The sequence below is a fragment of the Miscanthus floridulus genome, chromosome 12 (assembly GCF_019320115.1).
Source record: "Miscanthus floridulus cultivar M001 chromosome 12, ASM1932011v1, whole genome shotgun sequence".
Taxonomy (NCBI): domain Eukaryota; kingdom Viridiplantae; phylum Streptophyta; class Magnoliopsida; order Poales; family Poaceae; genus Miscanthus; species Miscanthus floridulus.
Window position 1 is genome coordinate 81,361,651 of NC_089591.1, and position 69,389 is coordinate 81,431,039.

At 43.5% G+C, this 69,389-nt stretch overlaps 6 protein-coding genes across 11 annotated transcripts in view; 3 read left to right on the forward strand and 3 right to left on the reverse strand.

Moving 5' to 3' along the window:
• Nucleotides 1-17,810: 17,810 nt before the first annotated feature.
• LOC136498537 (endoglucanase 13-like) lies at nucleotides 17,811-20,405 on the reverse strand. The gene is made up of 7 exons (XM_066494444.1): nucleotides 20,161-20,405; nucleotides 19,809-20,021; nucleotides 19,530-19,730; nucleotides 19,307-19,396; nucleotides 18,426-19,215; nucleotides 18,288-18,329; nucleotides 17,811-18,182 (listed from the first exon to the last, which is right to left on the reverse strand). The coding sequence occupies exons 1-7, from the start codon at nucleotides 20,392-20,394 to the stop codon at nucleotides 17,881-17,883; spliced, it is 1,872 nt and encodes a 623-aa protein (XP_066350541.1). The 5' UTR covers nucleotides 20,395-20,405; the 3' UTR covers nucleotides 17,811-17,880.
• A 3,899-nt stretch (nucleotides 20,406-24,304) lies between these two features.
• On the reverse strand, nucleotides 24,305-27,459 carry LOC136498535 (F-box/FBD/LRR-repeat protein At5g22700-like). 3 transcript variants are annotated; one of them, XR_010769652.1, is made up of 6 exons: nucleotides 27,267-27,459; nucleotides 26,220-27,093; nucleotides 25,893-26,054; nucleotides 25,649-25,802; nucleotides 25,048-25,197; nucleotides 24,305-24,659 (listed from the first exon to the last, which is right to left on the reverse strand). XR_010769652.1 is itself a non-coding variant. In XM_066494442.1 (5 exons), exons 2-5 carry the CDS (start codon nucleotides 27,063-27,065, stop codon nucleotides 25,148-25,150), a joined length of 1,212 nt encoding a protein of 403 aa, XP_066350539.1. In that variant the 5' UTR covers nucleotides 27,066-27,093; nucleotides 27,267-27,459; the 3' UTR covers nucleotides 24,305-25,147. The 3 variants fall into 3 exon arrangements, 2 of the variants coding, with proteins under 2 accessions (XP_066350539.1, XP_066350540.1); XM_066494442.1 differs by having other exon boundaries at nucleotides 24,305-25,197; XM_066494443.1 differs by having other exon boundaries at nucleotides 24,305-25,197; nucleotides 27,240-27,459.
• A 1,402-nt stretch (nucleotides 27,460-28,861) lies between these two features.
• LOC136497976 (uncharacterized) lies at nucleotides 28,862-49,121 on the forward strand. 4 transcript variants are annotated; one of them, XM_066493890.1, is made up of 13 exons: nucleotides 28,862-29,439; nucleotides 29,865-30,594; nucleotides 31,318-37,304; nucleotides 37,405-38,891; nucleotides 39,019-39,282; nucleotides 40,390-40,607; nucleotides 41,927-42,198; nucleotides 42,348-45,345; nucleotides 45,410-45,542; nucleotides 46,116-46,636; nucleotides 46,746-47,654; nucleotides 47,738-47,911; nucleotides 48,664-49,121. In XM_066493890.1, the coding sequence occupies exons 1-13, from the start codon at nucleotides 29,096-29,098 to the stop codon at nucleotides 48,859-48,861; spliced, it is 14,235 nt and encodes a 4,744-aa protein (XP_066349987.1). In that variant the 5' UTR covers nucleotides 28,862-29,095; the 3' UTR covers nucleotides 48,862-49,121. The 4 variants fall into 4 exon arrangements, with proteins under 4 accessions (XP_066349987.1, XP_066349990.1, XP_066349988.1 ...); XM_066493891.1 differs by lacking the exon at nucleotides 28,862-29,439 and having other exon boundaries at nucleotides 30,385-30,594; nucleotides 31,332-37,304; XM_066493892.1 differs by lacking the exon at nucleotides 28,862-29,439 and having other exon boundaries at nucleotides 30,465-30,594; nucleotides 31,367-37,304.
• Nucleotides 49,122-49,773: 652 nt separating this feature from the next.
• On the reverse strand, nucleotides 49,774-57,774 carry LOC136497989 (uncharacterized). Its single transcript, XM_066493909.1, has 6 exons — nucleotides 57,257-57,774; nucleotides 56,923-56,975; nucleotides 52,176-52,213; nucleotides 51,687-52,005; nucleotides 51,227-51,537; nucleotides 49,774-50,957 (listed from the first exon to the last, which is right to left on the reverse strand). The coding sequence occupies exons 1-6, from the start codon at nucleotides 57,576-57,578 to the stop codon at nucleotides 50,255-50,257; spliced, it is 1,746 nt and encodes a 581-aa protein (XP_066350006.1). The 5' UTR covers nucleotides 57,579-57,774; the 3' UTR covers nucleotides 49,774-50,254.
• Nucleotides 57,775-64,291: 6,517 nt separating this feature from the next.
• Nucleotides 64,292-65,697, forward strand: LOC136495299 (uncharacterized). The gene is made up of 3 exons (XM_066491262.1): nucleotides 64,292-64,567; nucleotides 65,157-65,274; nucleotides 65,420-65,697. Exons 1-3 carry the CDS (start codon nucleotides 64,331-64,333, stop codon nucleotides 65,437-65,439), a joined length of 375 nt encoding a protein of 124 aa, XP_066347359.1. The 5' UTR covers nucleotides 64,292-64,330; the 3' UTR covers nucleotides 65,440-65,697.
• Nucleotides 65,698-67,959: 2,262 nt separating this feature from the next.
• The window catches only part of LOC136497980 (chaperone protein dnaJ C76, chloroplastic-like), a 1,952-nt gene continuing 522 nt past the window's right edge, over nucleotides 67,960-69,389 (forward strand). The window contains exons 1-3 of the mRNA XM_066493900.1: nucleotides 67,960-68,778; nucleotides 68,872-69,055; nucleotides 69,161-69,389. The exon at nucleotides 69,161-69,389 is cut by the window's right edge and continues 522 nt beyond it. Coding sequence (XP_066349997.1) covers nucleotides 68,135-68,778; nucleotides 68,872-69,055; nucleotides 69,161-69,389 — 1,057 coding nt within the window. The 5' untranslated portion in view covers nucleotides 67,960-68,134. The remainder of the gene's footprint in view (nucleotides 68,779-68,871; nucleotides 69,056-69,160) is intronic.

Consider the following 69,389-nt stretch of genomic DNA (forward strand, 5'->3'; position numbering starts at 1 on the left):
AGCGTGAGAAATGTCGCATGGCTCAGTCCCACATTACTTTCAATAAGGACGGTATTATGCGTAATTGGGAGTATTCGGCTGAGGTTGCTCGTGTTCAGCTTGTTCGTTTGTTTGCTAGGTTAGATCTTCCCCTCCGTCTTGGGGAAACTAAGGCCTGGGAAGATTACATAAAAATTGCTCATAACCTTAGGTACACAACTGTTTCTAAGAAAACTACAGCTAGAGATCTTTTTAAGTACTTTAATGAAAAGCGTGATCGTTTGATTGATGATTTGAAGAGTAATGCCATTTCATCTGTTGGTATTACCTCTGATATCTGGTCTGAAAATGCAAAAGAAGATTATTTGAGTGTTGTTGGTCATTACATTAATGCTAATTGGCAACTTGAAAAAAGGGTGCTTGGCTTAAGGCTTATTGATGTATCACATAATGCTGATAACATTATTGAACGTGTTAGTAGTGTGCTTAATGATTATGGTATATTGAAGAAGGTTTTTTCTGTTACTTTGGACAATGCCTCTGCTAATACTAAAGCTATGGATAAACTGAAACCTGTACTTAGAGAGTATTTGGGTGCTGATCTATTTTTGCATCAACGTTGTGCTTGTCATATCATAAACCTGATTGTTAAAGAGGCTCTGGTTGCTGTTAGTCCTATGCTTGATGCTTTCAGAACTGCTATATCATTCATTAACTCTTCTAACCAGAGAGTTGCTGCATATAAGAGCTATTGCATGGCATCTGGTATTAGACCTAGAAAGTTTGGATTGGATATGGAGGTTAGGTGGAATTCTACCTACCTGATGCTTAGGCATTTACTACCACACAAGGAAACTTTCCATACTTTCATTGAGTCTAATTATTCTAGAAAAAGAGGTGACTCCTTTCTTTTGACTCATGAGCATTGGGCTATGGCAACTAAAATATTGGAATTCCTTGAACTATTTTATGACTCAACAGTTGCTTTGTCTGGTATGTACTATCCTACTACCCCACTTATGGTTCATCATATTGTTAAGATTGCTATACACCTGCATAGGTATCAAAATGATGAGCATATTAGAACTGTTGTCCAACCTATGATTAATAAGTACAATAAATATTGGAGAACCATACCTGAACTTTACTGCATTGCATTTATCTTGGATCCAAGAGCTAAAATTAAAGGTTTTAACAAAGTTCTTAGGAAGTTAAATTTGCTTACTGATGTTGATTATTCTAATAAGATGGTGGAAACTAGAACTCTTCTTTTCAAATTGTATCATAAGTATGATGATTTGTATGACTCTGTTAGGACGAAAAGGCCTGACCCTCTAAGCCTATCTGGTAAGAAAAGAACAGCTTGGACTGAGATATATGATGATGATGGTGGTGGTGGTTTGCTTGGAGCTGGCTGTTCTTCTCTTCCTCCTAATCTTGATATGTCCAGGACTATTCCTGCTACTACTTTGTTACATGCAGCAAGTTCATCTAACCCTGGTTCTGAACTTTCAGCTTATCTGGACTGTGATACAGTTAGCCAGATGGATGATGACTTCAACATCTTGAACTGGTGGCATCAGTATAAACTAACATATCCAGTTCTTTCTACCCTTGCTAGAGATATTTTCAGTGTGCCTGTTTCTACCATTTCTTCTGAAGCTACTTTTAGTACCACTGGCAGGATCATTGAAGACCAGCGGTGGAGGCTGAACTCTGAAACTATGGAGGCACTCACATGCATCAAGGATTGAGAAGCTGCAGAGATAAGGCTACAACATATGGTGGAGGATAAGGAGCTCGAGGAGGCCTTTGAACAACTTTATCTTGATTAGTCATTTATGTAATGGTTATGTAATCTTAAGACTTGTATGCTTTTGACATTTGGTTGTGGATGTAATGAACAATTGAACTTATAGAGCTGGTTGTACTCTTTTTTCCTATCTAGGGTTTCTCACAAGGATGGGTTTTACCTAGACATGTTTTTAATAAGACAGCCATTGCACAACTCCTTTAATTTGTTATTTTGTTATCTCTGTCTTGTGTTTTCTTCTTTGTGATTTCAGATTCATCAGATTTCAAATTTATTTTTGAACTGTTCTTTTGATTCTGATCTGGTGAAGCGGTGATGTGGTTTTAGTGCCAAGGCACGGCACTAGTCCGCTGGGCTGCCGTGCCTTGTGGCACGGCACGGCACTATCTGAGGGCTTTAGTGCCGTGCCTGGGCCAGAATCTGGGCATGGTGGCACTATACGGCACGGTACGACAGTGATATCATGCCTGATAGTGTCGTGACGTGTAGTAGTGTGGTGTAGTGCCAGTGCCACCGTTTGAAAAACTATACAAAGCCCCACGTCGCGTCGGTTTCGCTTTCACACGCCTTGCGCCGCGACTGCGATCGAGGACTCGTGTTGTGGGTGCGCGTGCCGCGGCGGGACAACGACGGCCGCCAGGATTGACCACGGACAGACCAAGACACGACACAAGTGCGCTGGCTGTGGTCCAAACTGCAAACACGTAGGAGTACTGTACGTGCGCGAGCGGAGCCTGTGTGGTGACCAAGACTCTCGTGCCACGTCACGTCATCGTCTGTCATGACTCATGAGACACCTGTGTCAAGCCTTCGTTGCTGCTTCCGCTGTGCCTTGAAGGTTCGAGCCGCCGGCGATGTGCAAGCTACAGGCCGAGGTGGCGTTCCGTTCATCAGGCGATCAGATCAGTGGCTTTCAGCTCGCGCTGGCTACAGTCTACGGACCGAGAGCCGTCTGTGACTCTGTCGCTGCAGGCCGGGTCCAGTCCCAATCGCCGTAATGGCGTGCTGCATTTCAGACAGCGGCCTGTGTAGTTGGGTGGCACGACATGCAATAGTCAGTCTCCCACTCACTCAGGTCAGGTCAGAGGTCACGCTCGCGCACTGCATGGAGAGTGCCAGCAGCAATCCGAACCTGTTTCACGACCCCGTGCATTATGCATAGTTGATACTAGTTGCATATAGTAGGTACTGTGTTGGTTTCGTGGGATCAATTGGGTTGGATTGGACCGAATCTATCTTAATTTTAGGCGTGTGTAGTTGAGGGACCATATGAATTGAGATAGGTTCATCCTGCTAATTGCTAGGTACTATGTTATTCGGTATATCCCTCGCCACTACGAAACAAGGATATTGTATCACTTTCTTGTAATATATTTATCATTGTGTTCCAGTAAAATTTTATAGTAACACAAAATATGTGTTACAGACTTCGGTTGTAACACAAAACACTTTTTTTTTATAAAAAATGTGTTACTGACAATAATTATAGTGGCACAAAATTAATGTTATAAGTAAAATATTACAAAAGTGTACTATGTTGTAATACATAAATGGAACATATAAAATGTGTTATAAATATATGTCCTATAGTAACGTAAAATAATTTTACAATGCAATTGTTATAAAGAAACATATACATGTGGACCTTCTATTCATAGGCGATACAGACATCGCACCTAGGTGTCGCCAAGGCTGTTAGGCAATCACATCGTGGTCATCACATGAGAACCAAATACCAATGAGTAGGCGATGCCAGAGCCTATTGTCAATTTATTAGGCCGAGCTCAAGAGACTCTAGATGCCAGATCACAAGAAGTAAAACAGGGAAGGAATATTGATATTTTTTACATTGTTGCGCGAACCCACTAACCTACCACTATATAGGTTGATTGAGAATTTCAAGTTTTTGGTTCACAAGAATACTAGTCAAATTTACAAAACATTGTCATATAATATTATTTTCTATGCTCAAAACAGGAGTGCAAACGTTTTTTGTGGTTTTGAGCCTAACAAAAAGGCTATGCAAAAACAGTCATGTATGGCAGCCACAAAATGTTAAATCTAATATGTAATCACCCAAAAAATGGTCTCAAAGTTATAAAATGCATAGAAAGGCCATGACAAAAGACATTTCAGTCTGGTCTTTAACTGATATTTGAGGCAATACGAAACATGTCCCATCACAAATGAAATAGGAAATTCGAAAACAGCCTCGATCATATTTTGTGATAATATTCAGAATATCATGAACCATCGTCTAGGACATTTACATATAGAATGTGAATTCTTAAAGGGTTTGACAATAAAAGAAAAATGTATGCTCTCCAACTTCACGTCCACACATCTATCATACTTTAGGCTTGAACAAGGTGACTAGGAATGCCACATGACATTAGTAACATGCAATTCAAGAAAAAGAAAATAGTTTAAGAATGTTTCTATACATTAATTGGAAAAATAATAATAAAGCTTCTAAAAGTAAGACAACATGCCTGATTATGAATACTGTGTTAATATAGATGCAGCTATTGACCAAAAGTGAACTAGAGTCACAACATGAGCAAATTTCGTCCAATGTAACCAGGACTTATTAGAGTGAGCATAAGAGGAAAGCTTTCATGCATAACCATGGTGGGAGGTTGTATGGTCTTAATACAACTGGCCAACAACTATGGGTAGAATTACACTTCCCATGTGGGTTAAAACCATCTGTTGTTCCAAATCTCATGAGAAGAACAAAAAATCTTCAGCCCTACACAACAATGTTTGGGAGAAGAATTACAAATGAATAAGAATACTTTGCAAATTTAGCATGTACATGAAAAACTTCGGATTCAGCTCACTGGGCAATGCTCCTGCAAAATGTTCGTATGTCAATTATCTTGTAAGTTTCAGAAAATCGATAAGGTATATACGTGTTCGATAAGGCATAAGAATAAAGCGTTGGATAATTCACGAATAAGAATCAAGTATAACAGAATAATAAGAATTAGACTAAAGTTCATATTTATAATGTTATTTGAACTTGAAACTTTTTTTTGAAACTCTGAACTTGGAACTTGAGAACAAGTAAAGTGCTATGGTTCGGATAGGATAGTCTAGAGCATGACATATATAAAAACTGGAAAAAAAGAATTCAAACCTAATTTTACCTTGTGCTTCCTGATTGTGACAGACTCTCCTCATCCCGCTTAAATCATTTTCCCCTATGATTGCTTTGCTGTAAGGAGAAGATAATTTTGAAGACTATAAGGTACAATTGACAAATGAATTTTGGATTATAGTTATCAGAATAATATATGCCTATCAAAGTTGTAAATCAAAATTAATTTATTTATGAGTAGAAAACTTGGAAGGGTTTGGAGCATACTGAAAGAAAAGTGGAATTAATATTTCAGTAAATACATATAGATAAAATAAGATGGACCACAGGATATGTAAAGTACTTATTTCTATGCAGTTTGTGACTGTTATTCCAGATTAGTCTGTGACAGGCACTGCTTTAACTCTTAGAACTAAATATTGCACACTAATCAGCATGTGAATCATGTTTCGGATCAATCTGTGACAGTAAGAACTTAAACGAGGTTGGAATTGAATATTACACTAGGAATTGATCATTCTTAAATAAATAAATATTATTACAAGATATTTATACCATTGCAGATAATTCCCTAGAGCCGCTGACACGAACTCTTCCAGAAACGTGATGTACGCTCCTCCCCTGCCAGCCGATTTTGGCTAATTTAAGGTTCAGATGACCTTGGTGTGGCAGCGCTACCAGGCACGTAGAGATTTGGTAGGATTTATTTATAGCAAACTAATTCTACGATCTGAGAAACGGGACTGGTCCTAGCCTCCTAGGGTTCTAGAGGTAGAAGAATGCCATTCAACACAAATGGGATCAGAGAGGAAGTTCAAATTGTACGTACCTTACGAAGCGGGCATCCACCGTGACGGCCTGACGGATTGGAAAAATTCAAACGGAATCAATCGCCGTGGCAGGGATTTCGGCTCGCCAACTCGCTGAGCTCCGACGGCCTTGCTTTTTGCAAGGAAATATGGATCTTGAGTTCTTGACGGCCGCTGACTGGGGAAGTTGCTTTGCGAGGAATAAGGATCTTGCGGTGGAAACTTTGGTGGGAAAGAGAAACCAATCAACTAAAAAAATGGTGGGAAGCGATTACACTGGTTAAAAAATGGTGGAAATTATTCGGTGGCCAAATTAGATTGAATGAAATACTAAGGAGTGTATAGATGATTTTTTTTTTTGTGGGAAAAAATTCCACCTGTCAAAAATATTCTAGTTAAATATGAGGAGTTTAGAGATACTACGAGTTATCTTTCCAGAAAAAAACATAGCATAGTTTCGCTTATGTGGAAAAGGTGACTTTTTTATTGAACATCGATAAGTGTTAGTAAAATTTCTTTTAAGAAATGACAATATGTTGGTAGCAATCGAATAAATATATGTTGAATATACCTCCAAATTATTGGGTAGATGAAAAAAATATTGATGCAGCTCTTTTTTTAAGGAATATAGCTGTCACATAAATGTTGAACGTGTACAATGAAAATGTTGGGGTAGATAAAAAAATATTGATACTAGTCTTTTTTCCGAGTCAAGTCTGATTTACCTTAGTCTTTCAAATGTTTTTAGAAAAAATAAGAACAATATTTCAAATAAATAAATTTAATATTTAACTAAAACTAAAGTAATTAGTCATATTCAATTAATGTTATTAGTTATACAAAAATAATAATATATTATTTTGTATTAGTTAATTTTATTAGCCAATACTTTTAAATAGTTTATAGTGCTAAATATTATATCCGGCAGTGAATGGCTGCAAATAAAACTTCATGACTTTCTCATATAATATTCGATGAAGACGAACTTTATATCAAAGTTGTAATACTTGACGAGATCAGTTCATACTTTTTTATTTGAGATATTTTGGATGTCTAAATATGCATCACAAGATTTTATAGAGTTAATACCAAATGAGTCCATATGCTCTATGATCACAAGTGAGTGTGTAGTGGTAGGAAAGGATCTCGGATGGTGAAACAACCAAAATAAAAATTATAGATTTCAAAAAGTTATGCAAGTTTATAGTTCACAACTTTTTTATTTGAAGCCATTTTGATGTTGAGGTATTTGATTCACAGGATTTTATAGAAATTAATATCGAAGGAATCCATATGCTCTATAGTCATAAGTGAATATGTAGTAGTAGTTAAGGATCACGGATGGAGAAGTGCACAAAACAAAAGTTCTAGATCTCAAAAAGTTATACAACTTTGTAGTTGGCAACTTTTTCATTTGAAATTATCTATCGAACAAAAATTATATTTGAAGTTCAAAATTTCAAAACGACATCGGATGGAGAAACGACCAAAACAAAACTTATAGATCTCAAAAATTATACAATTTTATAGTTGACAACCTTTTCATTTGAAACCATCTATCCATGAAAAAATCACGTGAATTTGCTCACATTTGAAATTCGAATTTTTCAAACGACCTTGGATGGAGAAACAACCAAAATAAAAGTTGTAGTTCTAAAAAAATTATGCAACTTTATAGTTGACGCCTTTTCATTTGAAATCATCTGTCCAAGAAAAAGTCACGTGAATTTCCTCACATTTGAAATTCGAATTTTTCAAATGACCTTGGGTGGAGAAATGACCAAAACAAAATTTATAGATCTCGAAAAGTTATTAAACTTTGTAGTTGACAACTTTTTCTTTTCAATTTATTATGGTCCCAAATACTCATTTTAAAATAAGATGAACATATATTCAAGCAGCTGAAATATAGCAACTACATTATTGTTTACTTTTAAATTGAATGCCAAGTATCAAGAAACTATTTTTCATTAATATTTGTCTTATTTATAAAAAAATAATATAATTGGCCACAATAAATTGATGTCATTAGTTATCAAAAATAAATTTTGTTTATGTGTTAATGTTAATATTAAAATTAATAATACTCATTACTTTAAAATAGACGACACTGGCACTGGTTTTTTTCTAGAAAGATAATTCCTTGTATCTCTAAACTTCTAATATTTAACTAGAATATTTTTTACCGGTGGAATTGTTTCCCACAAAAAAATTATCTATACACTCCTTATATTTCATTCAATCTAATAATTTGGCCACCGAATTATTCCCACCATTTTTTTACGTGTGGAATTGTTTCCCACCATTTTTTTAGCAGTGGTTTTCCTTTTCCACCGCAAGATCATAATTCCTCGCAAAGCAACTACCCAGAACCCACTTCCCGAGTCAGCACGCAAAGGAAGGCCGTCGGAGCTCGGCGAGTGGGTGAGCCGAAATCCCTACCACAGCGATTGAGTCCGTTTGAAATTTTCCAGTTCGTCATATCGTCACGGTGGTCGGTGGATGCCCCACTTGTAGGGTACGTACAATCTGATCTTCCTCTCTGATCCCATTTGTATTGAATGACATTCTTCTAGCTCTAGAACCCTAGAACCAATCCAAATCTCTAGGCCCCGGTGCTGCAGCCTATAGGCGGCTAGACACTCGCTCTCTCCCATGCGCAGTCATCGCAAATTGGTTGGAGGGCATCAGCGGGTCGAGCTATGTGGCTGCTTTCTTGGGCACGGGCACCGGGGTGCAGGGGCCAAGACCGCCATGAGGATGACGAGTGAGCTTCGACGATGCCGCCGCTGACCTTGGCCGGACATGTGGACGGGCAGGCCGTGCTTGTTGTACGCACCTCCTCCACGCGGTTGCGAAGTGGCCATGGCCCGTGGACGACCTCTATTGTCACACGCCCCTCTCACCTTCCACTTCATTCTAGGCAGAGGCGATGAGCTCCGCTCAGCTCTGCAGCTGCAGCATATAGATCAAATGGATAATACCTATATTATCGTACCCATACCCACAAACAAATGGATAATCCATGCCCTCCCCAAACAACATGGGTACAGATTTGGGTATGGACACTGGTTATCTAGGTGCCTGACAGAATTAGTTTGCTATAAATAAACCATACCAAATCTCTAATATTTATGTCCAGCAGACCAAACGTCACTGGCATTTGTTAACAGAGATGTTTTCTGCGTTGCTAATTTTCTTTGGTTGTTGGTTTATGCCAAATTGAAGTCTTTACAATAGTATAGAATATCTCAGGAGTAATATTTATTTATTTAAGAATGATCATTTTACTTTATAACTTTGATAGGCATATATTATTGTGATAGACTATAACCTTTAATTCATTTGTCATTTGTACCTTATAGTCTTCAAAAATTATTTTCTCCTTACAGCAAAACAATCATACGGGAAAATGATTTAAGCGGGATTTGGGGAGTAACTGGCTATATACTTTTTACTTTATTATGTAATCAATAGATACCTGAAGGTAGCTTATAGTCATTACTGTTTCAGCTTCACTGGATTTTTTTGTTTATGTGGAAGATATAGTGATTTACTGAAGGTTTTTTGTTTTCTTGCGATTAGTGTACTCGTCATCACGTGGGAGAAACTCAATTGACATGTCGTACAAGCAAATATTTGATTAGCAATTTGTTTTGCAGATTAGAGATGGCTTAGTGCAATTCGTGTTCTTGCATTGATACAGAGCACTAATACAAAACAATGATAGCGGGAGGAGTTCAGCCACTGCACTTCGACAATTAGGTAAGAACAATCCGAGCAGCAGTTTAGTATGCTTTTGTTAAATGTCCTATCATGATACATTTATCCATATTTTAATAATATCTGCTTTCATGATTTTAGTAATTATTTAATCAATATCTTTAACTGCATGGATTATTAATGCGCTGTGGGATTAACTAACACTACCCTTTTAGTTTTACAACGAAGGACCCCTTCTTTCTTTATTCCTGTGGAGTATGGATTAGTATGTGAAGATTATTTATAAAAGAGTTAAATGCATGGGTGGTCCATCAACTTGCGTTCTAGTTTCACTTAGGTCCATCAACTCTGAAAGTGGGTTTTTGGGTCCATAATCTTTGTTAGTGACACATTCCTAATCCATACCCCCTTTGTTTCAATTTTTTAACCCACGTGGCACCTCCAGGTCCAGGTGGCACACGCATGCAGGTGCATGCACATGCACGTCGGCGTCTTGGCGAACGGCCAGCAGCAGCAGCAGCCGGCACAGCGGTAGCCCAGTCCGGCAGCCCACGCTGGCACTTCGGCGTCTTGGGGAAGTGAAATTTTTCTATTTTAGCCCTTTTTATAAACTATTTCTATAACTAGACCCCTAGCATAACTATTTGCAGAAATAGACCAAAAGCTCGGCGTACTCAGACATCACGCCAAGGTATGCGACTCAGCGTTCCTTGATCAATCGCTGACCATGCCACGTCGTTGCCAGCGTGGCAAACGCGACAAAGCTCGGCGTGAAGTTCTTTAACGGTGAGGTTGGCTAGCTCGGCGTTGCACAAATTCACGCCAAGATAAAGAACTTGTGAAAGCTACTAGTGCACATGCATGTCTGTACTTTATGCGTTTAATATTTTGTGAATTTCATAGAAAATTAAATATTGACATGAGATCAGCTTTATTTAGATTCATGATGTGGTTATCTATTATATCTGAAAATAATAAACTAGTAAACTCTAGAAATTTTGTGAAACTTATAGAAAGATAAATATAAATCCAATTGACATGAGTAATTTCATTGAACCATAATGTTATTCTCTACGTAGGGTGCAAATGGTACAAATATTTTCCGACAATATCCGAGTCCAAATCCATTAAGAGAAGTTCAAATCTGTCCGTATCAGAATCTGGATATTCAAAACATCTGATACTGTATCCATATTCAAATACTCAAATCATATACTTACGATGTCAACATCCATTCGTATTCTATTCGACGTAGCTGATCCTATCCATATTCGTATTCGAATCCGAATAGAAATAAGAAAATAAATGTAATATCAGCCTTATCTGTTCGTATCCGATTCGTTTGCACCCCAATCTCTACATGATAAAAAAATATGCTTTGACAAAATATTTGCCAAAAATTCTAGAAATAATTTTGGGAAGAAGCTATCTACCTTGTGCATGAACTATCACGTACGCGCATATATATAAGCTAATAATGGTGAACAGACATGCCCATCCAGACCGATTGATGCTCTCGCATTTTTTTTAGAAAGGCCGGTATGCAAGGTTCCACGGCCATTTCGAGGCATACGCGACGCTGGGATTTCGAACGGCCAACACTGAGTATGCTAGAACTGATAATCACTGTCGTATTAGAAGTCCCCATCACTATCGAATGGTTTATGGCAGAGGATAGCGTGTTCTGGCGTTATGAGTGATAATAATTAATACCGCACTATTTGTTGTTGCATGCAATGTTTCTATTGTGAGAGTGCCTAAGAAATGGGTCCAGAGGAAATATTCGTTAAGTGCAACTCCCCGCACGAGAGGATATTAATTAGCAGCTCAATTGGATTTATAGCTAATGCGAACATATAGTTAAAATGTGCCCATGTGTGTTGTGATGATGAGTAACTGTCAAGAGATGATCAAGCTGATAGGCCGGCTAGGAAGACGGCTAAGCTAGCCTCAGGCTCTTGTGCCAGGCAGATAAGGGCCTAGCTAGCTGTTGGGACACAGATACCTGGTCGCGAAGACTAACTCGCCTTTCTATAACTCCTTTGCCATGCACCTGGATGGAATTGCAAATCATTACCATAGTTCTCATTTTTAGACAGGGATTCGACAGAAATCTTTGCTCGCGACAGCTTGGCCATGTGAAGGCTCTAGACTGGCGGAGACCCGCCGACGAAGACCCATGGCTGAACCCGAGGCCAAGCATGGGAAAGCATGGCGAAGGCCGCCGGACGGAAGACGGAGAGGCGAGCTGAAAGACGGGAAGAACCGGCAGAGGCTCACAGCCTCCGCCCATCACATGTGTGGCTCCAAGGAAGGTCACAAGATACGAGGCTAATGGGCGGCATCCACTAAGCTCATGGCTAAAGCCCATGAAGGCTAGGCAGTGGGGGGAGAGAAGGCTCAAGATGCCCCTAGAGGCTAGACCTAGTACGGGCATATCCTGGGAATATGCCTGGTAGGTTGTAGGGTAAAGTTGTAAACTAACTCCCTTGTGTACAGTGACCTATAAAAGGGAGAAGCAAACCCATGTAAAAGAAAGGGAGACCTTAGACTGTCTCCAACGGACTACCCAAACCGTGACCCATCTGCATTTTAGGTACTGCACAGTGCTTTTACGTGGAAAAATCAACCTCCAACGGACTACCCAAACACGGCAGCCATTTTGCGTCCGACGAACCACGGTATGCAAATTTGCGTCCTCTCTCGTTCCCTTTGCGTCTCCTCCACACAGGCGGGTCCCACCACCACGAGCTCGGGGACGACCGGAGCCGGGGCGGAGCTCGGGGATGACCATCGCCGGGGCCGAGCTCGCCCGCGCCAGGGCGGAGCGCGCCGGGGCCGAGCTTGCCCGCGCCGGGGCGGAGCGCGCCGGGGCCGAGCTCGTCGGGGCAGAGTGCGCCGGGGCCGAGCGCGTCGGGGCGGAGTGCGCCGGGGTGGAGCTCGCCCGCGCCGGGGCGGAGCGCGCCGGGGCCGAGCTCGCCGGGGCGAAGTGTGCCGGGGCGGAGCTCGCCCGCGCCGGGGCGGAGCGCGCCGGGGCGGAGCTCGCCGGGGCGGAGTGCGCCGGGGCCGAGCTCGCCGTTCTGCTTCTCTTTTGCGTCCTCGGTTGGAAAACGGGAGTTTTGGCTGCCTATCCATTCTACTGTGCGTGACCCAATCTACCGAATGCGTCTCATGTCTAGGTCTTCCCCGTTGGAGACAGTCTTAGTGTTCTCACTTGAGTTCAACCTTCGCTCATTTGAAGGCCCTCTTGAGTCTTACCTTGCTGAGAACCGTTTTCCCAACACTAGCTCTGCAGTCGGCTAAGCCGACTTGGGTGTGAAGAGTCGGCTAAGCGGAGTGGGGAACCAGCCTAGCCGGCTTGCCTACTGCTAGGTGTTCCTTTGTTGCGGTTTTGTGTGTTCCACCGGGTTTCTCGCTGCCCTGCCTTAGTGTGCATTCCGCTATGTTCTCTAGAGTTTTCTAAGGACATCCAGTCACCAGTTGACTCGTGTGCACTTCACATTGATGTTTTGCAGTTTATGTGGGCGGTATTGGGACAATGGCCAATTTCACCCGAAATCTAAATCGGCTCTCATTTAAACCCCTCTAGTCGCCTTTTCTCCTGTTTCTAATTTTATATTACAATAATATGTTTTGGGGAAAGAAATTGGGAACCTTACGAATTTGTATCAAGCATAATAGATGACATTATCACTCTAAATAAAGCTGATCTCACGTCAATATTTAATTTTCTATAAAATTCACAAAATATTAAACGCATAAAGTACAAACATGCATGTGCACTAGTAGCTTTCACAAGTTCTTTAGCTAGGCGTGAATTTGTGCAACGCCGAGCTAGCCAACCTCAGCGTTAAAGAACTCCACGCCGAGCTTTGCCGCGTTTGCCACGCTGGTAGCGACGTGGCATGGTCAGCATTAGATCAAGGAACGCCGAGTCGCATACCTTGGCGTGGTGCCTACGTACGCCGAGCTTTTGGTCTATTTCTGCAAATAGTTATGCCAGGGTCTATTTATAGAAATAGTTTGTAAAAAAGGGCTAAAATAGAAAAATATCACCTTGGGGAACGGCCAGCAGCAGCAACAGCCGGCATGCGCGCCCACGCGGCACAGCACGAACGGCGAGACGCGCACGCCCGCGGCGCGCAGGTCCACTTCGGCGGCGCCTGCGTGATCGGCGTGGCCCCGCGGGAAGTAGTAGATTGCGGCGTCAACGGGCGGCACGACGCACAGGGAGCCCACGCACGCCTTGCCACAGCTGCGGGTGCACGCAGCGCCCCTCGGGCTTGGCACGGCCTCCGGTGATGGGGCCGGCGGGGGCATCTGCGCCGCGAACGTGAGCGTCGTCGTCCCGAGCCGCTTGGGCGCGCAGGCTGCAGGAACAGACATGACTGGCTCATCGGCAGGGCGCAGGACTTCTATGTCGCCAGCTCGCAGGACGGCACCAGCAAGACCATCTTGCTCACCGCCATGTTCGAGGGCCCCGAGGCACCGCATGGCGGCGACACGCTCAGCTTCTTCGGGGTCCACCGCATGGCCGCGCCGGAGTCCCACATCGCCATCATCGGAGGCACTGGCAAGTACGAGCACGCCAAGGGCTTCGCTGCCATCCAGACGCTGCACCCTGGCGACGAGCACACCACCGACGGCAGAGAGTGCTGGTGCCACCGCGACGGGCAACGCAGGAGCCGCCGGTCCAGTTCGCGCGATGCCGCTGTGGCAGGGCGCCAGCAACCTCATCAACAGCAACAACGTGTCCTACGTCGCGGGCCTCGGCGGCACGTCCTCCGCCGTCGTCCAGAACAACGGCAACCCCGTCAACGGCGGCAACAAGAACATCCCCTTCGTCACCGCCGCGTATGGTCTCGGACTTCCAGAAGCGCATCATGGATGAGAATTGAGGAGCACAAGCTACGAGTCTCAGCATACTGTAATACTGTATCATACTGATAGAGCTCTTTTTGGTGCCTTGAAGCCCTTGACAGAGCTCAGATGAAGGACTAATTGCCAAAAGTTCTTCCTCCAGGGCGAGTTATTTTTTGTGACAGGACATCTGTTCTTTGGTTACGGTTTCTTCGATACATAAAGTTCGCCATAGAATTACATGGTAGCCTTTCAGCGAACGGTGAGAGGTCTACATGTCCCTCTTCCTAATGTTGTTCTCGAAACCCATCCAGCTCCATTTTACGTAGGATGATGTCATATTATCATGCCATTTCTTTTAGGAGTAGCCATCTCAGAATAGCAGAAAACATCCTTGATTTACTCGTACAATCTCACAATATGCTGATGCGATCATAGCACCTATTAGTACATTACATACATGGCCGAAAGCTGGCACAGTACTTGCAATCACAAACATTGCACGAAACTGGAGTAGAGTCTCGACGCCGTCGGTGGTGTGCTCGTCGCCAGGGTGCAGCGTCTGGATGGCGGCGAAGCCCTTGGCGTGCTCGTACTTGCCGGTGCCTCCGATGATGGCGATGTGGGACTCCGGCGCGGCCATGCGGTGGACCCCGAAGAAGCTGAGCGTGTCGCCGCCATGCGGTGCCTCGGGGCCCTCGAGCATGGCGGTGAGCACGATGGTCTTGCTGGTGCCGTCCTGCGAGCTGGCGACGTAGAAGCCCTGCGCCTTGCCGATGACCCACTCATGTCTGTTGCTACAGCCTGCGCGCCCACGCTGCTCGGGACGACGACGCTCACGTTCGCGGCGTAGATGCCCCAGCCGGCCCCATCGCCGGAGGCCGCCGCTGGCCGTGCCAAGCCCGAGGGGCGCGGTGTGCACCCGCAGCTGTGGCAGGCGTGCGCGGGCTCCCTGTGCGCTGTGCCGCCCGTCGGCCCCGCCGTCTACTACTTCCCGTAGGGCCACGCCGATCACGTAGGCGCCGCCGCCGTGGACCTGCGCGCCGCGGGCGTGCGTGTCTCGCCGTTCGTGCCGTGCCGCGTGGGCGCGCATGCCGGCTGCTGCTGCTGCTGGCCGTTCGCCAAGACGCCGACGTGCCAGCGTGGGCTGTCGGACTGGGCTGCCGCTGCTGCTGCTGGCCGTTCGTCAAGATGCCGACGTGCATGTGCATGCACCTGCATGCGTGTGCCACCTGGACCCCGAGGTGCCACGTGGGTTAAAAAATTAAAACAAAGGGGGTATGGGCTAGGAATGCGCCACTAACAAAGATTATGGACCCAAAAACCCACTTTCAAAGTTGATGGACCTAAGTGAAACTAGAGCGCAAGTTGATGAACCACTCATGCATTTAACTCTTTATAAAAAGTATATATGTCATGCTCTAGGCGATCCTATCTGATCCATAGCACTTTACTTGTTCTCGGGCTCCAAGTTCGAATAACATTACAAATATGCACTTTAGTTTAATTGTTATTATTCTGTTATACTTTATTCTTATTTGTGAATTGTCTTACACTTTATTCTTATTTTTCTATTGGTGCTAAATTTTATTTAGATTGTGCTACCATGGCGGTGGATATTTGGACCATAAATCAAGCGATGCATTCTAAAAGAAAGGCAATTGCTCTATTTTCTATATTTTCACCTAATCTATTCTTTTGGCTTTAATATTGTTTTAAATTTTCAGAGAGTTCAATGCGTCGCACCTAACCAGAATGATGGATTCCTTAAGCACAGAGATGAATTGGTGAAGTCACTTTCTTGTGAATTTAATTCTTATTTTATTTAAAAAAGGTTTTTTTATATTAACTCATGCTACTGTATTTTTTTCTCTATACCAAAATAACGAAACATATGAGTCTGAATTTAGTGATGCTGACAGTCAACTTTTATCCACCACAAGTAGAACAAGAAAGAAACAAAAGATATCTATGAACCACACTTTGCTATAATTATAGTAGAATTTTGTCTTATTATTTCATACTTCATTTTATATGTGTAAGGGTCATCACGGAGGGCCTGGAGAGACTACAACCATTGCACACTAGAAGGTGGCTCATGACAAGGCTACATGCTACGAGCGTCAAACACCTAAACAACTTCCTCTAGTGAAGGTAGATGAACATAATATCACTTGTTCTAATTGCATGATCATGATGTACAACTAAGGGTTATTGGTCACTAAGATATTATGTCAAATTAATATAGGTTGGGTCCATGGTGCTACTAATGACTTCAAAATATCCTAATAAGGCTAACGTGGCCTATGCAGCTCTCTTGAGCACTGATCGAGAAGCCATTGTTGGTGGAGTTAAGGCAGGAAGTCAGTTCTACAAAGTGCGTATCAATCATCCTATAGCAAAAGATGAGCCATTAGTGAGGCCCATGCCTAGGTGCAGCAATATTGGTGATGATCAAGTCAAAGGAGTCTCAATTATTTGGCCTTCTATGTTTGTATGTTCAAACTAGCTTTCTTAACTTTACATCAATGTGCATATGTGGTCTAATTTGTAATGTTACAACTTATATTTTCTTTGTAGGTTGAAATAATTCATGGTTGAATTTCTACATCAATGTGTACAAGAAGAAGCAATAGACTTTTTGAATCCTAGCTAGTTCTTGATTTTTATTTCTAGTATGGACTGTGTGTTTGCTCTCTAGAGCCATATCATTATGTACATATACTATGATTTGATCTGAACAAGCACTATGTTTGAAATCATCCTACAATATGTGGATCTTGCTATGGTTATAGAAATTTATGGTTTATATGATTTTGCAATGTGTCATGTTTGTGTGATTATATAATAATCCGTGTGCCACATGTATATGTGAAATAAATATTTATTTCATAATCAAAATGTGTTACAATAGATATAAAAAATTGTTACAAACCATGTGTTTCTTTATTCCATATTGTGCTCTACCATAATGTAGAAGTGTTACTAGAACTAAAAAAAGTGTTATAGCAGACAATCCATGTAACACTAGGCAAATGTTCCGATAGATAAATAAATGTGTTGCAAACTATGCATTGTACCATAATGTAAAGTGTTACTAGAGCAAAAAAATTGTTACAGTAAAAATCATTGTAACACTAACAAATATTTCTGTAGATAAGTAGATGTGTTACAATAAACCAGTCTATAGTAACATGGCCAATTAGAACACAAAACAAAATGTGTTACTAAGAGAGCTGCAACATTTTATCTAACCTATAGTGGTGTTACTGTATCCGTACGCTGTAGCTTACGTGGGTTGAGTCACTCACGGGGAAGAGAACAAAGCAAACTCTGATACATACAACTGAACGCGCCTCACGATGTTACACCTAATTGTCTCCAATCTCATGGAAAGATTCAGACACACACATGAACAGAAAAAGAAAAGAAAAGGAAAGAAAGGAGAAATCCAAAAGAAAAGATGTAGTAGAAGAATTGCAGACTTGCAGCGAGCAGAAACCAGACCGGAAAAAGAAAAGAAATGGGGGATTGGATGGAAACAAAAACCACCGGGTGGGCGGCCGGGCCGGCGAGCATGCAGCATTGCAGCCTCAAGCAGTCCTGTAGCTGACCACGTAGAACTTGGCCGCGGGGCCGCCTTGGATGTACACGATGGTGAGTTGCTCGCCGGCGGCGAGGCTGGTGAGCCACGCGGGGAGCTCGTACGTGTCCTTCTCCTTGGCGGTGGCGGCTGACACGCCGTAGATGGGGCCCGACAGCCCCTTGACGTGCAGCTTCAGGTACGTGATGGGGTGCCCGCACGTGTTCTTCGCCGTCACCACGTGCCGGTAGTACTCCACCCCGTTCGTCGTCCACGAGTTGCTCACCGTGTGCACGAACTCCAGAGGAGACCCTGCACGCACGCGGATGAAGAGAGAAATGGAGAGTAGTCCATGTCATCGTCAGCTCGATCGAATCAACCTGCATATTGCAGCTGCAATTGAACTCCAGTTCTTACCCTTCGATGGCGGTGAGTAAGAAGGCGCCGGCGGGCTGTTATCTGCAATCACGGTGGCATCCATTGTTCAGTGACGAGCGGGCGACACGATAGATCGGTGCGACGGGAACGTGTTCAATGATAGATCTTGGGGATTACCGGAGGCGTCGGCCGGCTCAGAGGCGAGGCGAGCGAAGACGCCGCAGATGGGCGCGTTCCCGGCGAGGGTGGGCTCGGCCTGCTGGTAGTTGCAGCGGTCGTCGACGAAGCCGTCGTTGGCGTCGGGCCCGCCGACGACGGCACCGTGGAGGACGTTGGGGTCGGCGCCCTTGCTGTTGAAGAACCTGTCGAAGCCGTCCATGCACCCGACCACGGACTCCATGGCGTAGACGGACGGGATGGAGGCGCCGCGGTGGTGCACGTGCGTGGGGAAGTAGCTGCCGTAGCCGACCATGTAGCTCATGCCCCGGGGGTTCTTGCCCAGCACGTAGTCCGCCTGGGACCGGGCGAAGCGGACCATCTCGCCGAGCTTCACCTCGCCGTCGGGGCACCTAAGCGCGCCGCGCGAGGCCGAGAGGTAGTCGGCGTAGACGGTGAGGAGGAAGGTGGCGGAGCTGACGTACTGCATGTTGTTCCACTCGTCCACGTGCAGGAGCCCGCCCGGAGTGAGCTTCATGTTGTGCCCGCCGTTCTTCTGCAGGCAGGCGCACAGGAAGAACTCGGCCTTCGCCTGGTACTGCCTTAGCGTGTTGGCGTACTCGCCGCCGCTGCCGGCGAGGACCGCCTTGGAGAGGAGCACCTGCAGGCCGGCGTACTTGTTGTCCCAGGAGAACTCGAGCATGGACATGCCGATCCCGCCGAAGTCCTCCGCGTTCTGGGACACGTACTGCAGGTACTTCTCGTCGCCGGTCGCCTCGTGTATCCACGCCGCCGCCCAGAGCAGCTCGTCCTGAACAATTCGTTCATCGGTTTGTGATGAGTTGTCTGTCAGATTCAGCCCCGAATTAATTGTTCGATTAAGAAGAATGTAATTATCCTACCTCGTAGCCAGAACCGGAAGGGTAGAACTTCTTGGCGCTCAGCAGGGAATCATCGTACCTGCCTCTGAACGTGTCGGCGAACGTGAAGAGCTGTCCATGTCACCAACACAGGAACAACAGAAAGTCTCAGTGGAACGAACTGAACATTCAGTACTCTGAATCGCATCACTCTGTACAAGAACAGATGCATCATGCATGCGTTCCGGCACACACAGCACCGTACCTGCTTCGCGTGCAGCAGGAGGAGGTCGGCGTACATGGAGTCGTAGGGGCGGAAGGCCTTGGACGCGGCGGCCAGCGCGGCGGCCGTCTCGGCGGCGACCTCGGACCCCGGGTGGTTCGTGTCGATCTTGAACGCCGTCCGCGGCGTGGACATGTCTTCGGCGCGCTCCCAGCAGAGGTGGTCGCTGTCCCCGTCGCCCACCTGCAGACCGGCACCGTTTGAGCTCTGCAGGCCTGGTGGGCCGGAAATCTCCCTTGGGCCTGTATGTGACGTGCGTACCTGGACCCAGAGGACGTTGGGCTCGGTGTGGGCCTTGACGAAGTAGTTGGTGCCCCAGCGGATGGCGTCGAGCGCGCGCTGGTGGTTGTTGGCGGCCACCATCTCCTTCTCGAACTCGAGCACCCCCCACGCCAGCATCGTCACCGCGTACGCCATGGGGAACCCGAACTTCACGTGGTCGCCGGAGTCGTAGTACCCGCCCACCAAGTCCACCTGCGCATGCATGCAACGCAACGACGGGTTGTCGTCATCATCAGCTCCGACGATTATGGACGATCCACATCCACCCACGCACGTACGGCCGGATCGGCGGCCCGCCGGCGAGAGAGAGAAACGGATCGGAAGTGCGTACCCCCTGGAGGTAGCCATCCTTGAGTGCGGAGTCCCCACGCCAGTGGACGCGGCGATCGGCGGGGAGCTTCCCGGACCGCTGCGCCTCGAAGAACTGCAGGCACTTGTCGAACGCGCCGGCGTAGTCGAACGGCGCCGACGAGGCGGACGCCGCGGCGGCGGCGAGGAGGAGGAACGACGCGGCAACCGCCAAGGTGGCCGGCGTCTTGGTCGCCGTCGTCATCAACCGCGCCATGCTGGCTCGACCTCAAGGTAATAACGCCGTCGTCGTCGTCGTCGTCGTGGTGTCGTCGTTGGCAGTGGCTGGAGAGCCCGGCGCGGCGAGGACGAGTTTTATAAGATGCGCGTGAGTTCGTTAGATCGAGGCCGCGGTCGATCGACACCGGCGACATGGTAGTGCACGCACGCACGTTCGATACGTGGTCGTGGTGCCAGGCACGTCGGGAGGCCGGGACGACGATAGAGGGGTCGTCTCGTCGGGCGGGAAAGGAGCCTCCCTCTGCCGGAGTTTGAGCCATGCACGTCTCGGGGAATGTGCGAAATGGCCTGGGGTCATCCGTGTCAACTGTCAACGATCAAGTTGTTGTGTCGGCCGCGAATCCGCGATAATAAGACAGTATCAAGAGACTCCATTAGCAAGCAGGGACAATAGTTCAACCCAGCTCATTGTGATCTGAGAATGACCTTGAATACTACTACTCCTACCTAATGCCATTTTTTTCTGAACGTGCAGCTGAAGTTCCGACCATGTTCTTGGTTTGAGGTCAGAAGACGTGGCACCACGCCATGGTACTCTTTTTTTTTCCTTAAACCCAATTAAGTCAACCAGTACACATATTTTTGTAGGTGCTATGTACTATGCAACGCAAGCTGAGACTTTTTGCTATCCATAAATCGTTTCGAATTTATGTAGCGTGAGAATTACGTTAATATTCATAATCATTTGGTAGATTTGAGATGTGTGTCCCATGCTCATGAGTCATGACTTCTAAAACGTTTGCACGGCTCATACTCAAACGTATATACTTTGATGTTCATCACGCAGTGGAGGCTGCAAAACAGGAAGATGGTTCCTAAACCGATCCGCCGAGGTTTTGACTCTCTTTTCTTCCTCATTGGTTGGATGCTTTGGAAGGAAAGAAATGCGAGGACCTTCAACAGAGTCGCAACATCAGCAGCGCAATTGGGAGCGGTGATCCAAGAAGAGATTGACGCTAGGTGCTTGGCTGGCTACAAGCATTTGAGGTCGCTCGTGGCACTTCTTTGACATGTTTCATCCTCCGGTCGTGAAATTTGTAATGCGTAATTACGATCACGTGCGAGCTTAGTGGCCGTGGGCTTCGGTAACCTTGGATTACTGTCGCTACTAGGTGTTGTAACAAAACTCTCTTCTGCTTAATGAAAAATATGCCTAGGCACGATCGCAAAAAATATACATCACGCATGTATAGAATTTTTTTCCATGACTGGAGCGACTAGCTCGTTTGGTAGAGGAACCGGTTCGCTCGCCCGACCTCAAGCAGTCTACCTTTACTTTTCAGGAAAATCTATCTTGTGATGGGCAGCCTGCATATGGGCGTATGCGTATCCATGGTCGTGCAAGGAATCCAGTACTGGACGCCTGAACCGTGCCATTTTATGTTTGTTGTCCAGAAATCAGATCTCGATCGTTAATCTCTACTGCAACGACCAATCAAAACTAGGTCTCCTAAAAAAATCCTCCGTTAAGAGACTACAATCATTGTACACCAACGAAATTATACTCAAGATTACCGTATCATTAAAATCTATGGCTCATAATCCTTTCTCACAGGCTTCAACTTGATCCGATGGCCAACGTTATTTGGATCTCCCCACCCAGTCTTCAACGCACGCCTCACACATCCCGCAGGCTACGGTAAAATAGAAACCAATGGAAGTCAATCAATGCAAATATGGAAGTCAATCAAGGCAAATAGGAAGGAGGGATCCGTGACTCCGATCAAGGTAATTTTCAGAATTGTCATTATAATGGAAAACCCCACGCCGAGCCCGGTCCCATCTGACACGCCCCTTCCAAAACTCTTCGTGCATGCCATTCTGGTATTGCGTCAATAAGGAATGGCGACAGACCTGCCAACATACCAACTCGCATGTTTCCGTCGAGAACACGTGGGACCTGGTTTGGTGACCCCACACGTCAGTAGGAGCAGTGGAGCGTCTGCAGCGTGGCTAAACCTAGAAAGGTCTACCCCTTTCTTCTCATAAAATACCAACGGCGGCACCCTGGACAAGGAAGCAAAACGGGTCACTTACAGTCCGAGCCCACAGAGAGAAGACCGATGAAACGGTTTAGCATATTTGGTTTTGCCTATTTTTTTTTAAAAAAATAGAAGAAATATTCGGTTTCATCCTCCAAAGAGAGGAGTTAGACCACTGTATTACAAAAGTAACATACACGTCCCGACCGAGTTTACAAAATAAACGAACCGACTTGACACGTGATTATGAAAATAAAAGGCCATTATGAAATAGAGCACGCAAGCTAGAGACAATTAATTTTGTTCTAATTTTTAGATATATAGCTTTTGCTATGCACTTAAATATACGTTATGTCTATATACATAATAAAAACTACTTCCTCCATTCCAAATTATAAGTCGCTTTGATTTTTTTGCTATATCCATTTTGTTATGCATCTAGATATAATAATATGTCTAGATACATAGCAAAATGGATGAACAAAAAAGTCAAAGCGACTTATAATTTAAAATGAGGGAGTATGTATCTAAAAAAGTTGGAACGACTTACAATTTAAAACAGATGGCGTACTTAAAACTTACTTGATAAATCAGTTGATTATGCCAAGAAGAAATGCTTTTTCTTTTTCTTTTGTCTAATAATTTTCATTAGTTAGCTTTCTAATACCCGAAAATCATTTGAAAAAAGAAAAACAGGATGGGAGAGAGGGAGAAACCGAGGAACAACCAGATAAATATCCATCACGGTTGCGCACATATATTTACGACTATATCTACTATTTAATTTAAAAAAAAAATCAAATACATTTTTTTTCATTTATCAAAAGTGAATTATAGAGTTACTTTAAGAAGCTATATCTACTTTAAGAAGCTTGGTACGACATCTTTAATTATTTGGGATGAAGTTTGCATGAAGTGGTCATGAAGATCTCCAAGACATGTTTAAGGACTTAGGCAAATTGTAAATTATATGGTTAATGTGAGAAATAACTTTATTATGCATTATTACGTGTAAGTGTTTCCCGGATTGTATAGACATGGTCACATATAATTGTGTGAAAGTTGAACTCTGGTAAAAAAATCGTTGTTTGATTGTTTTCATGTACATCCCTGAAAGAAAACCGTAGCGTTAGCACGGGCACTATAATAGTTACTAATGTTCACCATATTCTAAGCCTGTTTGAATTGCTCCCCAGGCAAACTTGCCTCGCCAGGCATCGATCCCAGGTGTTCAATTCGCGCTCCTGGGTGAGATCGATGTGTCTAGATCTGGGAGCAGAGCTGCCTGCGACTGCAACTGCGAGATCGCTACTAAAATGGTGGAATTCTCTTAGTGTTTTTAAGTAGTAATAAAACACTACCACTAATCATGCATATGGAAACCTCACTGGGACTAAAAATTGAATGGTAAAACACTAGCCCAAAATTCTGGTTCTGGATGCCAAACCAAACGGCCCCCACATCGCGTACATTAGCAAAATGTAAGGCGATTGACAGCAACTGTGTCAGAACAAGCTTAAGTGACAGAAATTATCTAATGTAGCATGCACTGTACCAGCAGTATATAGAATTAAACATGCGAATACGAGTCCTGAAGGTATGAATACAATCACATTGAAAACAAAGGCAACTGAACGTCTGAACCTATCTCTGGGCGGCAGAGAAACAAAAATGACATGCGAATACGAGATATATGTCGTTACTGAAATAGCATTGCTCAGTACCAATAGCAGCACTGCACATTATATTGACCAAAATGTGACAAAAAGGCAGAATAAGTTGTCGTAATTAACCATTCTAGCAGACTGAAAGCACAAACAAGGGATATAATAATCACCACAGCCAAGTATCACATAAGAGGATCCCAGAAAACTCAGTATGTCATCACTGACCATTGTACTATATTGCATACCACATTATCATCGTATCAGTTGTGTCACAATCACAACAGTCCACAGCCACATGCCAATGTTTATATTACGAAAGAAATAAAGGTGTCACGTTACCAGGCACGGAGCCAGCGGTGGGGCTAGGGGGGCTCCAGCCCCCCTACCGCTCGCGAGCAAGCGAAGCCCCGTAGAGCCGCCGTCTGAAATTTCAGTTGTAGATATACAGGTAGGAGGAGCTGAGATTTGCTGAACCTCTTTTCTTGCTAATTGCCGTTGTTTAGCCCCTCCTAAATTTTTTCCTAGCTTCGTCCCTGCACGTTACCACCTTGTTTGCACAGCACCATACGTAGGAGGGGGCATGGGGGAACCACCTGATGACACAAATAGTAGGTTAACCCAGTATCCATCTACCTCGAGCCCACACAATGGTTAGGAATGAAGATACATTACCCTATAGGCCTTATGAGTAAATGGCCAACCAGGCAAGAGCCAACCACACAGTAGTAAAGGCATAACTAAACAGGATCACGTTACCGCTGAACTAAAGTATGCTAAGACAATTAATTGATCCAGATTACCAAATAAGTCTGCATAAACTAAAAGTGCGGTTGGAATAACATATATAAAGCACACAACTGCACAAGTCAACTAAGACAATTAAGGTTCTGAACAATTTATGCTGCCAAGTCCGCATGCATGTGACTGGAAGCCTAAAGCTCACACAATGTACCCAATGACGCATAGACAAAAGCTGGCAACCTTGTTCCAGCAAACTTCGCATTCCTCAACAGTAAGAGCCTTGCTGTAAGATACAGTAGATCCATCAATAGTCCAGCTTTTCTTGCACGTTAGTTAAAGCTCAAACATGTCCTTCCTCCTCATCCTGGTCTGGGTTGTTAAAGCTCAAATCTGTAACAGAATAAAAATGTGCGACCATTTTCAGATAAAATGGTTGGTTACAGACTTACAGTACAAAACATGATCGATGGTAGGATACATGGTTTTCTAGCTATGTGTGACTGCCTCAAGCTATCAAATGTGGACATGTGTGCTGGTGTTTACAACCACTCAGCAAGCTGACATATTGTAGGAATTACTAAAGCAAGTCATTTTCGACAATTCAGAACTACTTAGCAAGTCAAAGTGTTGTCTTATAACTTATCCAAGATAACTCAATCTAGGTAACTCTCTAGCTGTATGGATGCTGCTTGTCAACAACATGTTTATGCAGTGCATGGATTCGTTTCTCTAATTTTGCATCATACTCAGTCATCAGCGCTGCTTGCTTTCTTTTCTTACAAATAAAGGTAACATTGAATCTCAGAAATATAGAAGCATGGAGAGTAGCAAGTCAGCTTACGTATGTGAAATGCACATAGGAATAAGGTAAGTTTACAAATCCTCTCATCAACCACATCACATCTGACTTCAATTATCTTATGGTGTTCCAAAATTGCAGCTGATCTCTCCATCGGTCTGAGACTTCCATTATTTGTTTTTCTTTGTTGTTCAACCTTATGTAATCAACAAAAACAGTTTAGCACGATCAATTGACAATACAATAATTCTAAAAAGCATCAGTTGGCAATTTATGAAGCATGCACCTTAGAGGAAAGTGAAAGAGTAAGCTTCTCTAGAACCGGTGAGTGTTCAAGAAGACAAACTAGTGCACGGAAATCATCAGGCACACACCAGTAGTCATTGAGCAGCAAGGTCTGTAACTTCCTAAACGTTGGGCACCATCTCAAATCCTTTTTGAAGATAAACTGAACAAAGCGTAAGAGAAAATGATGAAGCAATCCTCATTGAGAGCATGGTTTGAGTTTAAATATTTAGTGACAAGGAATGCGAAAGGCAAAAGCTTGCCTGCCAATAATGAGATGACATAACATAATCGAGTTAGAGTCATAGAGATGACATTGAAGGCATACCGGTTGGGGTGCAGAAATCAACGTCAAATCCTTAGCTTCGGATAAACCATTTAGTAACACACAGCCATTACTGCCAGTGCCATCACCAATATTGTAAAAATTGTCACAGAACTCACAAGTACAATTGCCCATTAGGCCACAGCTGTCCCCTGGAACCATGCATATTCTAACAAATGCCTTCACTAATGACGGCATGCTCTCAAGCGTGGGAATCGTCCACCCCCAAGTTTCATCTAGATGTAGTGAAACCAGATTCGGGGCACAAATGTGAGTGCGGGAATCACCCAGCTTTAAACCATATGATCCGAAACAACAGTTCTCAAATTTTAGATGCTGCAAAGACGGACAGTTTGAGAAGTTAAGGAAACTGTTGTCAACCACTACGCTGCCAAACTCTAGCCTCGTCAGGTGCTGGGAGTTGAGATGTGGTATCTTGTACAGGCAAACTGTGTGTCCGTGATATCCGTCAATCCTCCCAGAGTCATGTGCATAGAGGCTGAGTACCTGAGCTTTGCACACTGAAGCATGACGGAACCAGTTTCCCACCAGGGGCTCCAAGCGTTGTATGAATTGCACTATGGAAGCTGCCGTTGTCCAATAACTGAAACAGAGCTCGCACGTGCGCACGTCCAGCAGACAGTCCAAGAAGTTGCAGAGCTTTTCCACCGATCCCAAGAACTTGCCCTTGGAGGCGAGGATGCGTAGGTCTGGAGCCGACTTCCAGAGGTTGCGCCAGCGGCGGGACAGCACGCACGTGCGCACGGACTCCTGCGCCTCCAGGAAGCCGAGAATGTGATGGAGGACTTCGTCCGGGAGGGCGTCGATGCCCTTGCCCTCTGGAGGCATTCCGTCGAAGAGTCCGCGGGCGTCGACTCTGCGGGACAAGTAACGGTTAGCGTCATCAAATGGCCGTCAACTTGGGCCGGATCGCCATGGCGAAGAGGCGATTGAGACACCAGTTGACTGACTACAGCAATTTGGCAAAACTGATAGGAGAGTCGGAAGGGGTTAGAAGATTACGAGCATGGGGATTGGGGCGGCACTGACCGACGGGGGAGCGCAGCAACCGGCGAAGGACGAGAGACGAGACGGATTGCGAGGGAAATGAGGCTGGAGGATTTGGCACCGCGTGAACCAGTGTACGGAGCGAGCTCTTGACTCCCTCCTGCCTGCCGCCGCCGCCGTACCGTGCGGCCTCGCCGCGGGAGTCGGAACTCGGAAGGTGGGAACCACGAGAACGAGAAGCGAGTTTGACTGACTAGCGCGGTAGTGCTTCACTGGGCCGTGGACTCATCAGCCTATTGGCTAAGCTACAGCCCACAATGCGATATTTGAAGATAAAGTGGTGTGTACCTGTGGTAGCAAAAGTAAATTTTGTTCCTACCTTATAAAAAAAATACTGCAAGCAAACTTCTCACTCAGTTTTTAAAAGATATATTGTCACTATGGAATATCAAAATGTATTCATGGATAATTAAATAAAATTAATTTAGTGTTTGTAATGTTGATGCATTTTTTTCTGAAAACTTGATCAAAGTCGAGAAGTTTAATTTAGGACAGAAGTTGTATGAATTATAATTTTACAATGAAGTGAGTAGCTTTAAATATTTGCTTTGTTTTCCACTCAGATGTGGATGGCTTCGATGTTTTTTCCAATGATTTTGTGTGACGAGACGTGAACTTGATTTATTGTTTCGGGTTGTCAAGCCGCTTGCCATTGGTCTGGATTTATTATGGTGTCCCCGATAGAGTAGCTAGAGAAGAGCTGAGAAAGAGGGGGCCTAAACTAAGTTTCACACCAAACCACTTCAACGCACATAGATTTAAGGTCGATACATGGGCATGCAAACAAACCCTAAATCCATATTCTCTCCCGCTGAAATGCCCTCGTCTCTCCCATGTGAAATCATTTGTTGATTTGTTTGTCATTAGAACACACACTTTTTCATGTTAAACAAGATCCAAGTTAATCAAAGACATCGTTGGTTGTTGGACACTTGGAAACGCCCTTAGTATGTTTGTGGGTGCCACATGAACCACACCATCAATGCCGCCTATCCGTCATCATACTACGAAATGTCATGTATGAAGATATAGTTGGTCGATCTTTTTAGCCATGGTAGCTGGGTGCACTAGGTTTGGCCCAATGGTGCCCCAATAGGAAATGGAAAATGTCACAGAGGCGGAGCCACCTCCTCGCCATTGACAGCTCCGGGGCAGGAGAACTAGCTCATTCTTCGCCTATGTGCTCAACAGCTCATATACTGTTAGGCCATGTCTATGTATAGCTCAATCCATGTGTGTTAGAGTTGTTTGGTGTAGAATTTTAGTTTAAGTTTTATATCAAACCACTTCAACACACATAGATTGAGATCGAGATGGACACATAATAATGGCTTGTATTTGTAGACGAGTTAGCACGCTAAAAAAATGGATTTGCATCGCTGCAATCTCAAAGATGGGCCATCGCAGATGACGATGAATGTCCGTGGGCCAGAGCCAGATCAATTCACACACAGAGGCCACTACACGGCCCAAGTCCATACCTGTCTCTCCTGTCTCCTCTCATCCCTGGCACGTGGGTCTCATCCGTCACCCGTGAGGTGAGCTGAGCAGCTGCCGGGAAATCGCTGGGACGGCAGGACCGCCTTTCTCGGCTTCCCTTCCCCTCCAAGAAACACGGCGACGAAAAGGCTAGGCAGAGTCAAATCCCCGGAAGACCAACCACCCCGTCCTCGCACCGCCACGAACACGCCTAAATCGGAGAGCCATACCCAACCAAACCAAACCCTTTGCATCCCTCCGGAAACCCTAGCATCCTCCCTCCCTCCTCGCTCCCGGGATGCCCCAGTAGCTCCGATCGGCGCCTCACCGCCATGGATCCGGGCGGCGGGGGCGGGATGCTTCTGGAGGACTTCGGGCAGCGCGTGGACCTCACGCGCCGCATCCGCGAGGTGCTCGCCAACTACCCGGAGGGCACCACCGCGCTGCGGGAGCTCATCCAGAACGCCGACGACGCTGGCGCAGGGCGCGTCCGCCTCTGCCTCGACCGCCGATCGCATGGGAGGGCGTCGCTGCTGGCCCCCGCGCTCGCGCAGTGGCAGGGCCCAGCGCTGCTTGCTTACAACGACGCGGTGTTCACCGACGAGGACTTCGCCAGCATCTCCCGCATTGGAGACAGCAGGAAGGTCGCCCAGACGTGGAAGACTGGCCGCTTCGGGTACGCCTCTACTGCCTCATTCTCAATGCGGAGCTTGCCTGGAGTGGTCACTTGCAATGCCGCGCTTCCAAACTGGTTGTGACGATGCTGCTTTTGTGTTATGGCGTCGTAACCACTACAATTTGTTAGGATGCCAGCTATTTTGAGGGTGCGATCATTCCCAATGATTAGGGAATGTATCAATATGCTGTGTAGTGTAAGAAAAAAGTGGGATGCAGGGACAAATCAATGAATATATGTTATGTTTTATCTACTGCATTGCTCTATGACCCATTTATATTTCCGTCGTTTCCATTTGTGTTGCATGTAACTGGCTCTCTCTTAAGCATTACGGCATAATGCTTTATTCTAGGCTGAGTTCGATCACTAATTAATTTATTATTTGGAAGACTTCTGAAGCACAAAACACAATTATGTTTCTGCAGGGTTGGTTTTAACTCAGTTTACCACTTGACTGACTTGCCGTCGTTCGTGAGTGGCAAGTACGTTGTCCTATTCGACCCCCAGGGTGCTTATCTTCCAAATGTGTCGGCAGCAAATCCTGGAAAGCGCATCGACTATGTCAGTTCGTCAGCAATTACAATGTACCATGATCAGCTTTCACCGTACTGTGCGTTTGGCTGCGACATGGAAGCATCATTTCTTGGAACTCTGTTTCGTTTTCCTTTGAGGAGTTCTGAGCAAGCATCTTCAAGTCGGTTATCAAGACAGTCATACACAGAAGATGATATTTTATCTCTTTTTGCCAAACTGTACCAAGAAGCTGTATATAATTTGCTGTTCCTTAAAAATGTTCTATCACTTGAGATGTATGTGTGGGAATCTGGTATGACTGAGCCAAAAATAATATACTCTTGTTACCTAGGGCCACAGAGTGAAAAGCTGTCCTGGCATCGCCAAGCCCTTGTCAGGTTCTCTGGCACTCCTGTTGAATCTTCTAAGCAGAAGTTGGACTCTTTCTCGATGGATTTCATATCAGAAGCATTCTTGGGCAACAAGATTGAGAAAAAGAGCTCTACCTATTTTATCGTTCAGGGAATGGCATCTGCATCAAGTAAAATTGGTATTTTTGCAACTGCAGCTGCCAAGGAATATGATCTTCACTTACTGCCTTGGGCTTCTGTTGCTGCTTGCATCTCCAACACAGGGCTTGAGGTAATCCCTGATTCATTTTCAATTTGCATCTCCAGTACTGACTTAGGTTGCTTGGATCCTGAATATTTTTTCCTCCTAATGCAAATTGCACCAAGCGCTTGAATTTTCTCTAGAATGTCAGTTAAACTACTTCGGAAGTTTCTCAATCGCTTAATTGTTCACTTTCTTTCAGTGTGTTTTATGCTATCAGACCATGACTGTAGAGTATAGACCAATTATTCATGCATGTTGTCATGGAGCTGTCTTTGTGATTCTTAGTTAACCGAATTAAATATGTTGTTGTGAAATGTCACCTTTGTTTACTTTTGTCTAACTTCTCATGAAATTGCCAAGAGGCATGTGATAGGCCCAACTTGCAGAGTTCATAGGTATTCTTTTGGTTAGGGAGCAAGATTAATGTGATATCTGTCAGTGAACAATTGTCTTTGTGGTTTTGCAATATGTGATTTGTGGCAACAGCTGGGTCCTGCCTGTTGCTGTCTTCTGTTGTTTAGTAAAAAATATCACACCAACAATGGCATCCTTATCGTTGAACAAAGTCTCTGGAGTCTGGAGTATCGAAAACTTCAATTGTGGTTTGTGATGTCTTGTACTGCAAAATGTATGCTTGATGACTTGATCTTTTTTTTTTTGTAGAAAACTTCATACTATAGCAAAATTTCTACTGTGCATCATCATTTTGTAGTATCTTGGACACTTTATGGTAATTGCTGAATTTTACAGGATACTGTTCTCAGACAGGGTCGTGCTTTCTGTTTTCTTCCTTTGCCAGTAAGGACAGGACTATCTGTGCATGTCAATGGTTATTTTGAAGTTTCATCCAACCGACGTGACATTTGGTATGGTGCTGACATGGACAGGGGTGGTAAGCTTCGCTCTGATTGGAACAGGCTACTGTTGGAAGATGTTGTCGCTCCGTTGTTCAGAGAACTGCTGATGAAGTTGCGGATGCTTTCTGACTCCACAATATCATATTATTCACTGTGGCCAACTGGTTTATATGAGGAGCCGTGGAGTATCCTTGTGGAGCAAATTTACAAGGTTATTTACACCTCTCCAGTCTTGCATTCAGAGATTGAAGGCGGGACCTGGATATCACCAGCTGATGCTTTGCTTCATGATGAGGGATTCTCAGGAAGCAATAATCTTAATGAAGCCCTCGTGTTGGTAGGCATGCCAATTGTCCGCGTATCTAATGCAATAGGTGATATGTTTTCAAAATTTTATATGCAGTCTATGCTCAAAATAGTGAGTCCTGCTATAGTGAGGCATTTCCTCAAGAATTATGCTAAACTTGCTACACTAGGAAAGTCTCATAAGTTGATATTATTGGAATATTGTCTTACTGATGTTGACAGTACTGATATTGGTAAATGCATGAATGGCCTTCCACTGATTCCACTAGCAAATATGCAGTATGGGACTTTTTCTGCTAGTTCGCAAGAGGGCTATTATTATGTCCGTGATAACATCGAATATGAGCTTCTAGCTGAAGTTGGTGATAGAATAGTTGACAGAAGCATCCCTCCTGTACTACTAGACAAGCTGTATCAGATAGCCAGTGATTCCGAGGCCAACATTAGGCTCATTGATGGCCCGATCTTCTGCCAGCTCTTACCCAGGTTATTTCCTCCTGGATGGAAGCTTAAAGATCAAGTTCCCTGGAATCCAGGCTTGGGTGGGTCATCTCCTACAGCAGCCTGGTTTAAACTTTTTTGGCAGTATATAGGGGGACGCTCGTATGACCTTCATTTGTTTAGTGATTGGCCTATACTGCCATCTACTTCTGGCCACCTTCACAGGGCACGTACAAGCTCAAAATTAATCAAAACAGAATCACTGTCTAATTTGATGAATGAACTCCTGGCAAAGTTTGGTTGCAAGATACTGGATGCTGAATATTTGAGTGACCACAAGCAATTGTCGTTTTATGTGTATGATGGTGATGCAACTGGAGTTCTTCAGTCAATCTTTGGGGTTGTCTCATTGGAAGGTGTTGACTTGCAATCTCTGTTTCAACACATTACCCCTGGTGAAAAAAATGAACTGTACCAGTTTCTTCTGGATCCAAAATGGTATTTAGGAGCCCGCCTTTCTGACATAAGTATAAATCAATGCAAAAAGCTTCCGATCTTCAGGGTATTTGATGGAGGTTCTCCCAGTACTTATGGTTTCTCGGATTTGTCCAGTTCAAGAAAGTATCTGCCACCTCTTGGTGTTCCTGACCACTTACTCAATGCCGACTTTATTTTCTCTATTTGCCCAAGCGATGAAGATATCATAATGAGATATTATGGCGTTGAACGCATGCCGAAATCAAACTTCTACCAGAGTTATGTTCTGAATAGATTGGACAAGCTGCAAACGGAGTTGCGCGATTCAGTTCTATTAACAATCTTACAAGATCTGCCTCAGCTGTCCTTGGAGGATCCAATGTTCAAGGAAACCTTGAAAACCCTTAGATTTGTTCCCACTATCAATGGAACTTTAAAAAGCCCACAATCTCTTTATGATCCCCGGGTGGAAGAACTCTATGTTCTTCTCCAGGAATCAGATTGCTTTCCGCATGGTTTATTTCAAAATCCAGATGTTCTTGATATGCTGCTTTGCTTGGGGCTTAGAACTTCAGTTTCTACTGATACCATATTACAAAGTGCTCGGCAGATTGATTCACTTGTGAACATAGATCAGCAGAAGGCTCATTCAAGGGGTAAGGTCCTTCTTTCATATCTTGAAGTTCATGCTCACAAATGGTATGTGAATAAGCTATCTGATGGTCGGAAGAAGGTGAACATGCTAGCTAAAGTTACCACTGCGCTCAGGCCTCGTGACAAATCTTGGGAATTTGATCTTGAAAAGTTCTGGAGTGATCTGAGACTGATTTGCTGGTGTCCTGTGTTGTCTACTGCACCAAGTCCAGCTTTGCCATGGCCTTCAGTATCATCAATGATAGCTCCACCTAAGCAAGTAAGGATGCAGGAAGATATGTGGATTGTTTCTGCTAGCTCACGTATTCTCGATGGTGAATGCACTTCCTCAGCCTTGTCGTACAGCTTAGGTTGGTTGTCGCCTCCATCAGGGAGCGTGATTGCAGCTCAACTGCTTGAATTGGGCAAGAACAATGAAATTGTGACTGATCAAGTCCTTCGGCAAGAATTAGCTTTGGTGATGCCTAAGATTTATTCTTTGCTGACAAACTTGATTGGTTCTGATGAAATGGATATTGTGAAAGTGGTTCTAGAAGGATGCAGATGGATTTGGGTGGGTGATGGATTTGCGAAAACAGACGAAGTTGTTTTAAGTGGCCACCTTCATCTAGCACCATACATTCGTGTTGTTCCAATTGATTTAGCAGTGTTCAAAGACTTGTTCTTGGAGCTCGGCATAAAGGAGCACCTGTACCCTGTTGATTATGCTAGTATTCTCAGCAGAATGGCCATAAGGAAAGCTTCAGCTTCACTTGAAGCTGAAGAATTAAGAACAGCTATCTTGGTTGTGCAGCATTTATCTGAGTTCCGGTTTCAGGATCAGCAAACACAAATATATTTACCCGATTCTTCGTCTAGGCTCTGTCTATCTTCTGAACTTGTATTCAATGACGCTCCTTGGTTACTTGATTTTGGTCATGACATCAGTGGGAGTGCATCAAGCATTGCTTTAAGCTCGAAAAAGTATGTTCACAATTTTGTTCATGGTAACATTTCTAATGATGTGGCTGAAAGGCTTGGTGTCCGCTCTCTTCGTCGCCTCTTGCTTGCTGAGAGTTCTGATTCGATGAATTTGAGTTTGTCAGGAGTTGCTGAAGCGTTTGGACAGCATGAAGACTTGACTACACGACTCAAGCATATTGTTGAGATGTATGCAGATGGCCCTGGAATTCTCTTTGAGTTGGTACAGAATGCAGAAGATGCTAAGGCTTCTGAGGTTGTGTTTTTGCTGGATAAGACTCAGTATGGAACTTCATCCATTCTTTCACCTGAAATGGCTGAATGGCAAGGACCTGCTCTCTACTGCTTTAATGATTCAGTTTTTAGTCCACAGGACCTTTATGCCATCTCACGAATAGGTCAAGACAGCAAACTTGAGAAACCTTTTGCAATTGGAAGGTTTGGTCTTGGCTTCAATTGTGTATATCACTTCACAGATATTCCTGGATTTGTTTCCGGTGAGAATATCGTCATGTTTGATCCACATGCCTGTTATTTGCCAGGAATATCTCCATCTCATCCAGGTTTAAGGATACAGTTTGTAGGAAGAAGGATCTTAGATCAGTTTCCTGATCAGTTCACCCCATTCTTACACTTTGGTTGCAATTTGCAACAGCCATTTCCAGGTACACTCTTCCGGTTCCCCCTTAGGAATGCGGCAGCTGCTTCGAGAAGTCAAATAAAACGAGAACAGTATGCACCACAAGATGTGGAAATGCTTTTCTCTTCATTCTCCGAAGTTGTATCTGAGGCTCTACTTTTTCTCCGTAATGTTAAAAAGGTAACTCTATATGTCAAGGAGAACAACAGTCAGGAGATGCGACTTGTTCATTGTGTGTCCAGGAATAATAGCTCTCAGATGGGTAAAGAACCTCATGCACATGGCGCAATGCTTGCATTTATACATGGAAACCAACCATCAGGAATGGATAGAAATCAGTTTTTCAGTAAGTTGAATAAGACTAAAGACAGTGAGTTGCCCTGGAGTTGTCAGAAGGTTACTATTCTTGAGCAGAACCCTTCTTCACACTTGTTGCACTCATGGATTTTAGCTGAATGTATAGGCGGGGGTCATGCTAGAAAGTTGTCAACTGCCTCTGGTAGTAAATCTCACTTCTTTGTTCCGTGGGCATCTGTTGCTGCATATCTGCATTCAGTGCGTGTAGATGATACAAAAGAACTATCTGCTGAAGCTGAAGTCAACCATGATAACTCAGTTTTCACAAACACAGATCTTGGATCTTCTGAGGTCAGGAAAAAATTTGAGGGTCGGGCCTTTTGCTTTCTTCCTCTACCAATCAATACTAGCTTGCCAGTGCATGTAAATGCTTATTTTGAACTCTCTTCAAATCGAAGGGATATCTGGATCGGAAATGACATGGCTGGGGGAGGAAGAGTACGATCAGAGTGGAATTTAGCGCTGCTTGAAGATGTCGTTGCTCCTGCTTATGGGCACCTGCTTTCAGCTGTTGCTGAAGAGCTTGGTCCCTCTGACTTGTTTCTGTCATTTTGGCCTAGTGCTGCAGGTGTTGAACCATGGTCTTCCATGGTGTGGAAACTCTATGTATCTATTGCGGAACTTGGAATTCACGTTCTATATACAAAAGCTCGAGGTGGTCACTGGCTGTCAACAAGGCAGGCTATTTTTCCAGATTTCAGTTTCTCAAAGGCAATGGAGCTGGCAGAACTTCTCTCTCAAGCTGGTTTGCCTGTGGTATCTGTAACCAAGCCAATAATTGACAATTTCATTAATGCATATCCATCAGTTCATCTACTAAATCCTCATTTGCTGAGGAATTTGTTGATCCGACGGAAGCGTGGCTTCAGAAGCAGAGAAGAGGCTATACTTGTTCTTGAGTATTGCTTGAGTGATATGGGAGATCCTTCTTTTTGTGATAAATTGCAAGGTTTGGCTCTTCTTCCTGTGGCAAATGGATCATTTACAACATTCAACAAACGAGGGGAGGGTGAGAGAGTATTCCTTACTTCACAAATAGAATTTGAACTTCTTAAGGATTCCATACCACATCTTGTTATTGACAATTCTTTACCAGAAGGTGTTTCGAAGAAGTTGTATGACATAGCTTATTCTGCACGCATGAACATATATATATTCACAAGTAATCTTCTCATTGAGCTGTTGCCTAGGATCTTGCCACCTGAATGGCAACATGCTAAGCAGTTGTCTTGGTTTCCTGAGCAGCAAGGCCAGCCAAGTATGGAATGGATGGTATCACTCTGGAATTTTTTGAGGCATTCCTGTGACGATATTTCAATTTTTGCAAAGTGGCCTATACTACCTCTTGTAGATGGCGCGGTTGTGCAACTTGGGAATGCTCCAAATGTAATAAGAGATGATGGATGGAGTGAAAATATGCATTCCTTGCTTCAAAAACTGGGATGTTTATTTCTGCGATCTGATCTGCAGATAGAACATCCCCAGTTAGCGAATTTTGTTCAGGAATCCACTGCTGCTGGTGTTTTGAATGCTGTGCAGTCTGTAGCTTCTAATCTCCAGGATATCAAGGAATTGTTTATGAGCACTTCACTGGCAGAAGCACATGAACTCCGAAGTTTCATTTTCCAGTCAAAGTGGTTTTCCGGAAATCAGATCACCTCCTCCCATATGAATACAATCAGGAACCTCCCAATATTTGAATCTTATAAATCTAGGGAACTTGTTAACTTGACAAATCCTAGAAAATGGCTTAAACCAGAAGGGGTGCATGAGGATTTATTGAATGCAGGCTTTATAAGAACTGAATCTGTGAAGGAGAGGTCAATTTTGGTATCATACTTTGATATCAAGGAACCTCAAAAGGTTGAATTTTACAAGGACCATGTCCTTCCTCGAATGTCAGAGTTTCTTTTGCAGCCAGCTATTATTTCAGCAGTTATTCGTGATGTGAAACTGTTGATAGATAATGATGATTCAGCTAGAGCTGCATTATGTGAGACCCCTTTTGTCTTGGCAGCCAATGGAGCGTGGGTCCAGCCCTCCAGGTCAGTCTTCCTTTTTCACTCCACACCCTCCTCTTCTCTCTCCCTCTGACTTTGATACATGCCAATGTGTACTTAGTTCTAATATTTGGTTTCTCATCAGGCTCTATGATCCTCGTGTGCCTGAGTTACTGAAGTTGCTGCACCAAGAAACCTTCTTTCCTTCAGAAAAGTTCATGATGACTGAAGTAATTGAATTATTGGGTAGTTTTGGATTGAAAAGAAATTTCGGTTTTAGTACTTTGCTTGACATGGCAAGGTCAGTTTCACTGGTGCAGAATTCAGGACAAGATGATGCATTTGCTTATGGGCAAAAGCTACTTACCTATCTAAACATTCTTGAGTCCAAAACTTCAAACATGGAGGGCAGAGAAACTTTTCTTAAGGATGAGAATCCGGAAGCATCTGAAATTAGTGAAAATTTGGAACCTGAAAATCATGGGGATGTGTGTGATCCAAGTGACCAAACTAGTGTATCTTTGTTCTCGAATTTCGATTATGATATGCCAGAAGATTTATTTTGGTCAGAGCTCAAAAATATTTCTTGGTGTCCAGTCCATGTTGCACCATTGCTCAAAGGACTTCCATGGTTCATATCTGAAGATATCATAGCACCACCAGTCATCACAAGGCCGCAATCGCAGATGTGGCTTGTTTCATCAAAAATGCGAATTCTTAGTGCAGATTCCTGTTCCATGTATGTGCAAAGAAAACTAGACTGGTGTGACCCACCAAATGTGAGCACATTATCTTCTCAGTTAGTCGAGCTCTCCAAGTCTTATGATGAAGTCAAAATGTTTTCTGCAGACACAGACATTGATGCTATTCTGCAAAAGGAGGTTCAAGTAATCTACTCAAAATTGCAAGATATTATTGGCACTACCAGTGGCAACGCTCTAAAAGAGTATCTGGATGGATTTCAATGGGTTTATATAGGAGATAGGTTCGTGGCACCACAGGCACTTGCTTTTGACTCGCCTGTGAAATATCATCCCTATCTTTACACAGTTCCATCCGAACTGTCAGAGTTTAAAAAGTTACTCTCAGAGTTGGGTGTGAGGCAGACATTTGATGCAATGGATTATCTGAATGTGCTCCGCCGTTTAGAAGGAGATGTCAAAGGAGAGCCGTTGTCCACAGAGCAACTCAGTTTTGTTCATTGTGTATTGGAAGCATTTGTTGACTGTTACCCTGACAGTCAAGCACCTGATGTGTTACTGAGCTCATTGGTGATTCCGGATTCATTTGGGGTTCTGACACCTGCTAGAAACCTCGTCTATAATGATGCACCCTGGATGAATGCTAATCCTACTTCAAAGAATTTTATTCATCTCAGTATTGGCAATGAACTGGCTAATAGGCTTGGTGTACGATCTCTTCGTGGATCATCATTGTTGGATGATGAGTTAATGAGGAATTTGCCCTGCATGGAATATGCTAAAATAAGTGAGTTGTTGGCTTTGTATGGTGAGAGTGACTTTCTTTTGTTTGACCTGATAGAGCTAGCAGACTATTGCAATGCAAAGAAAGTGCATCTGATTTATGACAAAAGAGAACATCCGAAACAGTCCTTACTGCAGCAGAGTCTAGGTATGGTAGAAACAGCCTCTCTAGTCAATTGTTTTACTTTATCTACCTGCTACAATTATAGTCCACTTAATTATATTTTAACCTTCTAGTGTGTCCTTAATGGTTTCTTTTTTTTGTGAAATTATAGGTGACCTCCAGGGATCTTCATTGACAGTGGTCTTTGAAGGAACCATATTGAACCGAGAAGAAGTTTGCAGCTTCCAACTTCCTCCTCCCTGGAAATTGAGAGGGAACATCCTTAACTATGGCTTGGGACTTCTTAGTAGTTACTTTGTTTGTGATACATTGACTATTCTTTCTGGCGGTTATTTTTACATTTTTGACCCCTTGGGCTTGACTGGTGGTGTGACTTCCACTGCTACCTCATCAGCGAGATACTTCTCTTTGTTAGGTGCGAAAAATATAATCACTCAATTTATTTGCATATTAAATAGAATCACAATTTGTTCTACTGTGAACACATGGCACAATCCTTAGATTCTCTTTTACTGTAAAAGCAATAAGCATATCTTCCTTATGTTGCAATCTTTTTCTTCTCCCAGGTTGAAATTATACACTTTGATCAGTTATAACATAGTGCACTCAAAATCTGTGTATTACTTCTCACTAAATCAAAGTACTGACTTGGTTAATTGAAATTCTTTATGTGGCCAAAATTATGTGATACTAATGTAATTACTAGATAGTCTGGAAGAAAGAAGCTCCTTATCAATGACAAGACCGTGTCACACTGCAATGTGATGATTTTACCATGCCCCTTTCATTTGGAGAATGCTAATAAGTTGAATATCCCTGTTGTATAGGCTGCTTGAGAATGAAGAAAGTAAATGGATGGATAAAGGATAATGAATAAGCATTGCATTGCCTCGTGAAAACAGTTAACTTTACTTTGTAGAAGACCATATTACACTTTGTTGAAAAGCATTGAGCTTCGTTTACCTTCCTACTAGTTTATGATTTTGAACTTGCATAACGTATAGTAGATAAATTATGTTGAAGAAGTTGAGGTGTTAATATTTAGTTTGAACAACTGGTATGTGGCAAGTTGTATGTTCTGGTTAAGGTTTAACAGATGTACCATGCTAGTGACATTTTATACTCCCAAACCGGACAATGTGAACAGCAAACCTGAAAAGAGAAGGTAAACAAAAAGCAAAAATGAAATAAGAAAACGAAAAAAAAAACATTTGTACCAATTCTGTTGGGCAGATGGCTCTGTCGGTGGTCGAAGGCTTCATATAAAATTCATTAACGCAATAATATTGTTGTGTCCCATGTTTAAACATCTACTATTCCAATTCTTCTAGATTCTTTATTTGTGGCAACATGATAGCACATTAATATGAATGTACTGTCCTGTTTGGCAATGCTTGAATTGTGAAGTCATGTACTGATGTAGTTATGCGCATATCTAGAATCAGTGGCATTATTGCCTATGTTTTGGCATCTATCTCTGTTTTTTGTGTATGAAGTTCTGAAAATGATAGTTGGCTTTCAGGAAATGATTTGGTCGAGAGGTTTCATGATCAGTTCCTCCCAATGCGTGTTACACAGGATGCTTCTTTATGTACCGCAAACTCCACGATTATTCGAATGCCGTTATCATCAAAATGCCTCAAAGAGCTTGAAGCAGGTTGCAATATAGTACAACGGGTTTTTGACCGATTTACACAGAATCCATCCAGTACTCTCCTGTTCTTGAGGTCAATCATTCAGGTAAGGATTATTTGTGATATCATGTTGTCCTAAGCAGCAGTATGCTGTGTGCCCCGTTGAGTCTTTCCTCTTTGAAGTGTAACTTGTTTGGTTTTGTTTTCTACACTCATAATAGGTGGTTTCTTTACCATGGAATTTCATCGTGAACCAGATTTACTTTATTTACGTAAAGCACTTCTATTTATACTTAACTCCCCTACGGGGTTTTGTTTATACTTCACCTGAGATATCTCACAAATGACATTTCTATTTTGGATAAACACCATTCCCTTTCATATGTTACAGTTAGCCACTATTAATGAATGATTATGTCACCTTGCAAAGCTTCAGTGCTATCTGAATAAGGCGTAGCAAATTGCTTAATTAACAATGGGTCTGTAATATTGATAAAATGGTGTAGCACTTTCAGTGTATGTTGTTTAAGTTCTTTTTGGGTGCTGTAATACATTGTAACTTGTAAGGTGTTTCATGATACAACAACAACAACAACAACAAAGCCTTTAAGTCCCAAACAAGTTGGGGTAGGCTAGAGTTGAAACCCAGCAGAAGCAATCAAGGTTCAGGCACATGAATAGCTGTCTTCCAAGCACTCCTATCTAAGGCTAAGTCTTTGGGTATATTCCACCATTTCAAGTCTCCTTTTATTGTCTCTACTTAAGTCAACTTCGGTCTTCCTTTGCCTGTCTTCACGTTACTATCCTGGCTTAGGATTCCACTACGCACCGGTGCATCTGGAGGTCTCCGTTTGACATGTCCAAACCATCCCAACCGGTGTTGGACAAGTTTTTCTTCAATTGGTGCTACCCCTAATCTATCACGTATATCATCGTTCCGAACTCGATCCCTTCTTGTATGACCGCAAATCCAACGCAACAAATGCATTTCTGCGACACTTATCTGTTGAACATGTTGTCTTTTCGTAGGCCAACATTCTGCACCATACAACATAGCCGGTCTAATCGCCGTCCTATAAAACTTGCCTTTTAGCTTCTGTGGTACCCTTTTGTCACATAGGACACCAGATGTTTGCCGCCACTTCATCCACCCTGCTTTGATTCTATGGCTAACATCTTCATCAACGCAACATCCACCCTGCTTGCCGCCACTTCATCTAACATAAGGTGTTTCATGATACCTAAAGGTTATTTGACACAAAATTTCGATAGCCATACTTATGTTAGATATGTGTTGGCTGTTAAGAAATAGTGGCAAGGGAACTCTATTGGTTGGTTTTGATTTTTGAAACATGACCATGGAAAACTCAGACAATATCTTCTGATGTCTAAACTCTAAAGGGCTGCCAATGTGATTCGAAACAGGTATCTTTATCAACATGGGAGGATGGGGCCTCTCAGTCAACTCTGAATTATTCTGTACTTGTTGATCCATCTGTTGCTTCTTTGAGGAACCCATTTTCGGAAAAGAAATGGAGAAAGTTTCAAATATCCAGAATATTTTCAAGTACAAGTGCAGCTATCAAAATGCAAGCTATAGATGTGCACGTAATTGAGAGTGGCTGCAGTTATATTGACAAATGGTTTGTTGCCCTTTCCCTTGGATCAGGTCAAACACGAAACATGGCTCTTGACAGGTTTGCCTCTTTCAGAACCTAAGGCTCAGATTTTTTTTCTACTTGCTTTATCTATTTTTAACATTGTCCAGAGAACTTAGACAGATGATATTAAATTTATGTGCTCATTGAAGGATGGTATAATGCATGCTGATTTATTTCTGTTTCAGGCGGTATCTTGCCTATAACCTAACCCCCGTTGCTGGAGTAGCAGCGCACATAGCTCGGAATGGAGTATCAACCAATATACATCCATCCAGTTGTATATTATCTCCCTTACCACTATCTGGGTCTATAGGCATGCCAGTCACAACTTTGGGGCATTTCATTGTGAGGCACAGTGGTGGGCGCTATATTTTTGGCAGTACACGTGATGCATCTCTGCCAGAACTTAAAGAGGACAGGGACAGGTTGGTTGAAGCGTGGAATAAGGAACTAATGTTATGTGTGCGTGATTCATATGTTGAGATGGTTCTAGAATTTCAAAAGCTTAAAACAGACCCTCTATCTTCTGCTATTGAACCAAGGTCTGCACAATCTGTGGGTGCTATATTACAGACATATGGTGATAGGGTATACTCTTTTTGGCCAAGATCGAAGCAGAATCCAACTTCATTCACTGGGCATGGTTCTACTGGAACAAATATGGATTCACCAAGGGCATCTAAAGCGGATTGGCAATCCTTAATAGAGCAAGTGATAAGGCCTTTCTATGTACGGTTAGCTGATCTTCCTGTTTGGCAACTTTACCATGGAAATCTTGTTAAAGTAGATGAGGGTATGTTCTTAGCTGACTCAGGAAATGGAGATGATGATAACCTCCCATCTGATAGTGTTTGTAGTTTTATTAAAGAGCAATATCCTGTTTTTTCTGTGCCGTGGGAGTTGGTTAGTGAGATTCAGGCAGTTGGAGTTACCATAAGAGAGATCAGACCTAAAATGGTTCGGGAACTACTAAAAGCTTCTCCATCCATTTTACTTAGATTCATTGAAACATATATAGATGTTCTTGAATATTGCTTCTCAGATATGGACCCTTACCGCTTCTCGGATGATCTACCTGATGAATCACGAGTTAACAGCCAACATGTTGGAACAACGAATTCTTCTAGATCGCATTCTATGCCTTCTTCGAGAAGCACACTGTCTTACCAATCAAGTACTCAGATGGCAGGTACTTCTGGAGGTGATGCACTTGAAATTATGACATACTTTGGAAAAGCCCTATATGACTTTGGTAGGGGGGTTGTTGAGGATATCAGCAAAACCAATGGTCCAGCATTCCACAGGACTCAAGCTGCTGAAACTAACTTGTTGTCATCCATCATTTCTGAGCTTAAAGGTGTTCCATTTCCAACATCAACAATGCGTCTAACAAAGTTGGGAATGGCTGAACTCTGGATAGCCAATGAGCAGCAGCAGCTATTGATGAGCCCTTTGCTGGGTCGCTTTATCCACTATAAATGTCTGGAAAAACCCTTCTTGGCTCTGCTGCTTTCCACTCAGGTTATCCATAGGCCTCTGAAACTGAGGAGTTTTTCTCCCCACTTATTAGCAGGTTATTTGAAACACATACTTGATGAGTGTTGGATACGAATTGCACTAGAGAACAAATCCTCATGGATTCCTTGGGACAATAATGCTGAATCATCAACTACTCCAACTCCCAAATGGATTAGAAGCTTCTGGGAAAATTTCAGTTCCTTGAACGGTGACCTTTCTCTTGTGTCTGATTGGCCCTTAATTCCTGCTTATCTGGACAAGCCGGTTCTCTGTCGTGTGAAGGAACGCCATCTAATATTTGTGCCACCAATTAGTGATTCACCAGACCCTCCTGGAGATGATGTAGCTGGACAGCTTGATACACCGGACTCCCCCAGAGACAATACTAGAGAAGCAGAACAGAATGAAGTGCTTGATACTGCATTTAGGTCAATGAACTCAGAATTTCCATGGTTAACTTCTCTGCTTAACCAGTTGAATGTACCAATTTTTGATCCCTCCTTCCCAGAATGTGGTGCAATATGCAATTTATTTCCTCCAAATGGTCGTACTCTTGGACAGGCAATTGTTTCTAAGTTGGTTGCAGCAAAAAATGCTGCACATTTACCTTCGCCACTTAGCCTATCAAGTGAAGACTGCGATAGACTATTTGGGTTATTTGTTTTGGAGTTCAGATTAGCTAACAACCACTTGTATCAGAGAGAAGAATTGGATATCTTGAGAACACTTCCAATCTATAAGACAGTTACAGGAACATACACCAGTCTGTTAGGGTCCGATCATGGCATTCTTTCTCCTACAGCATTCTTTCACCCTAGTGATGCCCGGTGCCTTTCTTGCTCATCAAATGCACATTTGTTCCTTCAGGCTTTGGGGGTTGAACAACTAAATGATCATGAAATACTAGTGAAGTTTGCATTGCCTGGATTTGGAAATAAAACAGCTCAAGAGCAGGAAGACATTTTGACCTACTTGTACGCTAACTGGAAAGATCTTCAACTGAACTCTGCTGTAGTAGAAACCTTGAAGGAGACAAACTTTGTGGCAAATGCAAATGAATTTTGTAAAGAGTTATTCAAACCTGAGGAATTACTTGACCCTTCAGATGCTCTGTTGACTTCTGTGTTTTCTGGGGAGAGAGATAAGTTCCCTGCTGAAAGGTTCATGTCAGATGGTTGGCTTGTTATACTCAGAAAAGCAGGCCTTAGGACATCCACAGAGGCTGATATGATAGTACAGTGTGCAAGAAAAATAGAAACCATGGGACATGATATTATGCCGTCTTTAGAAGATGTTGATGACTTCGAGGCAGATTTCACAGACAGCAAAAATGAAATCCCTTTTGAGATATGGTCACTGGCAGAATCCGTAGTAAATGTGCTTTTTGCAAATTTTGCTACTTTGTATGACAGTGCTTTTTGTGAAATGATAGGAAAAATTGCATTTGTGCCTGCTGAAAAAGGTTTTCCAAGTATTGGTGGTAAGAGAGGTGGTCGAAGGGTACTTGCCTCATACAACGAAGCTATCTTATTAAAAGACTGGCCATTAGCATGGAGTTCTGCTCCAATTCTTACCAAACAAACAATTGTTCCTCCCGAGTATTCTTGGGGAGCATTTCGGCTTAGGAGTCCACCTGCCTTCAGTACAGTTTTTAGGCACTTACAGGTGAATGTCATTAAAAACTTAGTAATGTTAAAATTATATCCCTTAACTTTCTGTAATGAAACAGATTGTTGGTAGAGGCAATGGTGAGGACACATTAGCACACTGGCCAACCTCAGCAGGGATAATGACGGTGGAAGATGCCTTTCTACAGGTCTTGCAATACTTTGATAAAATATGGGGAACAATATCTTCTTCAGGTAGCAGAAATGCATAGCTGATTTCTTATACATTTGTTGCCAATTTGCCATTATTTACTGGAAGTAAAAGTTACTAATTATTTACTTGTTTCTTTTACTGGGGTGCACTTGTTCCTATACTTACACTTCGTTGTTCTGAAATCTTAATTATATTCAATCTATCAGAGTACTAAGGGCGGGTCTGGTGCAAGCGGTAGAGTCTTACCGCCTGTGACCGGAAGGTCCCGGGTTCGAGTCGCGGTCTCCTCGCATTGCACAGGCGAGGGTAAGGCTTGCCACTAACACCCTTCCCCAGACCCCGCACAGAGCGGGAGCTCTCTGCACTGGGTACGCCCTTTTTTTAATCTATCAGAGTACTAATATATTAAGAATTAATGTATCACTCTGTTTTCTTTTGGGTATGGGATCCAATAATGGAGTTATATTGTCTACACAAAGATAACAATAAAAAAAAGATGAATTAGTTTCTGTAAAGATAACAATAAAAAAAGAAAGATGAATTAGTTTCTGTTGCTTTTGGAAATGATCGGTCATTCCTCTTAACTAGGGTTTTCTTTGCTTCTTTTTTTCCAGAAAAAACAGAACTGGAGAAACTGGCATTTATACCAGTTGCAAATGGTACTCGGTTGGTCCCAGTGAAGTCACTTTTTGCTCGTCTGACAATTAACATGTCACCTTTTGCTTTTGAGCTTCCAAGTCGGTATCTTCCATTTGTTTCCCTTCTTAGAGAGATTGGGATGCAGGAAAGCCTTACAAACTCCTATGCAAGAGAACTTCTTTTGGATATCCAAAAGGCATGTGGCTACCAGCGCTTGAACCCAAATGAACTCCGTGCAGTTATGGAAATATTGGACTTCATGTGCCATGGAATCAACCAAAGTATCACAGATGGATCAGATGGTCTTTTCGATTCAGTAATACCAGATGATGGCTGCAGGCTGGTTACTGCTGCATCATGTGTGTATGTTGACCCATATGGTTCTCGTTTACTGAGTAACATAAATACATCAAGGCTAAGATTCACCCATCCAGACCTTCCTCAGAATATCTGCAAGGCCTTGGGCATCAAAAAGCTCTCTGATGTCATTGTGGAGGTATTAAAATAATGATATCAAACTTTTTCAGTGTCTTTTCTTTTGAAGTATGGTTGATGTAAATTGAACAAATTTTATTCTAACAATGTCAATTGGCATATGTTGTCAGGAACTTGATGGAAAAGAAGAAATTAGAGTTGTCAATAGCATTCACTCAGTTACACTAGACAGAATAAAAGAGAAGCTGCGAAGTAAATCTTTGCAAAATGCATTAAGGATTGTGATGATCAGCGTAACCAATCATTTCCCTTCATTTGAAGCCCTTGCTTTGGTCCAGATAGAACATATACTAGAGGATATATCACAGAAACTGCAACTGGTTCAATGCCTCCATACTCGCTTTCTCTTACTTCCCAATCTCCAAGATGTTACAAGAACCATCCAGCATCCTTCTATTCATGAATGGTCAAGCAATGGAATGCACAGAAGCATTTTTTTCGTCAACAAAGCTACGGGTTATATTCTAGTCGCAGAGCCCCCAAGTTTTTTGACAATATATGACATTATCGCAATTGTTGTTAGTCACAGGTTAGGGGCACCAATGATCTTGCCGATTGCCTCACTGTTTGCATGCCCAGATGGTTCAGAGAAAGAAGTCCTTCAAATTCTTCACCTGGGTTCAGACGTTGGAGTTTCAAAACGTGAAGGGAGGTATGACGCTTCCCTTGGAGCAGAGTTGTTATCTCAAGATGCTCGGCAGGTGCAATTCCTTCCATTAAGACCATTCTATAGTGGTGAAATTGTGGCATGGAAGACAGGAAAAGAGGGGGAAAAGCTCAGGTATGGTAGGGTCCCTGAAGATGTAAGGCCCTCAGCTGGCCAAGCACTTTACAGATTTCCAGTAGAGACAGCTCCTGGCGAGACTCGCATGCTGCTTTCCAGTCATGTTTACTCATTTAAAAGTGTTTCAATGGCTGATCTCCTATCTGCACCTTCCCAAGTGAATGGTGGTGTGGCATTAGGTGGGCCAGAGAACCTCTTAGCCACCAACACTGGCACTCAAATCACCAAGGATGCGGTTGGTTTCCAAGTGCAACTTCTATTTTTGCAAGCTGAATTCTGAATTTGTTACCCTAATTCTTGTGTTTTTACTGTTTACAGGATGCTGGGCTTCAATATGGAAAAGTATCTTCCACTGAGCTGGTACAAGCAGTCCATGATATGCTTTCGGCTGCAGGAGTAAGGATGGATGCTGAGAAGGAAACACTGTTTGAGGCTACTCTTTCCTTGCAAGATCAGCTTAAAGAATCTCAAGTTGCTCTCTTGGTGGAGCAGGTTTGTTTGCTTTGATATCTTTTTTCGTGCTATATCTGAATACCCTGTCAATTCCGTACTACTACAAGACACAGTGTCTTGGAATATTAACTGGTACCCAATGATGATCAATGATGAGTTTCATTTGTTATAAACTTGGAGTTAGGTTTTAAAACTGGTACCACATTTAGATCCATTTGTTAAACTGAGTGTGAATTCTAATTATGAATAGAAAACCAATATTCTTGGACTTAGATATATAGAAGTTCAAATATGAAAAGAAATTGAATATATTAATTAAATGTATGCTCCCTCAGTCCATCTGTCACCAGATGGATGTTATTATAGGATCTCGCACTAGAACATAGATAGACGTGCCATCTAAAGACCATGTCACCCTTATGGAATTCCATAATTGAAGGAACCACAAGTCAGACCCCACATGCATAATGCCTGTGGATGCATTGGCCTTCCTCATTAGCTTCCTGGCAGTCAAGAAAACTCCCAAACGTCATAATTAGCATTGTGCTGCATTTGTAGGCTGCTAACGAGGCTATGACTGCCAGAAGTCAAGGAAACTACCTTCATAGTTTGCATTGTCAACTGTCGTGCATTCGTATATAATCTGCTATGAGTCTATGTGCTGCTTGATAGTGAAGGGAAGCTGTAAAGTTCATAGTTTGCATTGCGTTGCATTTATAGGTATTAGTATTTGTTTGTTTCCGTGCTGCCTATATCGTTGACACTGAAAGTTGTTTAAACAACTGTTGCAGGAGAAGGCCGAAGCAGCTGTAAGAGAAGCTGATGTCGCCAAAGCAGCATGGTCATGCCGTATCTGCCTGAATGCTGAGGTCAACATGACCATAATACCATGCGGTCATGTCCTATGTAACCGATGCTCAAGTTCGGTTTCACGATGCCCATTTTGCCGGACGCAGGTGGCCAGAATGATGAAAATATTCAGGCCATAAAAATATTGAAGGACATTTGGTCTGACTAACCGTAGGATTTTCAGCTTGTGAATGTGTTACGATATCGGGGCGCCCTTTTGGTTGTGCATTGCATTCCCTTCAAGACTGGTCTGACGCATCTCATTCTCCATGATTTGCTAACAGTGGGACAGTCGAGGTGGCCCTTTGCTAGTCCGGTAGCTGTGTAAATAGTTACGTTGTACAGGAACGATGCATTGCAGTGTACAGATTCTAAAACGAAATCATTTTACACACTAAAACGTCTGAAGCTGGTTTTCTGTTGCAATACCTTCACAAAGTCAACACTAGCATTGTTGTCCATTCAGCATGGATGGTGGCCTCCAACAAAGATCCTCTACTTCCATTCTTGATATTATCCTCCTATGTCCACCGCGTAGCAACCAAAAACGTGCAACATGGATACGTTCGTTACAGGAACATTCATGTTCTTCGGAACATTTATCATACTACCACCTGCATACTACTGGGGCCCCAGCCCTACTGTATGTATTCTGGGTCTCTCTGGATCCAATCCATGTAAAGTGCTCTTGATTAATGAATGAAAGTCCTTATAGAAATTGTTAGCAGTGCGATGGAAGATGTCACCCTTTTCTTTTTTACACATATATATAAATAAATAAAAGTAATCGCATCACTCCAGGCTCCTTCAATACGAAAAAAAAAACGATGTACTGAAATCCTCCTCTCCACGTATGTAGAGGTGACATGGAGGACATTTTGATGCGTTGGGCAACGTGGACGCTGCGCCCGCTAAGATGCTAGGCCGCTAGCCTACGGGCTAAACGTGATTTCGTTACTCAGTAGCGGGTAAGAGATCAAAGCAAACACTGTCCCGTCTTGCTCTTTGGCGGCGGCTGCAGCAGCAGCAGAGGAAAAACTGTCAATTCATACAAGAGATTGTCAATTTCGGGCACCTCGGTCCTCAGTGTTGACTTTGTGAAGGTGGTTGCATGAAGCGTCATTAGAAAATGCTTCTCTTTTACAAGCTCAATTTCAGACTTACATTTCTAGCCCGCTGTGACGGACGGGGTCGCAGCTAGTTACGATTCAAGACGCAAGCATTCTAGAACCATGCTTTTACAGCAATCCTTCCTACAATTGACTACAACTCACGAGAAAAGATCTCTGGATCCTAATAACTACTAATTACAAATCTCAGCACAGAAGACAGCAGGTTGATCATGATGTGCTCGCTCCTGCAGGCTGCAAACCAATAAAGTTCCCCAAGACCACGCCACTCCCAGGCCCCAGCAAGCAGGTTGTAAACACCAAATTGTGCCGTACCAAATGGCATACAAAATGGTGGCTAAACGGAAGTGAGCAAACTCGATTGCCTAGTAACGGTAACTCTGGCCAGATTTGCCGCCTAGTACTAGATTTCTGAATCCCCAAAATCGTCTTTTACTTTGACCAACCTCCCACGTACCCACCTCATCTTAGCCCTTTCTTCAGATGAGGGTGTGTCTTCTTTGAGTGTCCCCCGAGGGCAATCTTCCCTTGTTCCAACCTTTTCTTCAGACCTGGGAGGATCTCCTTCTAGCTCTAGTGTCCCTGGAGGACAAGCTTCTGTTGATTCAGCAGCGATGCCATTATGCTTTGCCGTGTCATTGGCCATTGATTGCCTCACTTCTAAATCTATTATTCCAAAATCTCCATTCGCACTTTTAAGCTTTGACGAAGCCGAAGGGAGAAGAAAAGCCCTTTCCATGGAATTCTCTATCCTCTGATATAGTTGTTTTGTTCCGCTGAGTTCGGATACATCTAAATGGAAACCGAGGCCATTAACATTGCTTGGAGGAAATTCCATCCCATTTATAGGTTTATTCTCTTGCTTCAACAAATTACTTCCATTCTGTGTCTCCAATCCATGATCGTGCAAGTTCAATAAAGCTGAGCTCTCTGACGCATCATTGGAAGCAGTTTCTTGAGGCCCTTCATCATCAACACATTCAAGTGACACTCTTGCCTCTGTAACAAGCTTTCTAGCTTCTATAAGTGATGCTTGAGCAAAAGGGTTCATCGCTGCAGCAGTTTCCAGAGCATCAGCAGCCTTTTCTGCTTCTGCTATCAGTGTCCTAGAGATAAAAAAAAAATAAGCAGCAGTTATTTACCACAAAAAAGAGAAATTGAAACACACATGAATGAAGTGCCAAATAGGAATATTTCCCATGAAAAAGAGTACTAACGAATATTCATAGATTTTTAGAACAAATAAAGAAACATGTATGGGTAAACAACGATGGATTAAAGCTATACATTCTTTTTTTCCCTGCCAAAACTAATAAGAGCATATGTGTCTCACATAATAAAACCCCATTTTTCGCTTCAAAATAAAAAGGCATACCTGGCCCTTCTAATAGCTTCTTTCTTTTCTATTTCCTGTGCTGTCCTTTGAGCTCGAATCTTTGATATCATCTCCAATTTTTCAACTGCCATCGGATCTTTGTAGGGAGATGCACTTTTCTTTCTCTTAACAGCTGCACTTTTTCCATGAGCGTCCTCTAAGCTTACAGGTTTGGCTTGCGTAGGTTTCTTTTTTGTAGTCTGTTTCTTTACACCTGGTTCTCCAGCAGGTCTTGGCTTTCTTGGTGTTTTAGTCACAGAAGATGATCCATGGTAGCTAGCAATTCCACTACAAACTCGTTCACGATATTCCTAGAGGAAGAGAGCACTCAAAAGTCAAGCAACAAACTCAAATGCTTATGCTATATGAAAATAGCCATCAAACTTCTATGGCCAATGCACGAGGAATGAGAAATAAAGAGGCCCATATGGCACAAAATATACATATATGTAGCCCTTACTTGATCCAACCACTTAGCAGCAATGGCTTCTGCAATTTTTCTCCTCTGCTCAGGTGTTTTTGGTGCTCGTCTATTACCTCTTGGCCTTGGCATTGATCGCCTTTTCTGGAGATTCTCCAACCACTCATGCCGCATTTGCTCACTCAAGATTTTATATGAATTCCATTCGAGGGAAACTCCACCAGCAAAGCCCTTTCTAGCCGCATCAGCTACCATGTCTCTCCACTCCACAAAGCAACCATCCTGGACCATTAATCTCTGTAGACGCAAACTCCAACCTCGCCTCACCCCCTCTGATATCTTTACTTTTGTCTCCTCGCTGTAACAAGTACAAGCACCAGTTACTAGGGATCCACCCACCAGTATGTTTGATGCAGTTTCAGGAAATTGTCAAACCAAGTATTTTAAAACATTCTATTTAAACACATAGATGGTAGTCCATTTATTTTGTTTTACTAAATACTAACAGATTAGTAAATCATTAAGTACCTCTGTGCATGCCCCAGATTCATCAACTTTTTCCTAACCTGCACAATATGATAAACAAATCCACGAATGAAGTATATGTCAGTACACGTGTCACCCCAAAAAAAACAATAGAAATAATATGTAGTTATATCTTCTTGCAGAATTCAAACATTAATTATCTGGACGACTTTACAAATTAACTCTGAGAATCAGACAGCCAATTAAATATGACGAGGAAATGAGTATCTTTTTGCTTCTTTGTTCTACGAAGAGCACCCTATTTCATCTGTAAAGAGCAACCCAGTTAATTTGTGCTAGTTGTGTATTGAAAAAAGCACTCTTGTTAAAGAGTACTAACATTTACTGGTATCACTTAAGTTCACAATGATGGTTCAGACTCCACTTCGAAATGAATAGCAATTCACTAATATTAATTAAGAACCAGAATGCACACTGCACTCTGGTACAAAATAACATACATATTCGTGTATATTGTTACACAGACCTGCCAGATTTGACTGATGCCTTATGCATAACAATACATAGATGAAATTATGAATGATGTGGTGCATAATACATAAATGATATTATGAATCATGTGGTCAGTTTGAGTTGTAGATTAAACACATTTTGACGAACAGGGCAACACGGCACCTGAAACCTTAAAAATAACTCAACCATGGGGGAAAAGACATCCCCATGGCTGTACTGAGAGAGAGGAGTACCAAATCCTTTAGGAAGATTTTAACACAACTGATCTATGCTCAGTTCACACCAAAACCACTTCAAAAAGTGGAAAAACCTAATGGAACTGTCAAGTTTAGTGGGCATTTGGCAGGGATTCTCCAACCTGTTTTCTCTATAAACCACTTCCTAAACAAGATGACCAGTGAGCGATTCGAAACATAATTTCTTGAAACGTTTCATGTTTTCTAACTAGGAGCAAGAAACGGGCAGAAACCTGTTTTCACGCAAGAAAAGGTTCCTTCTCCTCTCCCCCATGTACTTCCCAGCTAAATACATTGCTGTGCCATTGGTCAAACAACTTCCCTTCAGCTACAGAATAGCCCAATTCAGCTACATCACTCCTCCCTACCTCTTGACGTCGCTGATTATTTTTGGTATATATATTTCTACTCTATTGTTATGTAGAGTTTATGATGTTATTATTTATTGCATAAAAAATACATTTATTTTACTAAATCAGCATATACAGACAGGGGTACATTGTTCAATTCAACCATCAATCTCTCTTTTAACAAAAAGAATCCGGTCAGTGAGCCAAACGATTTTACATGTGATTCAGATTCACCAAAGAAACATTTCCTATGGGAAACTGAATCAGAAACATTTCTCAATCCAGAACCCTGCACCCAGCCAAAGCCACCCTAAGAAATAGAAGGTAAACATTTTTCAAATGTATAATCAGTTATACAGAAATAGCCTATGTTCACATATAGCAACATTTGCTGAATGAATATGATGTACTGCGCTTGAAAGTTGAAACATAAACATCATCCGTGGTTCCAGGTCATAGTGCACAGATCGACAAAGACACTAAGAAAAAAAGTTAGAATTCTCCAGTGTTCACTAACTGCAATTTCTGGAAAATATTGAAAAGCTGTCCTAAGGCTTCCCAAAATTGGGGTTATAGAAGAATAAAAGTGCTATCATTCATGAAAAAAAAAACTTAAACGGGTGCATTTTCCAGGATATTTAATAAAACTTTTAAGAAATTTTGTTAAGTTGAACAAGACAGAACAGATTAACAAAATTTAAGTACATTATAAGTCTGGAAAAGGCTCTCCTGCTCAGTGGCGGAGCTTGATGGGAAAACAAGGGGGCCATCAGCACTAATTTCTTACTTAATATGAATATTATTAATTTCAACCACCAGCTTAATAGGTATTCAAGGGAGTTTTCAATCAACAAGGGGCCATGGCTGCCTAACTGACATTTTGTTACATAAACGGATAAACCCTTCCCAGCCAACTTCCTCTCATACCCTCCCCCCCCACCCCCCACCCCCCCACCCCCACCCCCCTCCCCCCGCGCGTGCGCGCCAAACTAAGCCAAGCCCATATCACTGGGACCCAGCAATACCAGTTAGACTTATCTGCTATCTCCGAATTTTAGTACTGTGGGCTTTAGCTAGCCAGATTACAGGATTCTCAAGCTTGAGAACCTGCTGCCATCATACTTCATCGATGGATCATCAAACCCAGAAAACGCTTGCCCAGCTATGACTTGTCAGTAAACACCCAATCAGTAAAACCCTTGCCCTGACAAGCCTGCACCGGTCCGCACCATTTCTCTGCTGTCACTTGTTGAAATGTGTTGTTGTCTTGAAAATGTGCAGCAACTTGACATTCCATTTTCGCTGCTCTAAGTATCTGTGAGACCCCCTTGCAACATCATGTTTTTCAAGTCCTTAGCCCATGTCATTGTTAGCCATTAAGCATCAACAACAACAACAACAACAACCAAGCCTTTAAGTCCCAAACAAGTTGGGATAGGCTAGAGTTGAAACCCAGCAGAAGCAATCAAGGTTCAGGCACATGAATAGCTGTCTTCCATGCACTCCTATCTAAAGCTAAGTCTTTGGGTATATTTCATCATTTCAAGTCTCCTTTTATTACCTCTACCCAAGTCAACTTCGGTCTTCCTCTGCCTCTCTTCACATTACTATCCTGGCTTAGGATCCCACTACGCACCGGTGCCTTTGGAGGTCTCCGTTGGACATGTCCAAACCATCGCAACCGGTGTTGGACAAGCTTTTCTTCAATTGGTGCTACCCCTAATCTATCACGTATATCATCGTTCCGAACTCGATCCCTTCTTGTATGACAGCAAATCCAACGCAACATACGCATTTCCGCGACACTTATCTGTTGAACATGTCGTCTTTTCGTAGGCCAACATTTTGCACCATACAACATAGCAGATCTAATCGTCGTCCTATAAAACTTGCCTTTTAGCTTCTGTGGTACCGTTTTGTCACATAAGACACCAGATGCTTGCCGCCACTTCATCCACACTGCTTTGATTCTATGGCTAACATCTTCATCAACATCCCAGTCTCTCTGTAGCATTGATCCTAAATATCGAAATGTATCCTTCCTAGGCACTACTTGACCTTCTAAACTAATATCTTCCTCCTCCCGAGTAGTAGTGCCAAAGTCACATCTCATATACTCAGTTTTAGTTCTACTGAGTCTAAAACCTTTGGACTCCAAAGTCTCCTGCCATAACTCCAGTTTCTGATTCACTCATGTCCGGCTTTCATCAACTAGCACTACATTGTCCACGAAAAGCACACACCAATGGATGTCCCTTGTGACCTCATCCATCACTAAGACAAACAAATAAGGGCTCAAAGCTGACCCTTGATGTAGTCCTATCCTAATCGGAAAGCCATCCGTGTCTCCATCACTTGTTCAAACTCTAGTCACAACATTATTGTACATGTCCATAATGAGCTTGGCGTACTTCGTTGGGACTTTATGTTTGTCCAAAGCCCACCACATAACATTCCTTGGTATTTTATCATAAGCCTTCTCCAAGTCAGTAAAAATCATGTGTAGGTCCTTCTTCTTCTCCCTATGCAAAAAAATATGAATTCCGCTTCCGCTTAAATTTTTTTCATGGTTATATCTTAGATTGGGTATGTAGATACACCCAAAGGTATTTGCGCATACCGTGGGGTATGTACACATACCCAAAGTGGTTTTTTCAATGTGTGAGTAACTACAATTCACATAAATTCTGTGTGTGCATAATGATCAGCATGTAATGTTAGTTATATTACGATAACAACCTGATCAGCAATCCACATTAGAAGTTGGTGGTGTGCATGAACATACTCAAGCAATATAAGCGTACAAGTAAAAGAGTAAAACTAGTTGATATAAAAATGTAAAAAGCTAAACTTGCACAGCTTCTAAATAGATATCATTACAAAGCCGCAACAATTTGCACGATACCAAGGAGTGGCTGTAGGCTCACCTTCTGGGTGGCTATTGTTAGCCATTAAGCATCATCTGGATGAAATGCTACATGAGGTGTGACTTCAACAACTACTAGAAATAAGAACTAAGGGGGGAGACATTAGTTTGGAAGGACAGGTAGTGGCCAAGAATGATAACTTTCTATGTTTGGGATCCATGCTAAAGAGACAAGGTGGCGAATGAACAATGCGCCATGCATAGGAGGTAGGCCCTAAGCCCCTAATGGACTGGACATGACCCCTTTAGTTCCAGGCTCCAGTTTACTTGTCCAGTTCCAGTATGTACTGTAAAACGACTTGGCCCCCATAATTCACCATCAGATCACTGACAGAACAATTGTGGGCAGTCCCCAGTTCCACAGCTGTGCCCGTAATCTCCTCCCATTCAAAAAGTTTAATTTTGGTGCACAAAGATTCAACAAGTCAAGCATATGTTAATCATATGTGCATGTAGAAACATTACTCTTATTTTTTTTTGGAAGTTTCAATGTATTTCTTCAGTCAACCAAGCAGTCGCGGCTACAAGGCCTAGACTAACATTATGCAGTGCCAGGAAGAGGCACCATTTCCTAGTAAAAGGACTGGCATGAGGCTTCGTAACATCTTTTTAAGGAGGGAAGATTTGTCTGAATTAGCATACAATGCTAAGCTTATGAGATAGTGAGCTCAAACACACAGCTAACAATAAGCAATCAGCATGTGACAATATAGTAAATACAGCAGATTACATAAATAATAACAATAATTCTTACATGACTTCACCTTGGGGTCCTGCATTGCGATCCTGGTCCTCTCACGAATTCGCTGCAGCGTCTCTGCACATGGAATTCAATCAAATAAGGCACTACCGTTCCCACATAGCGTTATAAGCAATTATTTCTCAGTTAGCAGCCTCTATGCTTTTTTCTGTTCTTACTCTAACCCATGCTACTACGGCCTCAATTCTGAACCATGTACTGCATTCCTTCCTATTAATCAACGGGACCTCGAGAAATCCAGCCATTATGCCCATCAGGATCCACGACACTAACAAATGGCTGCCGCATTTCCAAAACATCTTAAGCACAAGGAAACTAGAGAGAGAACAGGTATATACCTGGGCTATGCTTCCTGCCTTTGTTCCATGGCGTGTTACCCTTGTTCGCCAGCGAGATCCGCGTCCGCCTGAGCCTCTCCCTCTCGTCCACGTCCTCAGCCTCCTCCTCCATCGCCAGGACCAGGAGCTCGGTCCCCACCGCGCCCGCGCCGAGGTCCAGCCCCAGCGCCGGGCCCGCGCTCGCGACCGCGCGAACCGCGCCTGCGCAGGGGCGTCGCGGCGTCGCGAGGTGCAGGACCCTCCGCCGCGGCGGCCAAGGGGGCATCTGCTGGAGCCGCGGCCAGGAGGAGACCCAATTGCAGCCCTGCAGCTGCGGCGCCATCGGACTAGCGGCGATGACGGAGTCTGGCGATTCGGACGGGGAACGCAGCCGGTAGCCGGCGTGGATGGCACGCCGGAGCGGATGGAAACGGAGGGTGGCGAGGAGGCGGCCGGTTTGGGTCCCGGAGCGAGAGGAGGGTGGTGGACTGGTGTCGCCGCGTGCGCGTGTGGGGCGGAGGAGGAGCGTGGCGGGGATAAGGCGGTGTAACGGGCGCTAGAGGCACGGTGGTTTAAGAGGCGCTCGTTTGGAGTATCTCTCTCTTCCCCGTCTGACCAATGACATACGCTTTCTAGTATTACAAATTATTACATGCTTTGATTTTTTTTTCAAACATTTAATTTTTGTTATATACTTTTTTTAGTGAATTTTTTCGTGAGGTGCTCTCCGCGCTTACCACTACTTATAGGTATATAAAGGCTAAAACATATTAAATTGAAACAGAGATATTTATTAAAATTTATCTTGCGCTAATATTGTGTACTTTTAGATTATGAATCACTGACACTAATAGTCTTTACAACTCTCTCTCCCGCTATTTCTAAAACACAGTTACTACGTGCTGGTACATAGTTTCATAACAATATTTCTCTCTCACTGAAGTATTATAGAGGTGCACTTATTTTAGATGGTAAATTGAAACAGAGATATCTATTAAAATTTATCTTGCGATAATATTGTGTACTTTTAGATTATGAATCACTGACACTAATAGTCTTTACAACTCTCTCTCCCTCTATTTCTAAAACACAATTACTGCTGGTACATAGTTTCATAACAGCATTTATCTCTCACTAAAGTATTATAGAGGTGCACTTATTTTAGGATGGTAGGAATACTCTACCTTTGACAAAAACAGACAAATAAGAAAACTAAGTTCAATGACACACCTAATTTTATGGATGAAATCTAAACCAATCATACTTTGTTAAGTTCGACTAGGATTATACTCCATAGAAAATAATATCAATATTTATACATTTAAATATGTTTATTATGAAAATACATTCACAGTTAATGTAATAATGCTTATTACGTATTGTAAATATTATATATATATATATATATATATATATATATATATATATATATATATATATATATATATATATATATATATATATATATATATATATATACACACACACACTTGAGATTGATTCACTCTTTGAGAGATGAAGAGTATATATGCATGCTAAGATCTGTCGGTTCATACATATGATGAGTTAATAATAGCGTGTTTGGTTTTCTCTTTCCCTTCCTACATACATCCCATCAAGCATGTCGGTGAGTTAATAATAGCGTGTTTGATTTTCTTCCTCTTCCAATATGCATCCCATTTAGCATCTAGACTGTTGCTGGCTAGGCATTGGCCATGCATGCTTCGTTGTCTACGTCTACAATGCCAGGACGCAGGGAGCAGTTTGTCTACGTCTACGAGTTGAGGCGAGAGGCGACGGTGTCAAGTGTACGGTCACATCTCATGCGAGCCAGTCACAGGGAACGATTTTTTCATTTTCGTTTCTCCGAAACCAGATACCTGTCCCAGTCACGGTCACGGTGTTAGGTATCTACAAACAGTCCCAGTCTCCCAGAAGTCTGCCCAAGCATACTTATATGCATGGGCATCAAACGCTTTTTGAGTGAATCATGCTAATATATATTATTATATGATTGATGAACTTCACTGCAAAGATACTCGCGGGTCATTACATTAACTATTTAACTTTTACTTACTTGTCTAGCGTAGAGGGACCCAAGCCGCGTTTCGGCTAGTTTGCTTGTATGTGGCTTATAATCCATGGCTTGAACAATATTTTTCTCTCACACCAAATCAGCCGGCAGTACTTTTAGTCATGGCTTATAAGTCAATCCAGCCAAAACGAACAGGCTGTATAGGTCGTTCACCGGCCTAAACAGGATAATCGATGAGGGCTGATAACAACGATAAAAAAAAGAATAGTTTGTTTCTGTTGCTTTGGGAAAGTGTTTCTTTGAGTCTTTTCAAAAAAAGGAAAAACAGAGAACCGGAGAAACCGCCATTTATACCAGTTGCAAAAAAGGTACTCGATTGGTTTCTAGAGACTGTTTTCTTTTTTCAAATCACAGTTCAAAAGACTGAGCTGGTGATATGTTGTTGATGGACATGTTATCTATCACTAAAAGCTAATCCTCATTATCGATGGGACATGTCGCTTCTTATTACTAAAATAATAATCCAGAAAGATGTGAGCAATTGTGTCAATTCGTTGCTTAGGGTTTGTTTGATAGAGCTCTTTTGATTCCTAATTCTCTATGGAAAAGGATTATCCAAGATAAGTGATTTTATGGTTAAAAATGTTTCTCCAAGATAATTTTTTTAAGAAAGTAATTAAGTGGATTCCTAATTTTATGGAAAGTGATTATTCAAGATAAGTGATTTTATGGTTAAAAGTGTTTCTCCAATACAAATTTTTTAAAGAAAGTAATTAAATGTCAGAAGTGATTTAGGAGAAACTACCTTTCCTAACTCTTAATCCCTTCTAGTTGTAATTTCGAAAAACCACTTTACCGAATTATTAAAGAACTAGTTCTGCGTTTACCTAAACAAGCCCGAAGAACTTCCCGAGCGGCCAGCCCGTCCACGTCACCCCGATATCCTCTGACCGTTTGATTCTGAGATCAACGGTGGAGGTTGGTCCCACCAAATTTTACTGCGCCTAAAAAAAACCTCGCCTCCTCTGTCCCTCTCTCGGTCTCTCTGTCTCTCCGCGGCGGCGCAGCGGCCTGATCCGACCGAGGCCGCGTGCTGGCGCCTCCACCTCCGCCTCCACCTCCGCCGCCCCCACCCCCGCCCCCGCCCCCTTCCTCTCCCTCTCTCTCTCCTTCCCTCTCCTCCAGCGTTGTGGCGTGCTGGACGGGTCAGACTTCGGCCTCCTCATCGCGCGGTGGCTGCGGCGTCGGCGCCCTCCACGCGAAACCCTAGGTGCCTCTTCCCGGCCGCTGCCGGCTGCGGCGTACCTCCTCTCCCTCTCTTCCTCTCCCTCTCCCTCTCCCTCTCTCTCCTGGGGTGGCAGCGCTGCAGCAGGCCCCGACCGCGCCAGCTTCCCTGCGTCGCGCGCGTCCATGGACCCTAGCGGCGGGCGATGCGAGACCGGCCGGCCACTCTCCCTCTCTCTCCTGGGGTGGCAGCGCTGCAGCAGGCCCCGACCGCGCCAGCTTCCCTGCGTCGCGCGCGTCCATGGGCCCTAGCGGCGGGCGACGCGACACCGGCCGGCCATGGCGTGACGCCCCTACCCATGCCGGCGTCGAGCCTCCCCAGCTTCATTGCGGCTGTCGGCCGGGCCTCACTGCTGGGAGCAGCCGGTGCGCTCTCCTTTGCGCACCCTCTCTCTTCTCCCGATGCGGCTTCCTATGGTGGGCGCCCCAGGTGCTGGTCGGCCTTGGCGGTGCCACGGTTAGAACGCAGCACTCTCAGGTGTTCCCGTTTCCTCTTATTCTCTAATTTTGCTTTTGTCTCCATGATTTCTCACCATATTGCCATGGATACATTCTCTAGGGTTTGCCCTATGCCTACTGTTGTGATGTTTGCCTGCTTACAGTGTATCAAACGTGCTATCTGTCCTTGGAATTTGTTTTCACTTATATATACATCTATTTTTACCCTGATGCTCGGTGCACGTGATGGAATTTTTTTTTTGCTGTATGGCCTGTGATGAAGATGAACTCTTATTTAACCTTACAAATGCGAAGCCCTCCCTGGTATTTGAGATCTTTTGTTTCGTTTATGTCGAAGCTACTCTTTTTAGCCTGGTGCTCCGTGCACGTGATGGAAATATTTTTTCCCCGTATGGCCTGTGATGAAAATGAAATCGGCGGCCAGCCCATCCACGTCTCCTAGAATTCTTTCATTGGACCGCTTCAGCGACATGTCACCACCTGCTTTCCTGATTGGTACACCTTGGCCATCAAGATCCTGTGAGAGACGTGGCATTTTCCATTTACTTTGGTGCCTTCATACTCCAGGATCATGGTTAAATGATGATTCATAGATTTTTTAGGCCGCTACAATTTGTCAAGGTTTCCTTCATCATATTATCTGCGGCCTTTTGCCTTGCACCCTGTTTTTTCGCCTTTGTGGTTGTGCCTGTGCCCATGATCATGGTTAAATGATGATTCATATATTTCTGAGGCCTCTAAAATTTGTAAAGGTTTCCTTCATGATATTATCTGGGGCCATTGCCTTGCACCCTGTTTTTTCGCCTTTATGGTTGTGCCTGTGCTTTATGTGCCTCGTCCAGTTCCTCCTTCATTCCATCTTCTCCTTTGTGCAGGTGAATGAGCAAGAGATGCTTCAGGCCCGTGGTGCACGCATGGAGCTGGCCACACATGCCTAACCATCTAAGGGTTTGATGATCTACACATGTAACTGATTTGCAGTACTGACTTGATTTTATATAGCTTTCAGTTTCATTCAATGAAATTGCCCACATCTATTGTTGTGTTGTCGTCTCAGTAAAAGTTCTATTTTCTTGTTGGTGTGTCAAACCTAATATTTTTGGGTGAGCTAAAAGTTCTCCGCATATGATACAAATTCTTGAGAATATATGGTTAGCATGGGCTATAACAAATTTATTTATACATGCTTATGAAGAGTAGACTGATCTACTAATTAGTTTTCTCCTAGCAGAGATCAACAATAATGCACTTACACATTCCGTGACGCTGTTATATAAATGCTTTGTCAACAAAATTAGCCTGAATCTGGTCCTATTCATTTGTGCAGCTCTGTGCAATTGATTTTTCCCTGCTACATCAGGGTTACTAATTTGATATAGTTTTGGATTTATGATTAGTTTTGGATTCATTTTCACCCAGTTGTCGCATTATCTGTTGTTATGTAAGGTTTTCTCACATGCTGTGCTAAACAGAAAATACATATCGCTAGATGACAATGCTCCTGAATATCAAATAGTGAAGAATTATACCATCGCTTTCCTGTCCTCAGGTTTTTGCTGCTATGAATACGGTGCACTCCTATGAACATGTTAGATTCGTACGGTGCGTTCTTCGAAGTTTCAGTTTACATATGTTCACAGACCACCACTTCATACATGCATGTTTTTACCGCTAAAGAAATATAAAGCCAAATTTGCTTAAAAAGGAATGCGTTAATTTCTAATAGTGATATGAGTGCAACAAACACATGCGTCAATTTTTTCCATACTCTGTTTTTGATATATTCTGAACAATTATTGCTATTTATTTAGAACTACGTCTTTGTGGTTACAAGTAGAAAAAAAACTATATATATTCCTTACAACTACATCTTCAATAGTTCCAACTTAGTCTACTTGATTTGCACTGGAGCATTTCTTTGTTCTCATGCTCGCTGCTTTCAGGCATGCATATGTTACTTCTTCCAATCATTGGGTGCTTAATGTATGTTTCCTGCACAGCCAAACTTTCAGTATATTCGTGTGGAATTTGTCCTTACATATTTTGGGTGCTTTTCTCATTATTTTGCTTGGCATCTCTTTGATTTTACAAGCTGCAATTTAATTTGTGAATACATAACAGAATGCTGCACTGAATGGATGCATTCACAACCTCTATAAACTAAGTGGGTGCCTCAGAGTATTGCTCTTCAAACACCATGGGCCAATGTATCCACTTTGCGTCTTCACCTTATCCTTTCTGAGGTAACTATCGATCCTCTTGCAATCCTTTCGACTGATAACAAACTGCAATAATAGGGGGTACAAGTACTCTCCAATTTTTATCCCTGCACACTCATTTTCTTTCTATGCTTGCTCTAGGTCATGCGCTCCAGATCCAAATTTTAGATTATCATGCATGTAGATTGAGACACTACTATATAGTCTGTAGCTTTCTTCATATTAGATTTAGTTTTTTTTTGGCTACCCATCAAAGCAATGACATTCCGATAAGTCATTTTAGATTAACCTAATGAACATGAACTGATTCCACTAAATTCATTGTTCTTTTTAAATGGGAAAGCTGCAGATGATGATTGATTTTTTTATGCCTGTGTTCTTCTTCACTGAGATATGTGGCTTTTCAGTACCAGAGAAAAAAAATGATTATGGATGTGACCATTAATGTCGATACACGCTATTCTCATTTTGATTGGGTATACATCTTATTAATCTATATATGACAACTAAGCATTGATGCTGTTCAGTGGTCTACCCTTGTGTTACTTATTTGGTAATGGTGAGAAGTGTAGCCCATTGCTTAATGTCATACTTGAATTATAAAATATAATCTATGCTACATTTTTAAGATGGTTGCTTCATCTGATAAATTAGTATAATTTGTCCAAATATTATGGTCGCTATATGAATCTTCTCTTAAACAGTTAATCCTGCAAGATTATTTTCTAAAAATTTTCACATCTGATTGGCTCTTTTTTTTCCTATGAGAATTAAATCAGCTGTCATTAAAATTTAGCTACATATTATTTCCTTTAAATTTACCTAAACAAGGCCGCCATGCTCCTCCGGCAGAAACACCGTCCACGTCGTCCAAAATAACCTCAGCCGTCCGATCACGCGTTGGATGGCCCAGATCGCTCGAAGCGGATTCTCGCGTACAACAGCTTCTCAGCCTCCTGGTAGCTTCTCCCGCTTCTCCAAACCTTCTCCTGATTCTTGTCCGAAGCCGGACAGTCAAATATAGATACAACAGCTTTAGCTTCTCGTCTCCAATTCTTTTCCTCTCTCTCCCGTCAGTCTGTCTCCCTCATCCTCCCGATGCGAGCAAGGGCGGCGGCGTCGGCCGAGCGGCGCGCGGCGGCGGAGGCCCTCCTCCTCCGTCTCCTCCACCTCTGCCTCCTCCTCGTCCTCCCTCCCGAGGCCGTCCTCCCGAGACGATGGCGCCGCGGTGGCCGCGAGGCCACGGCGCCACCTGCGGGCGGCACAACGACGCGGGTGGGGCCCGGCAGCCCCCTCCCTCTCCGGGGCCCTGAGCTGGCGGCGAGCACCCACCAGGTATGCCCATCGCATCTCTTCTCTGCCTCATGTGTGAAATCAGCACCCAAACCTGAACTCCAACCCTACCTTTGTCAAGGTCGGCCATGGAGGATCTGCCATCTCGTCGGTTGTTGAGTGCTCTTTGAGTATGAAATCAGGTTAGCTTTGGATTCAATTTTTGCTCATGATTTATTCCAGTAACTTGCAGTCGGTAAACATGGTTAGGTGGGATTTTTACTAATAAGACAGCGGTTGCCTACGCAGTTAGCTATTCAGTATTTGTTGGATTCTGTACCTGCAGAGAATTGTGTGACTGCCATAGCTCCAGTTCATCGAGTAGTACTCGACATGCCCATGTACATTCATGATTTTCTTCAGTCATTTTATCTCCCTTCAGTCCATTGTCTCAGCCCAAAACTTTCATTTGCACAAAAAAAAATTAAGTGATTTAGTGCCGGTGATTCCATTTATGTGGCATCGATTTATCTCACAATTTTGATGGATCGAATCATAAATATTAACTGATTCCATTTAGGTGGCATCAATTTATCTCACAATTTTTATGGAGCAAATCATGATTATTAATGCCAATAACAAACCTTGCCAGGCAAGCATAAGGGCCCTGCGACCTACAGCGTGGGTGTACATGGAAATGGGAACCAGCATGAGCATGAGCATAGGCAGAGGTGGGAGAGGATATAGAAAAATGAGAAGCTCTGCTCCAGGTCTGCTATAATTTCTATTGGACTCTCCAATTATATTTCATGGAATGCCTGTCACTGATCAACTTCCTTGCCTCATTTCATTAGCACTAATACATTGAAGGTTTGGATAAACAGATGGTAACATTAGGTGTTGTTGTACTCACAGATTATTCCAGCAGTAACTGAACTTTTTTTTATGAGATACAAGGACGTTATCACCAACAACTCTCATGCTGCTTCTCAGTGATATGCAGTAGCGACATGCCCATAGCGTGTTGTCGTTATTCTTGGACAATAGAAATAGTCAACAGGTGACATTCTGTATGCTCATTGCATAACAAAAAAAAAGACAGGTTATGCTTTCATATTGCAATTCTTATTGTTCTTTATTTTTTCTTCTGCTCATGCTTATAGACTTCTCAATTTCCTTTGGTTGTGCACATGTCAACTTGGTCAGCTATCTATTAATTGCAATGGACCTGCCAATTATACTCTCCAATTATACTCTACATTTGTATGTAGTCTTGTGCAGAGTACATGTTAGTGAAATTCAGAGTTGTTCCACCAGTAATCGGTACCTGCTAAGCCTCATTATTGCCACCTGTTTTCATTTCCTATTCCATTTTAGATCTTCATATATTGGATTTGTGCCTAGGCATGAAAGAAAAAAAAGAAAGCTCATATTTTGACCTACATGGTTTTTAATGTGGTGCCATTTTTATCTCTATCCAGACTGAAGAACTATGTTTTTCTGTTACCCTCTACTTCATGATGTTATTGCTTGGTTCTCAAAGAGGAATGTAGGTTTTATGCACATATTAATTTTTCCTTCAATGTCAGACCTTATCACCTTGAAACTTATATAATCCTTATCACCTTCAACTGTCAACCTGTGCCATGACGATAATCTATTACTAAACTTATATAATCCTTATTATTTAGCTTAATCTTAATTCTTATAATGCTCTTGCAATGTATTTATTCAGCATGTATGTTTCACAGCCACTCGACGCGCGCAAGGGCGCGCGTAATCTACTAGTATAAACTATTTGGGGGAACTGGTCTTACGTAACATAACATGTGATTGTCACCTTTTGCTTTTAAGGGCACCTGTGTAGTGCTGGTGCCAACCATGACGTGAAAGAGAAACGAACAATAACAGAGTTCGACTGCCCTCAGACTGTCTTCAAACCCAAACCCAAAATAGAATAGTTAGCAAGAGATTTAAAATTAATAGGTCTTGTATTTTGGAGGTTGTTGTCGGAGTTAGCCTTAGGCCCTTAGCGTGAACATCGATGGTGGGACCCATATGTAGAGTAAAGAAATAGTTCTCTTCCGTCTATCCTTCTCCTTGTGTGGTCAGGACAATCGTGCTCGCAAATGACTACAAGCAAGATATATTATTTAACTTGGCTCGGTTCGATGCATCTGTAGAGTTCAATTTTTGTTCTAACATCTATGGTTCGACTACCGGTTCGATTTGTTTTTCCCCCAATTCGCTTTCTGGCAACACTGGTGCTGCTCTAAGCTTCCAAGTCGATAGATCCAGATGCAAGAAAGCCGATCAGCTCCAGCGTCGCGTCGAACTCAACTGTGTTTGTCAGGGCACGCATGCAAAGATTTTGGCGCTTATCTTATAACATATCTTTTGCAGTTTGTTTTTTTAGTCGAAACAGTATTTTTCTCTCACAATAAATTAATCGTAATAATATTTCAATTTATTTTTTCAACGAAGCGAACAGACCTTCATTCATCTGGGAACGAACCGAGCATGCTCTAGTGTTAGCTCTACATTTCTCTCAGCGGGACCCACGTAAAAAAATCGAACCGAGGGCAAGGACCCACATCAAATAATATATAAAGCATTCTTATTTCCTCGCGCCGAACAAAAACTCTCGTCGAACCGAAAATCTCTTCCTACAATTCGGTTGTTGTAGCATGTGAATTGAAGTTTCGCTATTTTCTCTCTCCCCTCGGTTTGTTTCGCAGGCACACTTTTGCAAGAGAGATTTTGGATATCCAAAAGGCATGCGGCTACCAGCGCTTGAACAGTTGAAGCCAAATGAACTCCATGCAGTTATGGAGACCTTGGAGTTCATGTGCTCTAGAATCAACCAAAGTATCAAAGACGATGGATCAAATGAGATTTTTCATTCAGTAATACCAGACGATGGCTGAAGGTTGGTCACTGCTGCATCATGTGTGTTAGCGTGTACGTTGACCGATATGGTTCTCGCTTACTACTGAGTACATGAAGACGTCAAGGCAAAGATTCACTCATCCAGGTCTTCCTCAAAATATCAGCAAGGCCTTGGGCATCAAAAGCTCTCTGATGTCCAGAGCTATGAAAATATGATATCCGACGTTTTCGATGTCTTTTCCATTGAAATAATTTGGTGGATGTATATTGAACTAGTTTTATTCAAACAATTTGATGGAAAACATTATGGAAGCCTTAAGACTACAAAACATGACAGAATATAGGGAAAGCAATAAAAACAGTAGGCAATGTTCAGTCTCTGTCCTCGTATCTAGAAAAATCAAAACAGCTACCACTGCTAGTTTTCTTCCATCCTCGCAGACTCTTTTCTTGTATGAATTGACAGTTGTCCACGTTGCCCAACGCTTCAAAATATCTACCATGCCAAGTCTACATACACATACGTGGCGAAAAAAGAGGGCGAAAGGTACAAAAGCAACAGGCCGAAATATCTGCAGAAAAGTAACCGTCAGGCGGCCACTCACACTTGCTCGCAGTGACGGTCCCGGACTCCCAGCTCCAGAGCTTCCTCCTCGGCTCTTCCCGCATCCCCTGCCACCGTTCAGTTATCCGTTGCCACTGCCAGGCGACCAACGCAACGCAAGTGACCGTGGATCAGCCATGCCCGCGCTTCTCGTCAACACCGTCTCGGTCTCCCCCGCCGCCCCAAGGCCACGCTCCTCGCGGCAGGCCACGGCACGGCGAGCGAGCGCTCGCCACAGGTGCCGAGCCGAAGCATCCGGCAGCGGTAGCGGCACCAACGGCGGCGACAGCGGCTACAGGCCGGGGGGCGTCCGCGGCTCGTGGGTGTCGGACTACGACCTGTACGAGCTGCTGGGCGTGGAGCGGTCGTCGCCGCAGTCGGAGATCAAGGCGGCGTACCGGTCGCTGCAGAAGCGGTGCCACCCGGACGTGGCCGGCGCCGCGGGCGGGCACGACATGGCCGTCGTCCTCAACGAGGTGTACGCGCTGCTCTCCGACCCGGCCGCGCGCCTCGCCTACGACCAGGAGCAGGCGCGCCGCTCCGAGTTCGCTGGCTACACGGGCCGCCCGCTCTACTCCTCCTGGCTGGGCCCCGAGTCCGAGCGCCGGGCGGTGTTCGTCGACGAGGTGCGCTGCGTCGGCTGCCTCAAGTGCGCGCTCCACGCGTCCCGGACCTTCGCCGTTGAGTCCGTCTACGGCCGCGCCCGCGCCGTCGCGCAGTGGGCCGACGACGAGGACAGGATCGTCGACGCCATCAACACCTGCCCCGTCGACTGCATCTCGTACGTAATTGACACATTCTTCGCTCATGCTCATCCATCATTCATCGATCTTCTGATTCCCAACGGTTTCTGCTGCGTTATCCGTTCATCCAGGATGGTGGAGAGGTCGGACCTGGCGGCTCTCGAGTTCTTGATGTCCAAGCAGCCGCGCGGCAGAGTCCGCGTCTCCGAAGGCAACGCCGTGGGAGCTCGCGCGCCCAACGTCTTCAACGAAGTCGCCAAGTTCCAGAAAAGATTCGAGGAGATGAAGCAGAAATCTGCGACCAGAGAATCCCAGGTGATTGATGATGGCCGATCCCTCCCGTCCAGCACCCTACTTCTACTTGTCTTCTCCGTTGAACTCGTCTGAAACTGAAACGAGAAATCCGAACGCTGCGCGCAGGAGTCAGAGGAGGCACGGCAGTCGAGGACCTCAGCGGTCCATACCATCAGATCCATGTCGAACTGGTGGTACTGGCGGCCATTCGGGTTCGGCCCATCGGCCCCGGCCACCATTGTCCGCGCTTCGCGCCTCCTGCCGCCGCCGGCGGCAGCGGCACCCACTGACACCGTGACGGAGAGGCTCCAAGAAGCCGCCGCTGCCCGGCGCAAAACGGAAGGCGCGGCCACGG

What these genes read in the sequence shown, in the direction of transcription:
- LOC136498537 (XM_066494444.1), bottom strand. Translation starts at nt 20,394, where the DNA reads ATGGCGCGGTTGATGACGACGGCGACCAAGACGCCGGCCACCTTGGCG. An exon ending in AGGATGGCTACCTCCAGGGG is followed by an intron (nt 20,022 to 20,160) that starts GTACGCACTTCC and finishes ATGCATGCGCAG; the next exon opens with GTGGACTTGGTGGGCGGGTA. An exon ending in TGAGCCGGCCGACGCCTCCG is followed by an intron (nt 18,330 to 18,425) that starts GTAATCCCCAAG and finishes CCGTGATTGCAG; the next exon opens with ATAACAGCCCGCCGGCGCCT.
- LOC136498535 (XM_066494442.1), bottom strand. Translation starts at nt 27,065, where the DNA reads ATGCCTCCAGAGGGCAAGGGCATCGACGCCCTCCCGGACGAAGTCCTC. An exon ending in TGATTTCTGCACCCCAACCG is followed by an intron (nt 26,055 to 26,219) that starts GTATGCCTTCAA and finishes CGCTTTGTTCAG; the next exon opens with TTTATCTTCAAAAAGGATTT. An exon ending in CCTATGTGCATTTCACATAC is followed by an intron (nt 25,198 to 25,648) that starts GTAAGCTGACTT and finishes ATTCTGTTACAG; the next exon opens with ATTTGAGCTTTAACAACCCA.
- LOC136497976 (XM_066493890.1), top strand. Translation starts at nt 29,096, where the DNA reads ATGGATCCGGGCGGCGGGGGCGGGATGCTTCTGGAGGACTTCGGGCAG. An exon ending in TGGAAGACTGGCCGCTTCGG is followed by an intron (nt 29,440 to 29,864) that starts GTACGCCTCTAC and finishes ATGTTTCTGCAG; the next exon opens with GGTTGGTTTTAACTCAGTTT. An exon ending in TCTCTGATGTCATTGTGGAG is followed by an intron (nt 46,637 to 46,745) that starts GTATTAAAATAA and finishes ATATGTTGTCAG; the next exon opens with GAACTTGATGGAAAAGAAGA.
- LOC136497989 (XM_066493909.1), bottom strand. Translation starts at nt 57,578, where the DNA reads ATGGCGCCGCAGCTGCAGGGCTGCAATTGGGTCTCCTCCTGGCCGCGG. An exon ending in AATCTGGGGCATGCACAGAG is followed by an intron (nt 52,006 to 52,175) that starts GTACTTAATGAT and finishes TACTTGTTACAG; the next exon opens with CGAGGAGACAAAAGTAAAGA. An exon ending in GAAGCTATTAGAAGGGCCAG is followed by an intron (nt 50,958 to 51,226) that starts GTATGCCTTTTT and finishes TTTTATCTCTAG; the next exon opens with GACACTGATAGCAGAAGCAG.
- LOC136495299 (XM_066491262.1), top strand. Translation starts at nt 64,331, where the DNA reads ATGCGAGCAAGGGCGGCGGCGTCGGCCGAGCGGCGCGCGGCGGCGGAG. An exon ending in TGGCGGCGAGCACCCACCAG is followed by an intron (nt 64,568 to 65,156) that starts GTATGCCCATCG and finishes AAACCTTGCCAG; the next exon opens with GCAAGCATAAGGGCCCTGCG. An exon ending in AATGAGAAGCTCTGCTCCAG is followed by an intron (nt 65,275 to 65,419) that starts GTCTGCTATAAT and finishes TTGTACTCACAG; the next exon opens with ATTATTCCAGCAGTAACTGA.